Genomic DNA, 67,833 nt, shown 5'->3' on the forward strand with positions numbered 1-67,833 from the left:
ATATAAAGAACAGTTCTTTGAATAAACGCTCTCTTTCGCCTGATCAGAGAACCGTGAGTTCTGTCTTTACTCTCTGCGTCTCCCTCTCCTGCCCCCTTTTTCTCTCCCTCCCTCAGGAGAAGGACCCGCGATGATTCTCCGCCCTGCTGGTTGCTTGTGGTGGATGAAACAGGTACCACCGATTGCGGATCACCGGGGAAGAGCGGCCCGGCCATCGGTTATGACAATTGGTGCCTCGGGGCTCAGTAAAGTAACGCAACCCTGAGCGCGGGTTACGACACTGCCCCCTCACAGTCATTGGCTCAGGGATGGATACGTGACCCAATCAGAGCCAACAGCCTGGAGACAGCATAGCTAGGAACCTCCTGTTCCTCCTTAGGAGCTAAAATGGAGACACGGTTTCTCTGAGCTGTGCGTGTAAGGACAGGGGTCCGGCACAGCAGTGGCATCTCACCAGCACAGTGTGAGACCCCACAGGCTGAGAATGACACAGGATGAGGCAGGTCAGAGCCCGAGAGACCTGGATCGTGGGGGGCCCGAGCGCCCCGGAGCTGGGCCTGAAGTTCCTCCTACTACTTGAGTTACATGTGCTGACAAATTAAGTAAGATTCAAGCTGGTTTGAGGTGGAATTTCTGTCACCTGTAACCAAGAGACCCTGACACAGAGTTAGCAAAGCACACAGACTGGGGGGTGGCTGGTTCTTCCTTCTTCGGTGCCGGTGTGAGCTCGGTGCCACATCTGTACTTACGAGACATGCTCTGTCGTCAGAGGACCCTCACAGGAGACGGCTTTGCCATCAGGGGAGGCCCGGAGAGATGCGTGTGCCCGAGCGCTGCTCGGCAGCAGAACCACGATGCCAGCTCGGGTCGGCCTCTGCAAAGCCCTCGCTATCCCACGTGACCCGCGGCGCAGAAGCCAACCACTCTCCACAGTCACACCTACCAGGACATTCGTCACAGCGAGAACCTTCGTGCCCAGCAACGTGCGAGTAACTGTGAGCTCTGCTTCGCCCCTAAGTCTGGGGCACAAAGAATGAAGTGGGGACTGTACCCCAACACCCGATGTCTCTCTCCTCCCGGGTACCCAGAGTTAGTGATGAACCTGAGTATTCTCAGCTCTCCTGTCTACCCTAACAGCCAGAATGGGATCTTATTGGAAACAAGGCCTCTGCCGATGTGATTACAGTGTAAGTTAAGATGAGGTCACACCAGATGGGGTGGGCAGGGGCCTGGATCCACTACCGGCATCCTTGCAAGAAGAGAACCAGACACAGACACACAGGGAGGACAGGCCTCATGGCAGCAGAGCCTGGAATGGTGGGGCCACAGGCCGAGCGACACCAACAATTCCTGGCCACCACCAGAATCTGGACAGGGCAAGAGAGGATTCTTCCCTGCAAGCTGTGGGGGCGGCATGGTCCCGTTGACCCCTAGATCTCAGACTTCCAGCCTCCAAAACTGTCAGAGAATAAATATATTCCCTTTGGGAGTCACTGAGTTTGCAGGGACTTGTTAAGGCAGCCCTGGAAATTAATAGAGTACCAGACAGGGATTTATTAAACTCCGGTGCACTTGGTAAAGGGACTACATTTCCCAGTCCCCCCTGCAGCTAGGTGACTACATTTCCCAGTCCCCCTTGGAGCTAGGTGACTACATTTCCCAGTCCCCCCTGGTGCGGAAGTGCTGGCCAAAGCGGTGGACGTGGAAGCACATGGAACATCCAAAAAGGAAAGTGTTCTTCAGTAAAGACCATGCCCTTCTTCATCGGTCCTCCTACTGCCAACCTGGGATGAAGATGTGATGGCTGGCACTCAACAGGGATAAAGGCCCATGAGGACTGGAACCACATCCCAAAGTCCATTCTGAGAGACAGCTGGGAGGTACCCACGTCCCTCACTGCTCTGTGGAGCCCAGTGACAGCCCCTTTCCGGACTTCATACATGAGAGAGGCAGACAGAGCATGAGCAGGGGATGAGCAGAGAGACAGAGAGACACAGAATGGGAAGCAGACTCCAGGCTCTGGGCTGTCAGCACACAGCCCGATGTGGGGCTCGAACCCATAAACCATAAGCTAATGACCTGAGTTGAAGTTGGATGCTTAACCAACTGAGCCACCCAGGTGCCCCTCTGGTTTTTTTTTTTTAATTGGACCCATTCTAGGGGGTGTATCTAGTTATGATTGTAATTTGTGTTTCCCTGATGATCCGTGAGGTCGGACACCTTTTCAGATGTGTATCTGTCATTTACGTATATTTTCCCTTTTTGAAGTACGCTTTCAAAGCTTTGGCCCCTTTTAACTATTGTTCTTGCTTCGTGGTTGTTTCTATAATCTGAATAAAAGCTGTTTATGACACACGTATTGAGATAATCTTCTCTCGATCTGTTCTGTGACTTGTCTTTGATGGGTGCCTTTGGATGAACAAACTTTAATTCGTAGGTGTTCAGGGTCCAGCTTTCTCTGAATAGCGCATTTATATGAATAGTGTATCTGCGTCTTCTCTGAGAAATATTCACCTACCCCAAGATCATGAAAATATTGCTCTGTGTTACCCTCACCATGTCACTGGCTTACTTTCTAACATCCAGGCCTAGGGTCCACCTTGAATTAATCTTTACAGATGAACAAGTGGCACAAGGCAAAGGTCATTGTTCTTATTTTACAAATGTCCAACTACCTGTTTGACAGTAGTTTCTTGGAAGACCATCCCTTCCTTACTGGACTATGATGTGACCTGTTTCCTAAACCAGGTCTGCCTGGGGACTCTCCTGTCCCAGTGATTTATCCACGTACCCCTCCGCTGGTCTTAACAGTAAGCTTTGTTACCCGGTGGCGTGAGGTTTCCTGGGCTTTTTTCTGTCTTCAAAATTGTGACTCCAGGTCCTTTAAATTTTTATATCAAATTTAGAATCCACTTCCCAATGTCTACCAAAAAAAATATCTGCTTGGGTTGTGATAGGGATTGTCCTGAATCTATAGATTGATTCTGGAAGAACTAATATTGGTACCGTGAACTTGGCCTCTCCCTACATTTTGTTTGGTCTCCTTTGTTTTTCTTCAGAGTGTTTTGAAACTTTCAGTGTGTTGAAGCTTACACAACTTTCATCACACTTTATTGTTAGGTCTTAGGACTCTGTTATAAATGGTCTTTTGTAAAGTTCCATTTTCCCACTACTCATTGCTAATATATAGAAACACAGTTTATTCTTGCATATTTACTGTCGATTTAGAGGCTTTGATAAACTCACTAAAACTATTAGTTTCTAATAGTCTGTTGGATTTTCCACATCACAATCATAGCATCTACAAATACTGGTGAATTCCCCATTTTTCCCCCAATCTTTAAACCTTTTCTTTTTATTGCCTTTCAGATTTGAGGTCCTAGCCAGTGCAATGTTGAACAGAAGTGGTGATAGCGGATATCTTGTTCTGTCCTTGAATTCAGTGGGAAATGTTCAATATTTTATCACTGTATATGTTGTTAGTAGATTTTTTCATAGAATCCTTTACCAGATTTGGAAAATCCTATTCTATTCCTAGTTTGCTGAGGGTTTATACTGTGAAATATAAAAGTATGAAAGCATAAGGGGCGCCTGGGTGGCTCAGTCAGTTAAGCATCCAACTTCAGCTCGGGTCATGATCTCACGGTTCATGGGTTCGAGCCCTGAGTCAGGCTCTGTGCTGACAGCTCAGAGCCTAGAGCCTGCTTCAGATGCTGTGTCTCCCTCTCTCTCTGCCCCTCCCTGCCTATTCTCTCTCTGTCTCTCTCTCTCTCAAAAATAAACATTAAAAAATGTTTAAATACATGAAAGTATAAAAGCATAAAAGAATTAAATGCTTTTACTGTATCTATTAAGATGATCATATGGGCTTTTTTTCTCCTTTATTCTATTACTAGCTGGATTGTATTCACTGATTTTTTAAATATTAAACCAGTCTTTGTATTCCTAGAATACACCCAACTTGATCATAATTTATTAGCCCTTATGTATTATTGCCAGATTTTATTTGTTAATGTTTTATTTAGTACTCTTGTGTCTATGTTTATAAAGGGTTAAAGTTTTTCTTTTATTCTATGTCATTGGTTTTGGGGTCAGTTATGCTGGCTTCATAAAATGAATTAAAATATGTTCAATTTTCTCTTTCCAAAAGAGTCTGTGTGTAATTAGCTCTATTGCTTCATTAAATGCTTAAAGAATTTACCTGTGAGGCCTCTGGGCTTGGGCTTTTCATTGAGGCAAAACTATTAATTACAGATTTAATTTCTTTAACAACTATAGGACTACTCACATTTTCTTTTTCTTATAGTGTCAATTTTGTTAGGTTGTACTTATTCGAGGAATCTGCCCATTTCATCCAAATTTCTAGTTCACTGGCATATGCTGTTCAGAAAGTATGCCTATGTCTCTTTAACTTCTGTAGGGGCTGTGGTAGTGCCCCTTTTACATTCTGTACCCTGGGGACTTCTCTCTCTGTCCCTTCATTGGTATTCCTCAGGGCTTATCAGTTTGCCTACTTTAATTGACTTTTGATGTGTTGATTTTCCTTATCGATTTACTTCAGTGATTCCTGCTCTTTAAGCCTCTCAATTCTGCTTTCTCAGAGATTAATTTGCTGTTCTTTTTCTACATTCTCAAGATAGAAGCTTAGATGTTTGATTTTCAGCATTTCTTCCTTTTTGTCTAAAACCTGTTTTACTTGGGGCGCCTGGGTGCCTCAGTCGGTTAAGCCTCCAACTTCGGCTCAGGTCAGATCCCACGTTTGTGGGTTCGAGCCCCGCGTCGGGCTCTGTGCTGACAGCTAGCCTAGAGCCTGGAGCCTGCTTTGGTTCTGTGACTTCTTATCTCTCTGCCCCCTCCCCCTCTCATGCTCTGTCTCTCTCTGTATCAAAAATAAGTAAAACATTTAAAAAATTTTTTTAAATAAATAAAACCTGTTTTACTTGAAGGAACACAGGTTTTGAAAGAAAGCATGTAGGTGTGGGTCCCCTTGAAGAGAACAGGTGCACACCTGCTGGAATCCTGTGTTCTGCCAGGGTACCTCCAGTTGGTTAACTGTATACTGTTTAAATCCTGCGTGTTGTTGTGTATCTATTGTCTATATGTTCTGTCATTTGCTGAGACAGTCTTATTCTCCAGCTACAACTGTGGATTTGTTCCTCCTTTTAGTTTTGGTGCCTTTCTTTTGCACGTTTGGAAGCTTTATTAAGTGCTATTACAAATGGACCCCTTTATTCTTAAGGAGCATCTCTGGGGCATGTGGGTGGCTCAACTGGTTAAGCCTCCGACTCTTGGTTTCAGCTCAGGTCATGATCTCGGTTTCATGAGCTCGAGCCCCGGGATGGGCCTTGCACAGGCAGCACAGAGCCTGCTTCGGATTCTTTCTCTCCCGCTCTCTCTCCTCTCTCCCACTCACTCTGTCTCTGTCTCTCTCAAAATAAATAAACTTAAAAAGAATTTTTTTAATTGAACAAAAGGCATCCCCTACTTCTCGCCTTAAGGTCTTCAACATGAACACAGACCAGCTTTCTGGTGGTTAGTGTTTGGGCATCGCATCTATTTCCATCCTTACCGCTTTCAGCCTAACGGGGGCCTCATAATCAAGACGTGCCTCTTGTAAGTATCACTGTGGTTCCTGACTCCGGCCGAGAAGCTTAGCGTGCTAGTCTTTTCCGCCTCCCGCAGCACACAGGTTCCTGAGGGGCTGACTGGTGGTGTTCCTACCCAGCCCCTCCTCCATCTGGCAAGCTTTGTGTCCTAAGTATGACACGGCTCTGGGGGCTTCCACCCTGACTCGCTGACCTCCCACATCCCCCCAGAACTCAGTGAGTACTTTGGGGTACGAACCGGCCCTGTGTGTGGGCTCCTTAGTTTCCCATATTTCATGCAACCATGAGAGATGGCAGAAAGCCCTGCTCACCTGTCTCAGCCCTGGCGGAGTCCCTTTGCTGGAGGGAAGCCCCATCCCCAGCCTGCTCCCAGGATGCACAAATGTCCCACAGGGGAGAAACTGTCGGCTGTAAACTGTTGGCGCTTCTGGGCTAGGCTCTCTGTCTCCCCTCTGAAATTTTAGCTCTTCTAGACCTCAGACCTTGCGTAGCCCTCCAGCCTATAAAAATAGGGGCGCTTGGGTGGCTCAGTCAGGTTTCAGCTCAGGTCGTGATCTCACAGTTTCGTGACTTCAAGCCCCACATCCGGCTCTGCACTGACAGCACGGAGCCTGCTTGGGATCCCCTCTCTTCTTCTCTCTCTGCCCCTCCCCCACTCGCACCCTATCTGTCTCTCTCAAAATAAATAAACTTAAAAATAAATAAACAATTAATTCAAAGAATAAGATTGTTTGCAATTTGCAGCTTTCCCCGGTTGTTGCGACAGAAGGGCTGGCCTGTCCCCACGTCCCACATCTCACCTGCAGGTATAAGCGTGCTCCAGTTTAGGAATTAAATGAATAAATAAATACCCAGAGCTTTGATAAGCTTCGACGGTCATTTTTCTACGACAACGCTGCCCCTTACCTATGAACCCCATTTTACAGAAACTTGTGCTTCTGGGCTGTTCCATGAAGGTCCAAGGATCTGACGCGTAGCGAGCAGAGTTCTAACCGCCCAGAGCCCCTTTACCACCACGAGGAAGGCAGGGGTTTTGCTAGAAGGCCCGTGCCTGGAACCGTGCCTGATGCACCGTGCGCCCTCAGCCCTCGGCGTCGACGGCACACAAGCAGGAAGGAAAGAATGCATGCAAGCCGCGGAGGGAAGGGTGCATGAAGGGCAGGATGCACACGGGCGGGAAGAAGAGGGTGCATGCACGCACGCCAGCCGGGGGCGGCGCAGGCAGCACGTACCAGCCTGCGGATGTCCCGCTCGCTCTCGCGCTTGATGCGGTGCACCTCGTCCTGGTGCGCCTGGTAGGCGGCGCGCAGGTCGGCCGCCTTGGTCTTGTCGGCCTGCATGCAGTTGCTGAGCGCCTCCTCCGCCTGCTTGCGCGAAGCCTTGAGCTCCAGGATTTCCTGCTGCAGCCGCAGGCGCTCGCCGTCGAAGGCCCTGCGCGCCTCCTCGCGCGCCTCCGCCAGGAGCGCCGTCTTGACCTTGTCGGCCGCGCCGTCGCGGAGCACGTTCAGCGTGGCCTGCAGCCGCTGCAGCTCGCCCTCCTTGATCTTGGCGGTGCGCGCCGCCTCCTGCTCGTGCTGCCGGATGAGCACCTCGCGCAGCGCCTGCAGCTCCTTGGTCTTCTCTTCGTGCAGCTTGGCCCGGAGCTCCGAGATGTACGCCGTGTGCCGCCGCTGCTCCTGCTCGCGCTCCAGCTTGGCCTCCTGCAGCCGCTCGCGCAGTTTGCCCACCTGCAGCCCGAGCGACGGGGACACGGGTCAGGGTCAGCGCTGGGGCGGAGCCCGCCGGACCCAGCCACCACCTCCCCGTGCCCGGCTGTGCCGGAGGGCCCCTGAGACACCCCCCTCCCCCCACCCAGTCCCCGTTGCTGCCCCCGTGGTCCTGAGGCTCAGCAGCGCCACCTACTGTTTCCTACCGCTTCCTACTCTTATTTCCTACTATTTTCTTGAGAATTTCCCTTAGGTTGGAAAACATCTGCAGATGCTGGTGGGGACAGTCAGGCCACTGGCATCCCTTCCTATTTGGAAACTTATCAGTCACAAAACACGAGACACATAGGCAGACATCATCAGTCACCAAAGATGGACACATTTACACCAGAAGTACCTTTCGGTGCCCGTGCACTGGACTGTGGACACAGGGAACACAGAGCAGAGGGGAGGCAGAGAGGGGCAGAGGGGAGCAACCGTCCTCACTGACCTGCCCGCTCCGTGGGCTGCGGGCTCCGCAGTATCCCCCACATTAATCCCTAGGGGCCTCGGGAGGCAGTGGCGGCTCAGAGATGCCTCCGAGACCTGCCTGCGGGGTGGGACCACCAGGGGGCAGAGCCAGGCTCACCCCGGGGCTCCTGGCCCTCAGATGCCAGGCTGCCAACCCCACCCGAGGGCATCATTCTCATCAGCAAACTTTAAAACATTCCTTGTAAAATGTGCCCAGGGAGTACTGTCTTAAAACACTCCAAAATGCCATGTTCGACCCTTTTCAAGTATTACACAAAAACACACACTCGGCAGGAACGCTTCACAATCCATTTGCTTTCTGGATCACACCAGTCTCCAAAGAACAGAAACTGACCGCATCTCACCGACACCCACTGCTTCCGTGGCAGGTGGGGCATTTTCCCACTGTTTATGGCATGCCCACAGGGTGCATGTCCCTTGGTATTGATAAATCCATGTAACAGCAGAGGAAGAAGCAAAAGCAAGCCAGACAAAGAGAGAAAATCAGCATCTCCTTACATCAAATCCTCACAACCACAGAAATAAGATGAGGAGCCTGTCAGTCCGGAGCCTCCCTCCTCCACGGCTGGGTTTGGGAGTCTTTTCCTAATGGACTGAATGCCAAGAAGTCAGGACTTTACATACTTAACATGCTTGCCCCCAGCAAGGGACTAAAACTTGCTTCTGACATTGTTCTTTCTGGGAGACAATGCTGTCTCTTCCCTGGTTATCCCTGACCGGGGTCTGGAGTCAGAGGACATGATCGGCCGCATCCCCGAGTCCGGATTACTGAGCCTCACAATGGCTAATGTCACATGTCAACTTGGCAGGACTACCGCACCAGGTCATCTGGTGAAACCCCAATCTAGATGTTGCGAAAGCACTTCTTTTTTAAATAAATGATTCATATTTAAATCAGCAGACCTTGAGTAGAGGAGCTGACCCTTCATAATGTGGGTGGGCCTCACCCAATCAGTTGATGGCCTCAAGTAAAAAGGCTGAGCTCCTGGATAAGAGAGGAAGCAAGCCTCCAGACTGCTTCAGACTCAAGACTGCAACACCCGCTCTTGCTGAACTCTCCAGCTGCCTGCTCTGCAAAGGTCAGATCCGTCAGCCTCCATAATCACGTGAGCCAGCTTCTTAAAAAGTCTGTCTCCCTCCCACTCCCTACCCATACACACGCACACACGCATTTCCTGTGGGTTCCATGTTTCCTTGGGGACCCCTGACTGTACACGGTGAAGCAGGGACGTCAGCAGCTCTCCAAGAGGACTTGGGAAGAGGAGCCCCAAAGCCCTGAGTGGATAAAGGGAAGTCTGCTCACAGGTGAAGGAGGAAGGGGTGGGGGAGGGGAGCAGAGGCGTATGCAGGGCAGCCTGGGAGAGGTCTAGGGCAGGGATGCTGAGGGAGGACGGGGTCGAGGGAGAAGGCCCCGCAGAGGAGCTGAGGGTCCAGCCCAGGGGCCATGACCCGAGCGGCCCGGGCCGTGTACAAAGCGCCTGCTCCTACTCCACAGAGCTGAGCAGTCTAAAGCGCGGCCAGCACTCTGCCCGCCAGCTGCCTCCAACCTGCGCCCCGAACCCCGTGGTCTTGGCGCCCCTGACTGGCGACCGGGGTGCTCGTGGGACTGAGGAAGCACCAGCCAGAGCCTTGTGAGCCGGCCCCAGACGGCCTCCGGGGGCCCCCTGCTCCAGGCGTGTCCTAACACTTCCACACGACAGGGAGCGCCGGAACAGGGGCTGGCTCAGCAAACGGATGAAGCCACGGACACATTCACCACGTTCCCTCATCCTCCGGCCTCAACGGTGATCCTCTGGGGAAACGGCAGGACTTCAACTGCGGCATCGACAACAGTTTCATGAGATCACATGAAAGTATCATTTAGATGCGACTGTAAAGCTTATATCTGGGTTTCTCCTGGCAGCCAAGAAGCACCTTGCTGAATTCTCCGAGGACAGATGTTCCCCCAGCAGCGACACACAGGGAAAGCCCTCCCCAGGGGCCACGTGGGTGGCCAGGCTGAGAAAACAGGGGGGCGTGCCCAGCGAGGAGGCGGCCAGGTGACAGGGAAGCAGGGTTCCCGCAGGCTCCCAGCCCAGCGTCACCACCTGCACCTGTGTGCACCTGCTGTGTTATGGGCTGAGATGTGTCCCCAAAATTCCCATGGGAAGGTCCCAACCCCCAGGACCCCAGAATGTGACTATGTTTGGACATAAAATCTTCAAAGATGTAATGAAATTAAATGAGGTCATCTAGGTGGGCCATGGTCCTTTATGAGCGGTGTCCGGAAGAGATCAGGACACAGACACACAGGGGACGGCCATGTGAGGACATGCGGAGATGACCAGCCATCTACAAGCCAAGGGGTGAGGCCTCCGGAGAAACTGACCCGCCCACACCTCAATCCGGGACTTCCAACGTCCGGAATAAGCTTGTTGGTGTCTTTAAGCCGCTTTGTTACGGTGGCCCCAGTGACCCACCACATCTGGGCAAGTCACCTCTCCTCTCTCACCTAGAAGCTGGAGTAAGCCACCCTGACCTTGCAGGTCACTGCCACGGTCAGGAGGCCCTCTGAGGCACCTGGTGTGACCCGCGCAGTAGACATAATAAATGTCAGCCAACTGCCGTGTGACCACGTGTGACAGGCAGTGCGTGCGTGACTATCTTATTCAGTCTTCCAACAACCCAGGGAGGCAGGCACATCCGAGGACCCCATTTAACAAATAGGAAAACTGAGGCATGGGCGGTCACGTGGCTTGCCCCCAGGACTCAAGGCAAGTTGGGCGGTGGATGTGGGATGGAGCCCCGGCAGAATGACCCTGGCCGTGTGGCTTCCCGGCAACCACAGCGGCTGTTGCCACTCGTGGGTGGGACATGCCAGCCCCAGGGGTCCCCAGGGGGAACCCTCCCGAGCTGCACAAAGCGTGGACAGGCTGGCATCTCGGCCGCCGTGCTGGTAGAAGGTGACGGCCGCAGGTCTGGAGTCCTGAGTATCTGCGGACAGGAGGGGGCACATCTGTGCCCAGGCTCCAGGAGCCCAGCCTCCATGCCCCAGGCCCTGGACTCTGCCTTTGCGCTCCATGTCGCTGTCCTGAGCCCAGCAGCCGATCAGGGCCCAGGCCACAGCCCCACTGCCCCTCCCCCCACCGCAGCTGCTGAGTCCCAGCTCTCAGTGCAACAGGACACCAGCAGCAGTGTCCCAGGCGTCCCTTCCCAGGGCTCCGGGTGCTATGGGCAGGCGGGAGGACATGTCATCTTCGGTCTTGGGCATAACCTCCCCCACCCCGCCCAGAACAGCCCAGACCCTGGCCACTCAGGCCCCCCGCCCCAGCAGGCTCCCATCCCCCCTTCCCATCCCCCATGGCCACCACAGAGCCCCAGCCCGCTCTGCCCTCGAACCACCCAAGTGAGGGCACCGACGGGCTTTTTGTCGTATCCGGGACATCAGACTTTTGTGACACTGAACTGGCCAGTTATTATGCCGCCATGTTACACATGAAAAAAAAAAGTTCTTCCTGGAGACTTTGTCACCTGTCCAGGTCGGGAAGCCAGTCAGGGGCCAAGCTGAAGTTTAAAGCCAGGCGTGTGTGGCGAGAAAGCCCGGAGTCCTCCGCTGTGACAGCGTGCCTGTCACCACCACACTTTAGTGCCTACAGGCGGCCTGGCACCCCACCGTGCTGATTCCCACCCCACACAGATCCACTCTCCCGTCACAGACCCAGACTCTGCTGCAAGCTCTTTAGTGTCCCTGCCCCCTAACCCAACCACAGGCCCCGCGGTGGAACCGCCATGACCCGGTCCTGCAGGTGAGGGAAACTGCCACACGGAGAGTTACAGAGCTGGTCCCAGGTCACAGCGAGACGTGATGCGACCAGGAGCGGACTCCAGGTAGTACCGCTGCTGATGTTATACCCATTTTAGCAAGGGGCAAGCTCAGGCTCGGAGGGCGGGGGGCCTGAGTGGCCAGGGTCTGGGCTGTTCTGGGCGGGGTGGGGGAGGTTATGCCCAAGACCGAAGATGAAATGTCCACCCCTGGCCCCACCCTGGGAACACACCCTCCACTAGGGGAGGAGGGGCATATGGTCCACCGGGGAACTCGAGCGCCCCCTCGCGGAGCCGGGAGGCCTGTACCCCTCCCACCTTGCTCTTCTCCTGCTGGAACTCGATCTGAATGCTAGTCAACTTGGCCCGCAGCTCCTCGTTAGCCATTTGCACGGCATCAGTCTCCATCTCGGGCTTCTCGCCCTTGCTCCGGCCCTTCTTAGACATGCTTCCTCTTGGGTCGAGACGCTGAGATCCCGCGGTTCACACCCACCAGCCAGCAGGCGCCACTCCCGGCTCCGCTGTGCTAACCAGTTGTGCAGGGCTCAGCTCGTCCTCTGTGTAAACCACCATCACTTGGGACCCTGGGGAAGAGGGAGACAGGGTTAGTGGGGAGAGAGAGGGGCTGGCGTCCTTGCCTGGGCTCCAATGGCAACCAGCGTTTGCTGAGGCCTCCCGGCCTGGGCCAGGCATCCGCTCGCCCGCAGGCGGCGCTGCCGTTCACCGCACTGACCCAGCGCTTCTCAGACTGGCGCCCCAGAGCTTGCTAATGCGGGGAGTCCTGGGCCTTCTCCCAGAGGATCCGATCTGCATTCGATCACAAGCTCCCAGGCGATGCTCCCGGAGACCAAAGCTCGAATAGTGTGGGTGTACCACTGTCCTTAGCAAGAGACCCCCTCACCGGAGCCACTCATAGACCGCCGGCTGCAAACGTCAGTGAGCCTCAGTTTCCCCAGTGGTTGTTTCAAAAGGCAGGTCCCTGGGGAGCTCAGAGCTCAAGGCACGAGGTGCGCCATGGGACCAAGAATGTTCCATCCACACTCCAGGGTGACGCTGGAGGAGGATCTGAGGACTGCACCCTGAAAATTGGGCTGTTATAAAGCTCAGTGGCTCCCCCACACCGTCCCCAGATGAGCATAGCACTGGTCACCTGCGCTGCTGGCTCAGTGCCCTGTGGAGATGCCGCCTGGCCAGGCCCGAGCTGGCTGCCTGGTTCGCGGGGGCGCCATGATGAGCGAACAGCCCCTCCAGCACCCATGTTCCTCCAAGGAAGGCCCAGGCCTTCAGTTTGGTAGGGCTGCCCTCCCAGCCCACAGGGTGGCAAAGCCGAAGCCCTTAGGATAAGGTCCGGACTGGGGGCTACACCTGTCAGCCGTCACTCATCAGCTCAGCTGCCCTACGAGGTAGGCTACATTGCCCAGTGTCACAGATGAGGAGACTGTGGCACAAAGAGGCTGAGCGCTAGCAACCGTCACATGGCCAAGGTGAGGAAACATGAACCTGGTCAAGGTCCTCAGCTGGGCTGGACGCGGTGAGTCCGAACCCAGCCCCCCAGCCCCGAGCACCGTGCTGGCCTCAGCCCACGCAGCGCGGCCTCTGACGGTGCATGTCTGCCCCCGCCCACCCTTGGCTCCGCCTTATTGTTGCTTTCCACGTGGCAAACCACGCGGTTCCTCGTTTCCTGTCTGTTTCTCCTACGGCAGGATTCGAGCTCCAAGCAAGCAGGGTCTGGGTGTGCTTTGTTCCTCGCTGTATCCCGTGTCCGGAATCAGAGCACAGCGTGCGGGAGGCGCTCCAGAAGCATGTGCTGAATGAGTGAATGAGTGAATGAATGAGTGAGTGAATGAATGAATGAGTGAAGCCCTATTATGTGCCAAACCCTGTGACAGTAGCTGGGGAGCGCATGGTGCTTGTGGTGCCTGGAGGGGTGGGCACAGATATTAGGCCCACCTGAGAGACGAGAGAAGATGAAGGCACAGAGAGGTGTAGCAAGCTACTTCTAAGCCACAGAGCTAGTCAGTGGCGGCCATGGGATCAGACCGCCCTGGGGGAGGACGCACAGCAGGAAGAGAACGGTCCACCACGCAGGAATGCTGGCCTTCGGAGGGGGAGCCGGAGAGATGACAGCAGCAAGGGAAAGACCTTAAACGAAGCCTGGAGCTGGAAGGAGCCCAAGGGGACCAGCGCGGCTAAGAGAAGACAGCGTTCCAGAAGGAAGGCGTGGAGGGAGGGCAGCTGCTAACCGGGCAAGAGGAAGATGAGGGTTGGGAAACCCGCCTCCGGATCCAGGAATACGGGGTTGGCGGCCTCGGCAGGAGCTGCTGTGTTGGGGGCGGTGTAGTCGGGAGGCAGGCGGGCCGCCCGGGAGCTGGGGCGGGGCCTCACGGACGCCAGCACTTCAGACAAACCGGAGGTGCTCAGCGTTTGTGAGCTGAAGTGGAGTGTGACCTGACGGGCCTGGGGGCGCTGGGGTGTCGGGCAAACCCAGCCTTTTGGGAAGGCAGAGCTGGAGGCCGGTCACAGCCCTCTGGAGCAGGAGGGTGCGGTGTTCTCCACACGCCACGAAGGATTATTCAGGGAGGATGGGCATCCCCACTGAAGGGTTCCGGAAAGGCCCATCTGTCTTCAGAGAACTATGGACTCCGTTTGCTCTCACTGACTTATTAGAGCACAACCCAGAATTCATTCCTCGCTGCCCTGACCGGCCTGCCTTCACCAGCGCAGCTCTCAGAAGCCGCCCCTGAAGGGTACGCAGGGAGCACTCATCACCCAGAGGGAGGACTCTCCTCCCGTGAATCCCGTCCGGTGGCCCAACGACACCACTTCTAGGAACACGCTGTGAGGACCAACCAGAGACACGGCCTCTGTTCTTCCCAACAACCCAAGGCCCGGGCAAAGGGATGAGTAAGTAAATGACACCAAAGTTGTGACGCCACGCGATGGGGAGAAAGGAGAGTGCGTGAAAAGACAGCGTCAAAGAACACATACAGCTTTGTGATCTCAGTTTTCAGAAATATATGGACTGATTTGGTTTTTCCATTTGGTCACAGGTATTTTTTGAGCACCTGCTGGGCTCCAGGCCCCGGCGCCCTGGGAACAAAGTGGCGAGGACTAGGCAGCCAGGTGACCCGAACGTTAGCAGTGACAGCCCGGGTGATGGCTGATATTTACCTTCTTCTTTATACTCTTCCAGATAAATCGAGTTTTCTCTTGCTATTACTGCTTTACAGGGGAAAAAATGATGCCATTTTTTTTTAAAGGAAAGCAAGTAAGTTTCAGAAAACCATCTGGTGGATCTAGCTCGGAAAGAGACAAGACAGAAGCCAAAGGAAAAGCGAATGGGCCCTGTCCCCAGAACAGTGAGGCGACACCTGCTTTATGGATGCATCTCCAGCTCCACCCACGTCCCCAGGGCTGCCTGGAAGGGAAACACCCCCCCACTCCCCGAGAAGAGAGGACCCGAGCCACATCCTCCAGGACACAGCTGACCCTTTGGTAGGACGACCTTGTCACCTACAGCACGTGTGTCCCCTTGGCTCACACTCTCCTGACTGGAGGGGCCTGCGGAAGTCACTGAACTTTTCTAGGACTCAGTTTTCTCATCTGTTGAATGGGGCCCATGGCAACAAGCCTCACAGGGATGTGTGGGATTTGCTCAGGTCCGCCTCCGTGCTCAGCTGGGCACTCAGCCCAAGGAAGACACTCACCAAACAAAACAAATAAGAACTTATTAGGAGGAGCAATGCCAGCCTCCCAGTAACCCCCATGAAGGTCAAGATAGCAGGTGCTAAGATTAGGCATGGCCAGAAGCCACCACGTCAAGCTGGTGTCACCGTGTCACAGCTCAGCGGCCCTAGTACAGCCCGAAGGCCCACTGAGCTCCCCAGCAGCCCCTCCCAGGGTCACTTCCAGGGAGGACAGGGTAGCAGATGAGGCCTCTGGGCCGCAGGGAGGTCACACACCTGCCCAAGGTGGCCCAGCACGCTGGATGCTGGCAGTGAAACAGGTCCAGTCCTCAGCGAGGCCCGGGGACAGCACCCCAGCTGGGCCGCAAGGGGAGGGCAGGAGGGGCAGCCCCAGCCTGGGGGTGGAGAGCACCCAGGAGCGCCTGGGGGACCGTGAGATCGGAGCCCCTCGGTGTCTCAGGGTCAGTCCCAGACTCCATCTTGTGTCCGCCCCTCCCCCGGCCAGCTGGACCCCAGGGCCTCCTAGTATCCCAGCCAGGCTTTCGGGGCCCTGAGAGCAGAAGGGCCAGAAGGCAGATACAGACCAGTTACCCAGCAGGGAGGCCGGGCCTGGGGACGGCCCCATTTTGCCCCAGCCACCGCTCCCCATGGAAAGGTGCATTCACGCCATCGCCCGTTCCCCACTTCACAGATGGGAAAACGGAGACCAGCATCTGCTGTCACAGGGCTGGGACTCTCGCTTCACGGCCGTCAAAGGTGCAGGCTGCCCTTGAAGAAAGTCCTGTCCATGAAGGGGTGCAGGGGGCCCACAGGGTCTTACTCACACCATTGTCCGGGCCATGCTGCCCGCCCCCCACCCCACACTCCCCAGCAGGCTGTGGTGCATTCAGTTCCCTGATGGAGAAAACCACCCTCCTGCCCCTTTCATGACCACCTCCCATTCTGCCTCCTCCAGGAAGCCTCCCCTGATGCCCCCATGGTCAGGCACCTCCTCTGAGCTCCCAGGTTGGCTGAGGGCTGCCCTGTGTGTTTGCTTGTCCATCAGGCCCTCAAGGGCAGGATCTTGACTCAACATTTGCCAGGCTGGGGCCTCAGTAACGTGATGAGGGGCTATAGGAGGAGACGGCACCCAAGGTTATGGGCGAATTAAACTTGGGGCTGTCAGTGGGCCCCGGGCTGCCGGCCTCCTTTGCCGGGAACACACCCATGGCTGGTCCGGCCCGAGGCTTACGGTTCACTGGCATCCTCACCGCCAGCCCTGCAGCTGCTGCCTCTATGAGGAGGGCCTCACCCGTGGAGGCAAGAGCAGGTCATTCTTCTACTTAAGGGGAGCTGGGTACCCACTCTATGCCAGGGGCTTTCCCATGCCAAGTTCACGATGACCTGCTGGGCAGATGGTATGGCCCAGGGTGAGAAGAATGTCACAGAGGCTCAGCAAACATCCACCCAAGGCCAGCGAGCACCACACAGTAGGCAAATCTCCGGTCCCTCGCTCAGAGCCCATTATCTCATGCTTTACACACAATGCTAGCAAGCTCAGCTTACTGTACTCCCGGCCCAGAGCAGAAAAGCAAAGTGAGGAACTGGAAGACAGTGTTTTGCAAAAGGTAAACACAGACAGGGAGTGAAAAGAGAGCAAAGATTTTTCCCCCACACCCCCACCAGAAAAAAGGGGGGGAAATAATAATTCCTTTAATACTTAAAAGGCACCTTTTTTTTTAATGTTTTATTTATTTTTGATACAGACAGAGACAGAGTATGAGAGGGGGAGGGTCAGAGAGAGAAGGAGACACAGAACCGGAAGCAGGCGCCAGGCTCTGAGCTGTCAGCACAGAGCCTGACGCGGGGCTCGAACCCACGAACGTGAGATCTGACCTGAGCCGAAGCCGGAGGCTTAACCGACTGAGCCACCCAGGTGCCCCTATCACCTTTTAAAAGTAAAGGAGAAGTGGGGCACCTGGTGGCTCAGTCGGTGAAGCGTCTGACTTCGGCTCAGGTTGTGATCTCACAGTCCATGAGTTCAAGACTTGCGTCAGGCTCTGTGCTAACAGCTCAGAGTCTGGAGCCTGCTTCAGAGTCTATGTCTCCCTCTCTCTCTCTCTGCCCCTCCCCCACTCACACTAGGTCTCTCTCTTCCTCAAAAATGAATAAATATTTTAAAAAATTTAAAGTGAGGGAGAAGTAAAGACTTTGTCTGACAGAGGTGCCTGGGTGGCTCAGTCAGTCGAGCGTCCGGCTTCGGCTCAGGTCATGATGTCACAGTTGTGGGTTCAAGCCCCACATCAGGCTCTGTGCTGACAGCTCAGAGCCTGGAGCCTGTTTCAGATTCTGTGTCTCCCTTTCTCTCTGACCTTCCCCTGTTCATGCTGTCTCTCTCTCTCTTTCTCAAAAATAAGTTTAAAATTAAAAAAAATAACTTTCTCTGACAAACGAAACTTGAAGATTTGTCATCAGGAGATCTTCCTTACCAAAAAAGTTATAAGAAGTTCTTCTGGGAGAAGAAAGATGATGTAGGTCAGAAATACAGACCAGGAAGGGAAGGAGGGGGGTGGGTGGGTGGGAGAGAGGAAGGAGGGAAAGGAAGAGAGATCTTAAAAAAATTAAAATTAGGGGCACCTGGTGGCTCAGTCAGTTGAGTTTCCAACTTCAGCTCAGGTCAAGATCTCCCGGTTCGTGAGTTCGAGCCCCGCGTTGGGCTCTGCTGACAGCTCAGAGCCGGGAGCCTCTCCTCTGTTGCTCTCTCTCTGCCCCTCCCCTGCTCATGCTCTGTCTCTGTCTCTCTCTATCTCTCAAAAATAAATAAACATTTTTAAAAAATCTTTAAACATCAGAGGTCTAACTGCACCAATAAAAAGACAGGGACTGTCAGAGTCAATGGGAAAACAACAGGCAGCCACGTGTGGTCTACCAGACAGCACTGAACTTCAGGACCCCAGCCTGCCCACGAGGCCAGCTGTCTTCTGCACACTCCTTCCTGGTCAACTAAAGGAACCGAACCTCAAAGGAACACCGGCCACCGCTGGTCTCCGGATGCTGACCATCTCTAACCAACACAGTGCAAACCCCACCCCTTGTGAATTAGAGAAAGATGTTCATAATAAATTCAGTAAGATAAAAATTGTGTTATACAAACAATACTCAAGAAGCACATTAGGGGGTCGCCTGGGTGGCTCAGTCGGTTAAGCCTCCGACTTCGGCTCAGGTCAGATCTCACGTTCGTGGGTTCGAGTCCTGCATCAGGCTCTGTGCTGACAGCTAGCTCAGAGCCTGGAGCCTGCTTCCAGTTCTGTGTCTCCTTCTCTCTCTGCCCCTCCCCCTCACATGCTCTGTCTCTCTCTCTCTATAAAAATAAATAAGACATTTAAAAAAATTAAAAGAAAAAAAGAAGCACATTAGGAAATGATTGGGCCCAAAAGAACACAAAAAGCCATACTGATGAGCCTAAATTAAAATCACAAGAAAGACCAAGCCCTTGCCAATAAGGTGGAGAAGTGAGCCGAGCAGGAATCCTCTCCCTGTGCTCCTGGGAGTTTCACGAGCAGGACTCAGCCCTGCTTCCCATCCCCCGCCCCCCACCCCCCCCACCCCCACCCCCACCAGCATCTCCTGGAGCAACGGAAGGTAAGTCTGTGCACAGCTTCTTTGAAAGGCTTAGAAGACTCATCCACATCAAGGGCTCCTTTCCACGTGAAAAAGCCGACAATACTTACTTAGTATTTCTACTTGGACACTCTGACATGGAGGGGGGAGGGGGCAGGGCACGAAGGGGAAGGGCCAATGGTAAACCCAATTCCTTAAAAACGTAACAATCACCAAAGAACTTAATCCTTCTCCACATGTGTAACCAGACTCCCTTTGCCCCCCAGCTCTGTTCCTTACATGCGTCTCTTTTCCAGCCATGATATTACCGCCCAGGGGGTGTGCGGAGGGGAGGCAGTCGGGGTTTTACTGGTTTCTGGCGGCGATGGAAGTCCGGGGACTGTAATCCGCATCGATGGCGCGTCCTCCTGGGCCCGGGCACCTCCGGACGCGGCTCCCCGTGTGCTCAGCCAACCCCCACCCGTTTCCCTCCACTTCCCAGATCCCCTCACGGGGGTGGGGGTCGTGCACCCAGCCCTGGCCAGTGGTGTGCCGGCGGCAGGGACTTGGGTCCCCACAGGGCTGGGGCACGGGAGAGCCCGAGTGACTCCTGGGGGCGGAGACCTTCGAAGCCACGGGTTGAGATGACGGTGTGACCAAAGGGGAGCGTGGGAGCCTGAAATCCACCCCTGGAGGGGAGCCCAGGGGACCTGCCCCAGAGCGCCTGTGACCCAGAACTGCCCCGTCGGGGCTCCAGCAGCACCTCGCCAAACCTAGCTGATCCTGGAACCCTTCCCCCTTTCCCACCGGTCCATCTCCTTTTGCTTTTTTTATGTTTATTTGTTTGTTCTGGGAGAGACAGAGACAGCGCCCGTGGGGGAGGGACAGAGAGAGATGGGGAGAGAGAGAACCCCAAGCAGGCTCTGCGCTGTCAGCACAGAACCTGATTCAGGGCCCGAACTCACAACCGTGAAATCATGACCTGAGCCGAAACAGAGTCGGAGGCTTAACCGACTGAGCCCCCGGGGCCCCCACCTGTCCGTCTTCAACATTCAGCCTGGGCGTTCCCTCCTGGGACAGCCGGTGCTGATCACTCCCCACCCTCGGGCGGTGGGGGCGTCCCCTGCATGCCCCCGGCCCCCCAGCTTCCCCTCCTCAGAGCCCCGATCACGCTGTTGATGTGTCCGCCCTCCAGACCAGGCTCCGTGTTCGCCGGCCTCTGTGACCGCCACCTCCTGAGCCTGGCTGGCCCTGTCCCTGAGCGAGGGCAGTGGGGCGCGTGCCTACGACATGGGACGTTCACATGCACGCGCAGGAAGCACCGCAGTGCCCTCCTTCATGCACACGGACACCAGCAGACGCTGCAGTGGCCCGGGGACAGAGAGATCATGACCCAGATCGTGACCCTCCCCTCCAAGTGCCGCGGGGACTGAGAAACGGTGAGAAACAGTGCATGTGCGGAAAATGTCACCGTGAATGAACAGCTCCATCAACATTCACGGAAGGGCTTGGACTCCCAGCAGGCATCTCTAACCCCGTAGCCTGGTCTGTTTAACCCCAGGTAACCACGAGAACCTTTAACCGCCCTGGGAAATCCTACTTCTGCCTCCCAGGGGTCCGATCCTCCTCCAGGGGCACGATCCGGGGAGCACCGGAGGGACCTGTTAGAAGTGCTCAGTGCCCGCAGAGGGCCAGCCCCTTAACCCTCTCAAGCTCCCCACAGGGAGGGCTCGGTTTCCATACCTTGTACTGGAAAGGACGGAGGCACAGAGAGCCCAAGCCACCGCCCGCGCTCACAGCCAGAGACAGCCCTGTCACCACCTGCTGCGCAGTTACCCCGAAGTTTTCCTTTTCGTTCCTGCTTTTCTCATTTTGATGGTGATTCGTACTAGTCAAGAGCCAAGCGAAGGCAAAGAATTTAGATTTCCAAGGAATAGCCGACCTGGGAAAAGGCCGACCACTAAGGTCCCCTCCCCCTCCACTCTGGCCAGCCGACAGTAAGCCCCGTGCCAGCGGGTCTGACTGCCCAGAAAGCTCTCGCGGGGGCGGGGGGGGGGGGGAGGGCAGGCAGAGATCCGACCACAGCGCCTGGCATCAGCTAATCTTCCACCAGTTACACGGAGTTTTATACTGAACCTCAGCAAGTTCATGGAATTCAATCAACTACCCCATTTTACAGGTGAGGAAACTGAGGCTCCAGGCAATGATGTGAGGAACCAAGATCCCACTGGCCTCCAAAGGCTGCCTGGTCCAGTCCTCCTCTGCTCCAGGATTCAGGTTCCCCCTGGGGGCCCCCCTGTCCGGGTTTCCCTGGGACTGGACATGTTTCTCCGTGTTTTCAGGCCAGGGAGCTGCCTGGTCACCTGGCTTTCCTTACTTCCTGCCCTAGCAGACAGCCGTGTGCAGCCTCCACGTCACTGGACCCATGCCCGCCAGGCCCTGGGGTGTCCGTGCCTCCTGGCCAGGGCTCACCCAGGTCAGCTGAAAGGAGGAGGCTGAGAGAAGGCGTGTAGCCCTCACAGGGGCCAGGTCAGATGTAGGCTGCCCTTCCTGCTTGGAGACAGCACAGGCCACCAGTCCCGAGGGACCCTGGGGATCCGGGAACTAGGTGAGGCTTGAAGACTCAAGGGACTCCTGGGCAGCTCAGTCGGTTAAGCGTGAGACTTCGGCTCAGGTCATGAGCTCCCGGTTTGTGAGTTCGAGCCCCGCATCAGCCTGGCGGCTGTCAGCACAGAGCTGGCTTCGGATCCTCTGTGCCCCGTCTGCACCTCCCCTGCTGGTTCTCTCCCCTTCTCTCTCTTCCTGTCTCTGAGGAAATGAACCCAGAGGGGGCCCAAATGTGCCATCCTGCACTACAGAGGCCACGGAGCCAGAAACGACATTTCCTAGACGCAGAGCTGGGTCCTACAGGTAACCCTGGATACGCCATCCATTCATTCATTCATCCGGTTCATTCACTCATTCATTCATCCGGTTCATTCACTCATTCATTCAGTTCATTCACTCATTCATTCGCACAAGATTTGACCCCAGGATCGACAGGGACCCAGGCGGTGCTGCAGGGTGCCCGTTTGTTGGTGTGAGCCTGGCAGACGAGGGGGTGCCCTGGTGCTTCTGGGGTGCGGCCATCCACCCTGCTCTGGCACAAAGGCTTCTGACCTCCCATCTCCCCGCAGTGCAGCTCTGGGGTCAAGCCTGAGGCCCCCCGGCCCCCCGCCTCCCTGTATTACACCCTTCTGTGTGCAGTAGGCCCACGGATGAACGCAGGTGGAGACCAGGGGACCCCAGAAACCTGTGTCAAAATTAAAGAGGGACACAAAGAACAAGTTTAAGTTGTTTAAAGTGTAAACCAAACTTTACGCTCTAAACAGAAGAAAGCCTAACACTGTTCACACTCACTACAAACAGAGCCCAGTCACACCTGTGTTCCCCGGGCGGACTGTCACGTTCTAGAACCTCGGAGCAGCAGGGAAGCGGGGTTCTCGCAGGCCAGCACGATGTCAGGCTGAGTCAGAAGCAAGTCCTTCCCCTGTGAGCTGTGTGTCCCTGGGCAGGTGACTTGTCCTCTCTGAGCTTGTCTCTGTGCCCAGGAAAGTGCGGAAAACACTAACACCTACACCTCGGGAGGCTGGGCTGTTGTCAATACAGTGTGCATTAACTCATTAATAATTTGATTATTAATTGATATTATTAATATGAATGACTATAATGATTAATTCGTAAGTATGATGCATTCGCTGTTAAGAATGTGGAGATGACAGATAAAGATGAGATTAAAAATCACTTATTTCTCCATCCCTCTGGTAATATCAGGGATAAGTGATTATTAACCATTAATCATTTCATTAATGTTAATAATTAACAATTAATACTGAGGAACACACACGTGCGCGCTCACGCACATACACACACACCAACAGCTCTACTCGCCTCTGGACGTATCTGAGGCCGGGGCCCCACAGACCCCAACTTTAGCTTGTTTTCGGGGTTCCACAAGTTCCACATGGGCTTCAAGATGAGATTTCATTCATTAAAAGGGTTTCACCCCAGGGGCGCCTGGGTGGCTCAGTCAGTTAAGCATCTGACTCTTGGTTTCTACTCAGGTCATGGTCTCCTGGTTCATGGGTTCAAGCCCCCCAATGGGTTCTGTGCTGCCAGTGTGGAGCCTGCTTGGGATTCTCCCTTTCTCCCTCTCTCTCTGCCCCTCCCCTGCTCATGTGCGTGCTCTCTCAAAATAAATAAACTTTAAAAAAATGGGTTCTACCCCAGCTAAAAATAAAAATTTGAAAATCAATGTCAGAAGAACATTTCAATGAGACTGAAAAGTGTTCCTGATCCGTACTATGGGTTAAATTCTGTCCCCTCCTGAAAAAAATTCATATATTAAAGTCTTACCCCAGTATCTCAGAACGTGACCTCATTTGGAGATAAGGACTTTACCAACACAGGTTAACATAAGGTCATTAGGGTGGCCCAAATCTAAAATGGCTGGTGTGCTGATGAAAAGGAAGAATCTGGAGACAGGGAGGAAGGAGAATGGCATGGGAAGATGCACGCAGAGGGGGGCTCAGTCCGTTGAGCACCCGACTTCGGCTCAGGTCATGATCTTGCAGTTTGTGATTTCAGGCCCCATGTCAGGCTCTGTGCCGACTGCTAGCTCAGAGCCTGGAGCCTGCTTCCGATTCTGTGTCTCCCTCTCTCTCTGTTCCTCCCCTACGCACGCTCTGTCTCTCTCTCTCTCAAAAATAAATAGAGATTTTTTTTTAAATTAAAAAAAACAGGATAAAGGACAAAAACCTCATCGTGATCTTATCAATAGATGGGGGGGGGAAGGCATATGATGAAATCTAATGATAAAATCTATCACCCTGTCAGGATGGAAACAGTCAACAAACAGGATCAGAAGGAAACTCCCTCAGGGCACCTGGGGGGCTCAGTGGGTTGAGCGTCCGGCTTCCGCTCAGGTCATGGTCTCGTGGTTCATGGGCTCAAGCCCCACGTCAGGCTCTGTGCTGACAGCTCAGAGCCTGGAGCCTGCTTTGGATTCTGTGTCTCCCTCTCTCTCTGCCCCTCCCTTGCTCACTCTCTCTCTCTCTTTCTCTCTCTCAAAAATGAATAAAAATTTTAAAAAATTAAAAAAAAAAAGGAAGCCTCCTCAGCCCAGTAAAGGACACTACGGAACACCCACGGCCAACATCATACTCAACGCTGAAGCCTGAAGGCTTCCCCTCTAAGAGCAGGAACGAGGCAACTTGCACTGCAGATTTATCCAGAAAACTTAGGCAAGAAAAAAATAATAATAAAAGGTATCCAGAATAGAAAGGAAAAAGTAAGAAAACAATCTATTTGCGGCTCACGGGGTCTTATGTATAGAAAACCCTAAGGAATCAACCAAAAAACCCCAAACTATTAGAACTGATAGGTAAATTCAGCAAGGTGGCAGGATACAAGATTAGTATACAAAAATTAGTTGTATTTCTACATCAACAATGGAAAAACTAGACTAGGAAAATACCCAGAGGGAGTCCAGACGGCACTGATGGGGGGTGCACAGACATTGGTATTTTTCCAAAACAGACACAGTGATTCAAAGTGACTCCAACACGCAAGGGCCAGGGTTCAGGGTCAAGAAAATCTGGTGTTAACGGTCAGCAGCGTGACGTTTCTCCAGTGTCTCCTCCCACTCCACCCCTGCCTGAAAGACACAGCCTATCCCAGGCTCTGCCTCCTTCCAGACACAACCCCACCGTTCACGTAGGGAGGCCAGCCACGTCATCCTCAAATCTGACATACCTTAACGTGGAAAAACTTACTAAACAAATGTGTGCACTACTGCTCTTCATTATTTGTTTTTAAGCATCGCCCTAAATAGTGGCCTCAAGAACACAAATTCAGATCAGTTTGGTTGAGGATGCAAAACCAGGAATCAGAAAGCTCCAGTTCAAGTCTTAGCTTTGGAGTTCTCATATCTTTCCCAATATCCGATGAAATGGAAATCACTATGGACCCCAGTTCACTAGCTAAGGAACTGAGGCTCAGAGAGGTTGAGTGACTTGAGCAAGGTCACACAGCTCACTCCACGGACCCAGGAGGCCGCCCTGCACATGAAATCCCAATAACCATGAAGTGAATGAGCTTCGATTACTAGGTACCCTTTTCCCTGGAGCCAACTTCAATTAGAAAGTTTAATCAATGGAGACAACACTGGGCACTGTCACGCTCAGGTCAGACAGCACCGCGGCTAACGGGTGGGGGAGGAATTAAATCCCACCGGGCTGGGCGGGCTGCGTGCATTGTCTCCTTTGCCTTCCATCTCCCCCATTCCCCCACCCAGGACACCACCCCCAGGGCACAGCCAGTAGGTAAGGGAGCAGGACTGGAACGCGGGTCCGGGTTCCTGCCAACCCGGGGATGACAGAGGACACGACACCAGAAACTTCTCTGCCTCCTTCAAGTAAATGGCAAAATCGGAAAAGCCCAACTCTTAACACCCAATACTTGCAGGGCCCTTAAGTCATTTAAGAGGGCTAACCCAAAGTTTGTATTTAAAAGTGCACGTCAGTAAATAACAAAGAAACACCAACTGGCCGTCCCACAGAGCACGTGCTTGGGCCGACCACAGAAGCACCAGCGCCAGGGCAACACCCTGGTGCATTAGCAGCGAAGGCAGGCTGGGCTTCCAGGTCCTGCTGGCCCCACCGTCTTCCACGTGGTCTTCTAGGGCACCCCGTCACGTCGCTCCTCTGCCTCAATGGCTTCAGGTGGCCCCCCAGCTCGGGGTCCAGCCCAAGCCCACCAGCCAGGTCAACAGCACTCTGCCCATCTGCCTGCTCCTCCTCCAAGGCTCCCCCACACCACCCCCCGTTCAGCTCTCCGCATGCTCACCCCCCCACCCAGTGCCTCCCTCCGCCAGAGGGTCTGGGTGCCGTGTGGATACTCTCCTCAGCTCACCAGCCTCCCCAGGGGCTTCTGTAATCAGCATCAGGGCACCCAGGGCTCCCGTGCTCCCCTCTGACCTGGCCACCCCGGTCACCTGGGCAGGCATCACCTTCTGACTTGTTCCCGTCCGATCACTCATTCATTCAGCAAGGATCCACTGAGCCTTCGCTCTGCTGGACACGGAGACGGGCGTCCCTGCCACCCACCCAGAGCTTACCTCCTCTGACCACTCAGTCCTTAGAAGCAAGAACCCGATCTGGTCAACTCCGTGCTTGGACCTCCCCCAGAGCCTGGTCCCAGGCAGGTGCCCAGAGAATAGTGAGGGACCAATGAAGATTGGGCATGGTCTCCATGGCAGGACAGCTCTCTGGCAAAGCAGTGGGTTGGTGACATGCTGCGTTTTTGCATTTGTTTCTTTCTAAACAAATGAGGATTTCAAGCCCCAGCTTCTGGACTCCAGGAAATGCATGCAAACATCCTTTTCTCCCTGACTCCTCTCAGTAACCCGGACACCAATCGGGCTCCATGGAGGGCGGGTCTGCCTTTTCAAGATGGCGGAGCCAATGTCTCCCCCTCTTGCACCCAGCGCCCTTGGCCAGCACTTCCAGGGGGCCAAGCAAATACACACTTCCATTTCTCATGTGTTTTAGGTTTGCAGGAGCCAGGGGGAGTTCCGAGAGGCTACACAGCTGGCCCGAGAACACACGCCCAGGAAACAGAAACAGAAGGCTGGGGACTTTGCACCCTGGCTGGATTTTATCCACTGTCCTGGGGCTGGAGGGCTGGACAGGACGGACAGCGTGAGGCTCACGTTTATGGAGCAAAAAGCCTTTGTAAAGGAACGAGGGTCCAAGTGTCTCCCTTCCTCCCAGCTGCCCGGGACGTGTCACGGCTTTAAAGCAGCACATGACAAGTGTCCACCAAGGCGGGGACCCACTCATGAGTCCGGAACCTGCCACGGTGGCCACAGGGCCAGTCTGAGGAGAAGAGACCCGGCTGAGCGGGAAATGGCCCTGCAGGTCTGCTCCTCGTAAGTCCTGGTCCTCACGAAAAATAAAATAAAAGAAAATGCTAACCCAAGAAAAATTCGAGGGGTTCAGAAAACAAAAGTAATTTATAGCCACCCCCCCGTCCACACACACAACACACACACACACACACACACACACACACACACACACACACCAATTTCACAGCCCTTCTTCCGAGAAGGAAACGGCCAGCAGTGAGCGGGCACTCCGGCCCGGCCCGGCTCCGTGCAGGACATCACACTTGACCCTGAGGCCACACTTTACAGACGGGAAGGCAGGGTTCCATGAAATCAGGGGTCAGGGCCCAAGGCCGCCCTGGTAAGAAGCACTGAGGCCAGGAGCTGAAACCAGGCCTGATTCAGAATCCCAGCGTGTCCCCAGGTGGAAGGAAGAAGGTTCATGTCTTCTCTCTTCCAAAGATGAGAAAATGGGGCAAGAAAACCCAAATTTAACTGCCTTAAATTCAATATTTATATCTGCTCACACAGTCCCAATTCTATCAAGTGCTCTGGAGTCCTCGTCTCCCATCCGGGCTGTAAGCTCCATGGGGGTGGGGGGTGGCGCCTCCCCACCGGCACCGCGGGCCCTTCCGACCAGGGCTCAAAAGCCGGCCTCAGCGCACAGCCCAGCCCTCCCTCCTGAAGCCCGTCCCCCTCACTCCCTGCCCGCATCCCTGGCCTGCCCGCCTCTCTGCACCTCTGCCTGCCCACGGCACCGCTCTCCTTCCCAAGTCTCCACCCACCCAAACCCCAGATCCCCCAAGGCCAACGTCACATTCATTCTCTCAACAGACATGCTCCAAGCTCTTGGAGCTCCAAGGCCAGCTCTGGGAGGAAAGGCGCCGAGACCGAGACCGGTACAGGCCGGCACCCCTGCTTTCCAGCAGCACAGAACATTCTACCGGGCCAGAGACACAGAGCGATGGGCGCAGCTCCCGGTCTGAGCTCTGTGCCTTTGAACTTGATGCTGTTATTATCCGCGTCCCCCTCACCCCCGTTTCAGAGAAGCGGACAATGGGACCCACCCAAGATCACCAACAGGGAAGTGGCACCGCCCCCTCAGAGATCCATCTGCCTGAACCCTTCTCTCCTGTGCCGTGAACTTCAAGGGCAGTGTCTACAGCTCATCCACCTCTGTCCCCAGGGCCTGACGCAGCACGGACACAGCCCTGCTTGCTCAACACAGTGGCTTCAGCATCCAGGAATAGACCCACGGTTCTGCTCCCGGCTCTGACGTCGCCTTCCCGCCCCCTGCGGCCTCCCGATCTTGACGAATGGCCCTCCGAGTGCCAGGGCCTCCCTCAGCATCTGTCCGGCCTCCTCCCTGAAAGCCGCAGCCTCCAGCTGGGCCCCACAACATTGCCTGATGTCTGCTGTAGGGAGCAAAATCCTTAAAAAATAAAAAAAAAAAAAAAGCGCCTTTGCAAACACGGGTCTCTAAAATCAGTTTCCTAAGACCAGGACAGGAGGAGGCGGCCACAGAGGCCACAGAGGCCACGGAGGCCACGGAGGCCACGGAGGCCACAGAGACCACGCCCACACCTGGGCCTCAGGCTCCTCCTTCCCAGCAAGACTCACACACAGTGGCCCCCAACTAAAGACCCCGTCTCTGCTCTGGAGCTGGTGAGTGAGCTCGGGCACCATCCGTCCTTAACGTGGGACCCCTACCCGACACACCTGTGTCCTGGTGTCGCCCCGAGAAGTGGCCGAAGCCACGGACGTAAGACCGGCTCGCCCAGTGCTGGCACAGGGCACACTGTGACCAAACATTGGCCCTGTCAGTAGGATGACTTGGTAACCACTGCAGGTCCCCACCAGGGCGCCTGGCACTGGACCCACTGAGGCAGAGAAGGAGGGAGGGAGGCCCAGAACCAGCCAGGAATACAACAGCCTCACCAACAGAAAGTCCCTCAATGGGAGCCAAAAAGCCAGGCGTCTGTGAATCCTGGCCAGGGCACCCCGCGGCGGTGCTGGTGAGCTGTCCTGAGCCACCCAGGCCTCCGGGGGGAACCCGGGAGATCGAAGCCCAAAGCCCCCATCCCTGCGCCCTCCATGCGCAACTGCCCACCTGCTGAGAAGCAAGACAAGCCCTGGCCCCGGAGGAGGGGTGTCAGCCCTCATGACACTAGAAGTGTCTAAAAGAGAAAAATGGAACATTTGAAGCTGCTATTTGAGAGCATATAGAGGACTCTTTAACCCCCAAATGTAAACTCGGCTTCTCTGGGCTTGAAACTTAGAGAACTTCCCTCCTGGGGCACCTGGGGGTACCCAGTCAGTTGAGTGTCTGATTTTGGCTCAGGTCATGATTTCATAGCTCATGAGTTCGAGCCCCGCGTGAGGCTCTGTGCTGACAGCCCGAAGCCTGGAGCCTGCTTTTGATTCTGTGTCTCCCTCTCCCTCTGACCCTCCCCCGCTCATGCTCTCTCTCAGTCTCTCAAAAATAAATAAACATTAAAAAAAGAATGAGAAGTTCCCTCCTGCAGAGCTCCTTACAGAAGCAGGCAGCCCGCGGCAACGTGAGCAGACCCACTACACCCGCCTGCCCACCCCAGGGCAGCCTGTCTTCCGCCATAGCCACAGCCACGCCCATCCACCACGGCCACCTCCCTTGACGCTGGGCCCCGCCCCGCCACCCAGCCCCGGGCACAACACTGCGCGGCTCCCGCCTCTCTGGGCCCCGGATTTGCCTTTTGAAAAGTGGGGAGCGTTTGGCCCAGACAGGGTCTCCACCCCTCAGTCACGCAGGTGCAGCCGCTGTGGCTTCTGCCTAAAACACATGCGCTACGTATTTACTTTTTCAGAATCAACTTCACTGCGGAGTCGTTTCTACTTGGAGTTACAAGTCAGAGTCCCAGCCACGGGGATCCAGAACATGAGGGGGAACCGAAGGAACGTTCCTTGACGCCCCTCTGCGACTCACCTTCATCTGCTGAATAGTTTTCTTTACGATGAAAGACATACATACAACACGGGCGGACCTGGAGGGTACTGTGCTGAGCGAACTAACTCGGGCAGAGAAAGATAGATATGGAATTTGAGAAACTCGACAGATGAGCACAGGGGAAGGGAAGGAAAAATAGGATAAAATCAGAGAGGGAGGCAAACCATAAGGGACTCCTAAATCCAAGAGTCAGCTGAGGGCTGCTGGAGGGGAGGGGGGGTGGACTACATGGAGGAGGGCACCTTTCGGGATGTGCGTGGTGTGTTATATGGAAGAGACGAATCACTGGCTCCTTGAACCAAAGCTACACTGTATGTGGGCTAACTTGAATTTAAATAAATACATTTTTTAAAAGTATATACTATTTCAGTGTTATTCAAAGTGAGTGCACATACGCCCACACATACACACACACACACACACACACACAGAGTTAATGTGCTATATTTTCTCTAATACACACTGAAACACTATTAAAATAAAACACATCCATCCACGTGCCGGCTAAAGCCTTGTCCGGAATCACCGAGCCACACCCCTCCCCCCCCAATAGGAAAACGACCACTCCCTGAGGCCCCCACCAGCTCCGGAAGTCTGGATTCCAGCCCTGGTCCCAGTCTAGCCTGATGTCTGCATACAGCAGGGGCTTACTGGTTGCTGAGCCACAGGGATGATTCCAGGCCCATCTTTCCAGCCCCCACCTCCTGAGACCCGCCGCACCTGACAGGAGGCAGCCAGCTTCTGCTCGGCAGGGCTGATGGGTACCGCACGCCCACGCGGAGGCCGAGGAAAGAGCAAGCCAGGTGGGCGCGGAAGAGGACCGGGGCGGGGGGCGGGGCCCGAAAGCACAGAGGCCGCATTCCGGAGAGCCGCATCTTCGCCCGCCAAGTTATTTTAATTCCCGTCAAACCTTTTGCGAGAAAAGCCTTCTGAGATGTCGCATTTGGTCTCCCAGAAGGGATTTACCACAAAGCGTGTACAGAAAGACTGGTCGCCTTCCAAGTCCCGGTTCCAAGGCAGAGCTAAATAATGAAGGGAAGCCTTCTGCGCCCTTACCAATTAGGCAAAGAAATGTGTCAGATGTCTACGGTCCTTTAAAAAGATAGGAAATGAGCGGGGGCGCATTGGAGCCTAGAAAGAGCCACAGCTGAAGACGTAAGACACGAGGAAATTCAGGGCAACTGTCAGGAGCCCGATGATGCTGGGCCCCCCCTGCAGCCCACGGCCACCCTCATTACCAGCCCCACCCCAACACCCCACACCCAGCCGCAACCACTGTCACCACCCGAACCCACCACTGCACCTGCGCTCGCGCCGGCTCATCAGCCGGGACAGCCCTCCCTCCCTCCTCCACCTGGAAAACTTCTATTCATCCCTCAGAACCTGAGGAGCATTGATCACCTCCCACAAGACTCTTAGCACAGAGCAGCACAGAGCACTCGGAGGCTGGGGGTAGTATTAGATAAGGCTGAAACCAAGTTCTACGGGGCTTTCCTTCCTTCCTCCGTGCGTCAAGGGGTTTACGGTCTGCACCCAGCCAGCAGGATGTCAGGGAGGAGATGTGAACAGAGGAGCACGTCCAGACCAACATGGTAGAAAGATGTTTCCAGGGGCAGTGTGGGCAATAGGCTGAGCTTGAATGTGTGACGCGAGGTCCATTGTCCAGCATCAGCTCGTACACGTGTGGCTGTGCACGTCCAGGGCTCCCGTCCACAGAGCCGCTGCTGCACCCACACTCTGAATGCGGGCACCGTGCGGAGCAAAGGGTGCTCCCTGCTCCACCTGCCACGCACCATCAGGAGCCACCGTGGCCACGGCATGCACAGCTTGGTCCACCAGCGTGGTTTGTTTACTCCTTACGGTGGCCCTAAAGAGTCTGTACTATGATGGTCCCATGTTAGGGATAAGAAAATACGGTGTCAAGGCAAAGAGCTTGCTCAAAAGTACCCTGCTGATAAGTGGGAAATCAACCCAGGTGGTCAGGCTCCAGGGCCCGATACGGCAGTGGGGAGAACCACAGCGAACTCCTACCTCATCCTTAAAAACTCAGCCCAAGTATCCATGCCCCGTTGACCCTAAAAAAACCATGGAGGAGGTATGCAAGTAGTATTCAGCGACAGGGACAGTCATGGGCGTGTCCTTTGCAATAGGAAGATTTAAAAAAATAAACTAAGTATTTGCTAAATCCCCAACAACTAAATGTCCTCTAGAACATTCATACGATGGGATGCTATGAAGTCATTAACACTGAAGCTCTGTTTGTCACATTTTGGTTCGAAGTCCTCCAGCCGGGGCCCTCCTGGCGAGCTTGTGAAAATGCAGATCCCGGAGTCTCCTCCTAGACCAAATAAACAGCAAAACCTGGAAACGGCCTGGCCATCAGATCATAAATATTTTGCGCATGAAATTTTCTGCACGGCACTGTTTGAGAATTGCAGCGGAGATGCATTATTTATTGCCCTGGGACGGAGTGAGCTCGGGGAGAAGTTCTGCTCACCGTGGCGCCCTCAGCACCCAGAACAGTGCCTGGCACGTAGCAGGTGCTGGAAAGATTGGTGAACGAACCCGGCCAATCAGCAGACATCCGACCCCGATCTGTTTAGCATATCGACATTCCTGAGCGGTCTGTGTGCTTTGGAGGAGCAGGGGCTGTGAGCACCCTTTCGCCCCTCTGTGCCCACGGGAGACCAGGCCCTTGGCCGTGGTCCGTCAGCAAGCACACGAGGGGCCGCTGCTGTGCTGCATCTGTCCTGCGGTGCGTGTTTATTTCCTGTTTAACGTCTCTGAAATTAGCATGTTTCTTACAGCCCGACTCTCTCTGCTGCTTTCCCCCCTTTCTTTAGTGGTATAAAAATAATGCCACATCTCTCCGCTGGTGGCACTTTAGATTTAATGGAACACGGTAACTAACGGAGTCCACGAGTCTGATTTAAAACACTAAAGTCGGATGCCGACACAGCTAACAGATTGTCATGCGCTCCCTTTCTCATGATTTGCAAAAATTAATCCCACGCCATCTGCTCTAAGCTTTTGGCTTCGGCCGCCAGTGCTCCCGGCCATCCAACACTTAGCTCCTGAGGTACAAATCCAAGGTCTGATGCAAATGGCGAGCGGCCGGTCTTCCCCCGACACTTCTGACGGCCTCGGCTGGAGGGTTTTTCAACATCTTCCTTGGGGGCGCAGGGTGGGCCAGAGGCCGGCGCGGGGCCAGAACCGGGGTACGTCCAACCCCAGGGCCCCTGGGTGCTCCGAGGGGCATGTGGTCTGTCCACAGCAGCGGTTGCTCCGCTGTGACTTCCCACTAGGAAGCGAGCCGACCGCCCCGGGCAAGTCACTCCCATCTGCAAATGGGGGCGAGGGATGGGAGTCTGGCCCCCAACCCAGGGTTGTTCTGAGAACCAAATGAGAGTCATCTGGAAATTCTCCCAAAGCAGCCACGTCCATACAGGGCAATTTGGGACGTCCAGGAAGCTGCAGTGTGTAGACAGAGAGATCCTCAGACTTCCCGACGAAACTCAGCACAGACTTTCCATGAGGACACCTTACCTCTTTGACAACCTATTCTGTCCTGACCTTTGCATGAGCCAGTGGTGTAGGCAGTGAGGAGACGGGTCGTGAACCCGAACCCCAGCCCGGCCACCGTCCCCCCGCGCTCCCTGAGCCTTGGCCTCCTTGTGGGTAAACCGGACGGAGCTGGCCACGCCCACGTGTCCCGGGCAGTAGACGTGCCGTCTGTCCGGCGCAGGGCAGAGCCTGCACGGAGGGGGCGGGAGCTATTCCCAGCGATGTCGGTCTTCGCTGACCCCAGTGGCGCCAGGCTGGCTCGGCGCTCCTGCTAAAGGTCGTGTCATTGCCCCCAGGCAGCAAAGCTAACCCCGCTCGCCCAGCTTGGGAAGGTTCTCCGGGCCGCACTCTGGGGCTCCAGCGATAGAGCAGTCAGCACAGCAAGGCGGGGCCCCAGCTGTGGGCTCCGGGGACCTGGTCCAGGCTACTCGTGCCCTGTCCGTCCTGGCGCCTGGCCGGGACGCAAGGACAATAGAGCGGGCTGGGCTGTGGACAGATGACGCCCAGTGCACAGGGCGAGCCCCAGGTGCCCTGGGCGCTCCCGGCACGCTCCAGCTTCCTATCGCTGACCCCCACTGCAAACACAAAGCACTCGAAGGCCAAGAACCTTCTGGGACAGAATGGAATGGGACGAGGAGATTCCGGAAAGGCTTAGGCAGAGGCAGGATCATCCCCTTGGGCCCCCCTCCCAGGAAGAAGTGGCTATCTTCTGACAGGAAGTCTGTCCTTTCATTTTTTTTAAGTTTATTTATTTATTTTGAGAGAGAGACAGCAGGGGAGGGGCAGAGAGAGAGAGAGAGAGAGAGAATCCCAGGCAGACTCCGCACTGTCAGTGAGGATCCTGACCCGGGGCTCGAACCCACAAACCGTGAGATCATGACCCGAGCCGAAACCAAGAGTCAGATGCTTAACCGACTGAGCTTCCCCGGGCGCCCCAGGAAGTCCATTTTTTTTTTTAGCTTGAGACAAAATCTTGTTTGAAAACTCCAAGCTGGAGGTTTGTGCCTCACTCTCCACAGGGAGAAAAGCTGGGCTACTCAGCGGATCGATGAGACAGAAGAGCAAGTCCAAAAACAGGTTCAAGGGCGGACAAGAATCTGACGCACATCAGCGGGGAGAGAGAACACTGAGCCACTACCGCAGCGCCGGGCGAAGGACTGACTGCTCGGGAACAAAATTCAACCGGGCGTCCCCTGAGATCCTTACAGCAAAACAACTTACCGGTGGGTCACATGCTGAAATAAACACACCAAAAAATGCCCACAAAACAAAGACATCTCCAGAAAACAAATATAAAAGGAGATTTTAAAAAAGCATAAGCAGCCACAGAAGACACCTGTGTTCGGTCTCCATGGGTGAAGAACATCACATCACAGGCAAGAATATCCAACCGCAGGGTCACACAGCACGGAACCCAGGCTGACGGCTGTAGTGGGTCAGGAGGGCTTTACAAACCAGAGTCATTTTGGGGCACCTGGGGGACTCATTCGGCTAAGTATCCAACTTCGGCTCAGGTCATGATCTCACGGTTGGTGGGTTCGAGCCCCATGTTGGGCTCTGTGCTGACAGCTCGGAGCCTGAAGCTGCTTCAGATTCTGTGTCTCCCTCTCTCTCTGTCTGTCTCTGTCTCTCTCTCTCTCAAAAATAAATAAACATTAAAAAACATCAAAAAGAAAAAATCAAAGCTGTTCTGAGCAACACGCCCATAGTAAAATGAGTGTGGACAATGAAGAAGTCCTCGCCCACGGAGACACAGCACGTGCCGGCACACACACGGAGAGATGTAACCAGCAGAGTGAGGACCGGAAGGAGGGCTCTCACCCATCAGCCGAGATCTGCAACGTTCGCTCTCGGCGGGTACAAGTTGGCACAACGTTTTCTGGAGTGCTGTTGGACAATTTCTGCGAAAAATTTAAATACGGGTTGGTTTTGCTCCCTCGCTTCTGTCCCCACGGGATAACTGGGCGAGGGCATCGTCCACACCACCGGGGACGGCAGAGAACCGGTGAGTCAACCAAAGCACAGAGTGCCCAAACTGTAGAGGCTGGGGGACAAATTCTGGCACACCTACCGTGTGGGAAAAGCCAGTCACAGGCAGTAAGGTCCCCTTTCTCAGGGGAAAAACCCCACACGGACTCAGACACCTGCTGACATCACAGCCCTAAGGAGCAGGGTGACCCGTGAAAGCTATTTCCATTTGGGGGCAGGGGGAGGAGGCTGTGCGAACAGAGAATTCTCGGAAAGAGGAGGTGGCCACTGCTACCAAGGGCAGGGGAGGGAGAGGACCCAGGAGACGGGAGAGAGTCGGTCTGGGCCAAGAAAACAGGCGTCCACTCGCCACCCACCCTGACCTCCACTGGCCTCCACTCAGTCCTCACCCTGACTTCCACTCACCCCTGGCCCCGACTGCAAGAACCTGCCCCCTTGGGTCTAATCAAACCCTAAATACCAACCATTGTTTCACTCGCCCACTCACATTCTGGTAAATAAAGGTGGAGCAACTAAGCCCTACCCCGGGACAAATCTGTTTCTCAAGATTTATTAAACGACCCCACCAGGAAAAGGTGAAGTCCACAGGTGAAGCCACCTGGTCACTGCCCCGCGGTATTTGGCGGAATGCTATAAACCTGTAATGGGTCATCCTGGCCTACATAAACCCTGAGCTTGTGTTCAGCAGGGCTCTCTCTCCTGAGGAACTCCAGCTACTCAGAGGGGCCACGTGGCCAAACTCAATAAACCCCATTAACCAAGTCTGTTTGTGCTTGTGGATTCTACTCCCGGTGACTCGCGCTGGGAAAAAGGGTCCGACACTGACCTCCACTCATCCCTCACCCTGACCTCTTCTGGCCTCCACTCACCACCCACCCTGACCTCCACTGGCCTCCACTCTCCCTCCCCTGACCGCCATGTTGCTAGGCTGAGCCCACACTCCGTAATCTAACTTATCTGACCATTAGGTGGATTTGACATCGCTGACACTCTCTTCTCTGATGATTACTGTCATAATGGGTCCATAGGGTGATGCCCCTCGAAGCTCAGGATCACTGAATCCTCACCATGTGTGGTCCTATGTTAGAGCATGATGGTCCCATCTTACTCAACCCATCCTCTGAGGCGACACAGATACCACTGTCACTTGACGAACGGGGAGCCCAAATTGCACGGGACCAAGGAACATAACTCCCGGGGCGTGTCCAACCCCGGCCCGTTCTCTTCCGGGGACACAAGGCCACCGCCTGGGGCTGGAGGCTGGGGACGGCTCTGTGAGCACATCACAGACAGTGAAGCCCCGACAGGAGGCAGACGCAGCCTCCCCACGGTCGGGAGGCATCTGGGTGTCGCGCCCTCTCCAGTGATTGCATGCGGCTCCATCAGCGCAGGAGGCACAAGGCAACGGCTTTCAGCCACACAACACAAGAGTCCAGTTTCTGTTAAAAGGCTCCTTCTGGCTACACAGCGGACTAGTTTTGAGGGGTAAGAGTGGAAGCAGGGAGGCCTAGAAGGGGTCTGACATGCCTTCCAGGCAAAAGCACGTACCCCCAGACTGACGGGGCCCTGGGAAGGAAATGCGTGGGCTCTGCTGAGACAGCATCATTGCCATCAAACACTGGTGAGGTCCTCTGTCTTAGATACCCACCAACACCCCCTAGACCTCACAGCCTCCCTTCCTCGGCCTCTGCTCCAGCCACCTGCTGCCCCTCAACCCACCAAGCATGGTCTGACCACAGGGCCTTTGTACTTGCTACCTCTCTCTCTGGACCAAATGCCTGCACCTACTGGGTGCAAATGACCTGGCACCTCCGAGGTCCAACTTGTTCACATCCCACACGCCCCCTGAACATCTGAGCACCACACATGTGGGTGGGTCCCTCCCTGCCTCTGTGAAGGCATCAGTCCAATGGGGAAGACCACCAGAGAGAGAAAGGGCACGGAGCCCTGACAAGGGATCCCACAGTCCTGTGGGTCCTGAGCCTCAGGGAAAGTCCTGGAGAAAGCGGCCTGAGATTCAGCACGAACAGGAGCTAGCTGGGATGGGGGCCAGGGCATGAGGGGGGGGGATGCACCAATCAGAGCACATCTTTAAAGGCCAAAAGAGTAAGAGAAGGCGGCTCTTTGGAGGAACCATGCATATGTCCCCTAATTTCTCCAGCCATGCAGAACACTCACTGGCCACTTCCTCCAGGCAGCCCCCAAGGGTCCTGGGAATCCAGCGTCCAGAAAAAACATGCACGCACCACCCTCAAGAGGGAGGAGCAGACGCTGGTCCAAGACACATACAACTGAGCAGATGACGAACCCCAGGCAGGTGCTCTGAAACAAAGGAACCGGCCACTGGGTGGGTCAGACTGTCCTAGACACAGAGGCTCCCCAAAGACTCTGAGCAAGAAGTGAGGTCAAGTGGAATTCTGAAGGAGGAGATAGGGCCGATTCAGTGGAAAGGAATGGAACATTCCGGGCAGAGGGAGCTGGTGCACCGGGGGAAAGCAAGGAGCCCAGGTGGTGGGTAGGCGGGCCGGAAGGGCTGGGGGAGGCACGGGACACTGGGGCCTAGGGACAGGCAGGCCATGTGGGGGCACCCTCATGTCTGGTTTGCATAGTGGTGTACACCGCGCCTCCGGATGGGGGTGGAGGAATCAGGAAGGGGCGTGGCTTGCACAGGCAGACTACACGCTCGGGCCGGCCATGTTAGAATGAGGAAGGCCGGACCCAGACGGAAGGCTGGGAGCCCAGCGGAATCAGAGGGAGGGTCACCAGGGGACTGGTGAGACACACTGCCAAACTTGGCCCTTGTCTTACTGGAGGACGGTGGGAACCAGTGCAGCCCGCTGGTCTGACAGGCGATGGCCAGGACTTAGCTGCTCCTGCACAGTCAAGTTGGCGGGGGTCTGGGAAGCCCCCCACCCATGTGAGCCTGACCCTGGTCTTTCCCGGTGAGGTCCCTGGGCGGCCGAGAGGCAGGGCTGCGTGAAACCAGAGGTCTGTCCCCTCCCCACGTCCCAGATGACGTTCCCATTCTGTTCATTCCCACGATGCAGAGGGGGCCACCCTTGAGGTAACTTGCACAAGGCAGTCACGGCAGGGGGAAAGCCCCTGTCTCATCCCATTGGCTCTTCCGCCGTCACGGCCATCAGCTAAGGATGTGGCATTTACCACGTCACCAGTACCCCCATCTTCAAGGGGAGAAACACGGCTCCGAGGGGCTGAGACTTGCCCAAAGCCACCCAGCGAGGAGCTGATGTGGGACCCAAGTGCATCTAATCCCAGAGCTCGGGTCCCTCACGTCCAGACGGACCGGTAGACGCAGTCCAGGCAGGGATTAAGGAGGGGGTCCGGGGCCACAATAGCAAAGGCAAGGCTGTGCCCTTCCGCACATGCAAAGCTGCTCACCGCTGCCCCCTCCCCCCCAGCAAAGCAGGCATGTCCACACCCGCCCCGCTGTGACTGTCTGAGGCCACGGCCTGGGACATGAGACACTCTGGAATATTCCACTCCACTGCCTCGTGATCAAATCCAGCTTCGGGCTCTGCAGGGCTCTAAGTGGAAGGAAACGGCTGTGCCCCCTGGAGCCGGAGGCCTGAGTTCCACAGAGTTCAGACAGTTCTGGAGGCCAAAGCCCAAGTTCAGATCACGGGGTAGAAGTCACAGGCTCTGCAGGACTTCACTCCCCCGAGGGGTTTCGAGAAGAACCCCTCCTTGCCTCTTCCAGCTCGGTGGCCTGGCGTCACCTGGCCTGTGGAGCCCCTACCCTGTTTTCACACTACCTTCTCCCGTGTCACTCTGCCTGCCTCACTCATATAAGGACACTTGTCATTGGATTTAGGACCCACCCACATAATTCAGGATAAGTTCCTCCCCCTCCATTCTTATTTCACGTCTTCGGCTATGTACGGTAATAATTCACTCTTTGGGCACATAGAGTAACGTTCACAGGCTCCAAGAGTAAGAACGTGCACGTTTCAGCCGTGACAAATACCACGTGTGCCAACCGGCCACCGGGCAAGGTCTGCCCAGCAGCTGCGGGGGGCGGGCGCAAGCTTCCATCCGAACAGCAGTGGAGACTGGAGGCTGAGAGCACACGCTCCCGCCTCCCCACGTGAGCTGTGGGGCTTGGACAAATTTCTTAACCTCTCCGTGCCTCAGTTTCCCTGCCTGGAACAACAGTCTCTACCACTCGGGGTCTGACAAGCACTGCCTGCAGCAGTCCACGGCCAGCACTTAGAAGGGTGGCAGGCACCCAGGCCGCACACTGTGAAGGCTGCTGTTCACAGAATTCTTGGAATCCGGCTTCGTCCGAACCTGCCCCTCCTCCCCGGGGCAGGGACCAGGCTCTGCAAAGAGCCACAGGTCCTAGAGACCTGTGAGACCCCCTGCCCTCCCTCTGACACCTGACAGGCCCCAGGTCCTGCCAGAGCTAGCTCCTGAGGCTCCCTGTCCCCAGGGTCCTGCTCTGGCCTGGACTGGCCCAGCCCTGGTCTCCTCACTAACCTCCGCCCCGCCCCACCCCCCACCACGTCCTGTTCTGTCAGATCAGTAGGACTCTGGTGGCGGCTAAGGAATGGTCCCCCACCCCGCGGCGGTTATGGCAGATTAGGAGACAAACACGAACAGCATAAAGAAAATGGAGATACAACTCACAGGCTGGGAGAAATGCACCCAATGAGGGGCCTACGTCCAGAGTAAAGGGCCCGGACAATTCAGCAATAAAAGGACAAACGAGTTTGTTTTAAAATAGGCCAAGAACACATCCAGATGGCTGATGGACACAGGAAAAGATGCTCAACATCGCTCGCCGTCAGGAACCTGGAAATCAAAACCAGAAGAAGGTATCTCCTTACACCCGCCGAAACGGCCAACGTCGGAAACACAAGAAACAACAGGTGTGGGCGAGGATGGGGGGGGAAGGAACCCTCGCGCCCTGTTGGTGGGAACGCAAACTGCTGCAGCCGCTGTGGCAAACGGTATGGTGGTTCCTCAAAAAATTAAAAATAGAGGGGCACCCGGGGGCGCTCGGTGAGTTAAGCGCCAACTTCAGCTCAGGTCATGATCTCAGGGATTGTGGGTTCGAGCTCCGCGTCGGGCTCTGTGCTGACAGCGCGGAGTCTGGACCCTGCTTCCAATTCAGTGTCTCCCTCTCTGTCTGCCCCTCCCCCGCTCGCACTGTCGCTCTGTCTCTCAAAAATAAATAAATGCTAAAAATTTTTTTAATTAAAAATAGAAATACCATATGATCCAGAAATTCCACAAGTGGGCATTCCCCCAAAGAAAACGAAAACACTAATTCATAAACATATGAAATCTGGGTGCCCGTCACAGCCGCTGGCTGCTAACAACCCCCTGTTATCCGGTCAGCCAGCCGTCAGATTATCACACTGACATCAGCAGAGTTCTGCGTCAGGACACTGGGGGGCTGACGAAGCTCACGACACCCAGCTCTTAGAGACGTCCGCCCGCTGTTGCACTGGACAATCCACGCTACCCGGACATACCCGAGGACTGACCATGAGAAGGACACCTGGGTGTCAGGCCCTGTGCAACATTATTTCTCGGGGAGCTCCTTGGACCAGATCATGTATTTGTCCCATTTCACAGGGAAGAGCGAGCTCACAAGAGAGGGGCCAAGTCGCTGAAGGTCACACAGCCCAGCAGGGGGCGCCAGAAGCAGAGTCCGGGGAGGCCTCTGACTGCGAGGCGCCTCACCCGCCACCGGCCGGAAGGGGGGCTCAGAATGAGGGGCTGTTCCCCAGGGCCCGGAGGCGGGCGGCCCAGGCACCGGAGAGGATCCTGCACTCGGTTCGGGCACTGCTATCAGCCCCGCTGCCTATCGGAAACACCTAGACAATCTCTTCTTCGAGCCACTGCCTGCCTCCACCTGGCCACCGGCCAGAACGTTCTGTCGGTGAGCCTGACTTAGCACTATACGATCACCAGCATAAGAAGAACAGCTCTGGAGCAGGGGGCCTCGACCTGGGGTGGACAGGAGAATCATCTAGAAACAGAATTGCCAATGCCTAGGCTCTGCTCGGTCCCACTGACTCGGGACCTCAACGTGGGGTCCGGGTCTCAGCGGTGTTGAAGTTGATTCCAATGTGCAGTCAAAGCAAAGGCCTCTGGTCTAGGGCCCTGTGTGGTCTCCACGCATCACCACCGCGATTCCTAGGGTTGCAAGATTTCAGGTCCGCCCCAGGCCTACTAAATCCCAAACTCTGGGGTGGGTCCCCACGGTCTACGCCAGCCGGCCCACCGCGTGACACCATGCCACCTCGAGTGTGAGAACCTCTCGCCGAGAGCCCGGCCCCCCGAAGTGGCAGCCTATTTGCATCACCAGGGGACTCGGGCCCATTAAAGACGAGAAGCACCCATCCTACCTCCACCCTTAGTCTCTCACCTCACCCAGGGTGAGGCCCGGGTCCCCTTTAACGGTGACGCCACACTGAGGGCAGGCCACTGTGAGTGACAAGACCAGCATCACACAAGCCGGGGTCCAAGCCGACCTGGCCACTGAGCACAGGACCGAGAACCACCCTACCAGTGCCCTGAATTTCCCTGAGCTGTCCCCCCCCAGCAACGCTGATCCAATGGGTTGGGGGCCCCTGGAAGTGCATTTCCACCCAAGTGTCCGGGTGACAAAACATGGCTGGCGTCAGGATCACACTTGGGTTTCCTGGTTTAATGTTAAAAAAACAACTAGTCTATCAGGCTTTGAATCCTCCTCTAGCAGACACTGACTGTGTGGCCCTTTGACTCAGGGGTCTCACCTAGAAAATGGGTCATGACCGTTATGAGTCATTCATTGGTCGTTGGGAGGGGGCAAGAGACTTGGAGAGCTCACGGGATTCTGACGATTCTTACTGTGAGTCCCTCCTCGGGTCAGGCTGACCCTGATGGAAAAATACCAAGCATTGTTTCCCTCTCCAACCCTCTTCCTGGTGGACAATTAAGGGTTGGGCAATTGGGCTCTGGACGTCCTAAAACGTAACCCATAAATTATAACTTAAAGGGCAACTGGTTTTTCAAGATACTGTTGCAAGATCCCACCCTTGAACCTCAAAGTTCTCGCTTCTGTGCACCTGCTCCACCGCCCCTTCAGACCTGTGATCCGTCACCTCAAATCTCTCCTGAGACAAAGAGCTCTAAAATTGATAGGTCTCTGCCAAATCTTACGGTGTGTGTCAGAATGTGACTGACCCCCATGTAATGCTGTAAACCATGATCGGTTACCTCAGTGATGACCTTTTCTGCTTTGCTGTGACCTACAAAGTCCCTGAGCTCCTGCTCGGCGGCGCTCTCTCCTGAGGACTGGCCGACACTCGGGAGAGGCCGAACTAAATAAACCCATAACCATCTCCGCCACCACCACCTCCATCACCTCTACCATCATCACCGTCACCACTACCTCCAAAACCACCATCACCACCACCATCTCTACCATCACTACCATCACCACCATCATCACAACAACCACCGTCTCCACTACCATCACCATATCATCACCACCATCTTCTCCTCCACCACCACCTCCACCACCACCACTACTGTCACTACCACCATCATCACCGTCACCACCATCTCTACAACCACCACCACCATCACCACCATCACCATCATCACCATCACTGCCATCACTACAATCATCACCATCACCACCACCACCATCAATGACCACCACCACCATCACGAGATATCCACAGTACGGTCCCAGCAGCACAGCAGTTTAGCAGGAAAGGCAGACAAGACACTGAGAGAGAGGAGGACAGAGGGCCTGCTGTCGCATAAACCATCTCAATTTGCTTCACATTTGTTCAGGACCTGATGCCAAGGGCATATGTGCAAACCAGAGACGGGTGTGGGGAGATGGAAGAGGAATCCTGGCCTGTGGTGGATGCTGGTGTTTCAACCTCAAACGTCTCCAGGGCCAGGTGTGCCCGGAGGGCGGGTCCTTGCGTCTCTCGGCTCCAAACCGCACCCCCCTCCACAGCGCCTGGCACTGAATCAGGGGGCAGCAAGCCCTGATGTTCCAAAGTCATTCCACACCCAGCCCACGCCTCCGCTCGGCAGGGAAGGCCCTGGATTCGAAACTGGCAAAGTGGATATTTTGCAAAGCTACATAGACACGTAATAGGCAAGCATTACTGACATTTACATGAATAATCAACAACTAACAGAAAAGCAGAATTCCTCACTTCTCCACAATTTCCCCCAGACACTGACTCCTCTCCGCGAGCACATCCCACACCGCGCCGCGACGCGCCGGGAGGGAATTCCCAGGCCCGCTTGCTTCCTGGAACCGAAGTCCTTTGAGGTGATGGTCCGATGCTCTCGTACAAGCCCACCATCCGAGCAGGGGCCCTCTGGCCTGAAATGGGGGGTGAGCTTGGGAGCGCTGCTCAGAACAAGGGACGCCTTTGTCTACACTGTCTGAGACTCTCGCCATCCCGTTCTCCCCCCGTTACTCCATTCTCAGCCTCCTCAAGCTGGCAGTGGCAGGGTCCCTGGGTCCTTGGCATCCATCGGATGAGCTGCAGATAACATTAAGAAGGCCCAGCTGTGGGACACGGTGCCTCTGATGAGGGAGGAGTCAGGATCATGGAGAGATAAAGAGACCCAGGCCAGGCCCCCATCTAGACCCTGGGCTGCCCAGCCCTGGCCTCTGCTTCTTCTCGTCGTCCCCAGGAACCCCGCACCCCATGTAAGCCAGGCCCTACTCAGCTCTGGGGAGAAGAGAGGACCCAGCCATGGCCCAGCCCTTCCTAGCTCCTAGCCTCCTCATCAGCCCAACCCACATAAGGCATCAGTATCAGCAAAGAATCACCCGGGGCCCGGGTAGCCCCAGGGAGGCAGTGTCCACATTCCCTAAAGTGACCTTCTGTCCCCAGACACGCAGAGCCCTGCCACTCTCCGCACCCGCCCCCCCAACCCAGGAGTTGGGAGGAGCATTTTGAATGAGAAAGCTTCCCTCACCTGCAAGGCTCCGCTCAGGCAGCTTCCCCGCTCAGGATGCCTCCCCGCCCGTGTGTTCACTCAGCAAACACTGACTGTGCGTCTCCTGGGCTCCCGTCTCAAGTGCAGACAGTGAAAGGGGAACAGCCGCTGCCCTGCCCTCATGTTACCCAAGCCCTGGCGGGGGTGGGGGGGGAGGGAGCTCAGATTCGGATGACTGCAAAGGATGAGGTCAGCGCAGAGAGCCTGGGGGGCTTCCTGGAGGAGACGGCATCTTCAAGGAGAAGCCATCTTCAAGGAGAAGCAGGGAGCTGACTAGCCAGGTTAACAAAGGATACAAAGGTCAAGCCCCATTGGATGTCTGTGGGTGTTTGTGTGCGTTCCCAAGAGCATTGGAGAAAGTTCAGGAGCTTCTAACTACCACTGACTACCCCACAGACCATGGAGAAAACAGGGCCGGATTAATTCTCTTCATGCTCTCCCCGGTATGAATGATCACAACCACAAATGCTACTTCAGCCATTTTAGAAGGCCATAGAAATTTAAGAAAAAATGGAAGAGGGGAGAAATGAAAACCTGAAGGAAAGCTGGTCCCAAATGAAAGATTCTAAAAATGTAATGATTTCCATGCAGAAGAAGTACATTTTCTCAAAAGTCTCTACTGCTGTTTCAAAGCTGGACCCCAAGGGGCTGCTTAGAATGGAGCCACGGGCCAAGCAGTTCCCTCCGTCTCAAATCGTCTGAGCCCAGGACAGAGCAGGGAGCAGAGGGCCGACAGGTGGACCCCGAGATTCTCAGGACATCTCCCCCTCACCTAGCAGCGCTTTTAAAATGTTCCCTTTTTCAAAGTTGCAAAACTACAGACAAGTTCCAGGAAGGGGTACAATCAACCCCTTAATACCTTCATGGAGACTCACTGAGCGTTCACATTTTTCCACATCGGCTCTCTCTACAGATCAAGATCTATGTCTCTTGTATGTTTATTTTTAAGACTTGAACTTGAAAGCCAACTGCAGACCTCACAGCATCTCGCCCTACAGTGCTGTAGCTTTCACCCCTTTAGACCAAGGACGTTATGAAATCACAGCACCGTGAACACACCCAGGAAATGTTATCACTGATAACGTTTCACATTCAAACGTCACCGGCTGTCACAATAATGTCTATGTAGCAAAATGATGATTTTCTAGACCCAAGTCTCAGAGCACTTATTAAGAGAGGCTGGATGCAAGACGCAGTCATGTCCTTGTCAAATGGACCCCGGATCACAGACAAACTTCCCCGAATGAATCAAGTGGGAAAGCAAAACATAATGACAATCCAGATTAATAAACGTCCGCAGGTAAAGAATAACCTTTGACAACAGGGCACAAAGTTGGAAGGGATTCTGAGCACAGAGAGAGGATTACTCATCTTCAGCTAACGCCAGCCCCTGGTCTCAGGCTCCCTGTCAAGAAAACACAAGCCACACGCCCTGGAGCCTGACTGTCCCTGGGAGCTGGTAGACTAGACAGGCCACCGTGCAGAAAGGCAGGGGCCCCGGGCTCAGAGCTCACAACATGCTGAGTCACTTGGAGAAGTCGCACAGCTGCACGGGCCTCAGTTTCCCATCTATGGCCCCGCAGCTCCTCCCCGAGGGCCCTAGGAGCAATCACGGTGTGTGCCCAGCCTACCCCCAGGCTCTCTTGGAAGGGCTCCGGGGAATGCAGAGCCCCAACCCCTCCCGGCCCCAACCCATTCTGGCCCCTTTGCCCTCCCAACTAGACCACGCCCCCCATCTCCCTGCTGGGGCTGATTTTCTTGCCTCCCTCTACAGTGTGTCCCCAGTGGCCACTTCCTCACCCTCTGCCCCACCCATGCAGCCCCCCCTCCCATCATCCATGGTCACCCTAATCCATGCAGGGTCCTGATTCAGGGTCCCTTGATCCTGGCCATTACTACTTCTCTAAGAGTCATGGAACAGTAAAATACAGTCACACCTCGGGCTCCCTAAGGCCCCCAGAGTGAACGCTGCACTCCCGGGCCTTGACGAGGCCCTTCCTCCTCCGTCCCCGCCTCCCCTCTCCCTTCACTGCAGATCGGCTCAAACCTGCCAAACCAACCTCCGAAAACAGCAACCCCGGCAGGTGGGGTGATTCTCTAGGGGACCGCTAAGGCCCCAGAGGTCCAGAGAGGTTGAGGAACTTGCCCAGGGTCACTCAGCTCAGACGTGATCAAACCAGGGCACCAATAAGTGAGCGCCCTTCATTCCACATGGAAATCAAAATGTTTCATCGACACCCACCCTCCTCCATCCATGCCGCCTCGGATGAGGCTGGAAGGAACACCAACAGGAGTTCAAAGGGTGGCGGGACTCCAAATAAATGCCATTCTCTTGTTCTTTTCGCCAGACCTTCATCACTTTTAAATAGTTCTAGGTTCACGGTGGGAAGATGGTAAGGACTAGAAATCAGCGGATATAAGTGATGAAGAGACCCACACGCACCTCACTGACACCGCATCGGGGACATGCTACACACGGGTGATAAAGCTGGTGGCCTGATTTCAGCTGAGGACTCACCCAGAGCAGCTGGCACGGGCCAGGAGCCCCCATCCGGCTCTGTCCAGGCAGACAGATGCTGCCCTGGACCACCCCCTGCCGAGTACCTGTCAATCCTTGGCCATCTCTGAACCTAGAAAAGACTTTGGATTCAGGGCTCAGACTCTTTCCTTCTGATTAAAGGAACAGATGCCTCACAACTCCCTTTGATATTGAAAGGGCAGGTATATATTTACTTAATGATCATTTTGAGTCCCACCAAGACCCCTACCTTCTCTGAACCTGTTTCCTTATCCACACAGGAGACAGTGACACTGACATGCACAGAGCTGCCACTGACATTCCTACCAGTGGACATGGTCCCCACTCCCCAGACAGCAATGGGCATCGTTACCATGTATTACCACTGAGAACCTACAAAGCCCCAAACACTTTCCCAGGCACTAAAGATACAGAGACAAACAAGGAAGTTCTGCCCTGGCGTGAATGGAGGTCTAGTGGGAGCGAGGGAGGGCTATAAATCCCTAAAGAGCTTGAACTGGACCTTGAGCACAGCAGAGAGCCATGCGGAGGTTTATGCCAGGGAGGAAAAGGTTGGACACCTATGCATTTCAGACCGGTCACTCAGGGTCCACACGAAGGACTGCCTGGAGGGGGCTCCCCATGGTGCTGAAGCTGTGTCCTCTTCTAGTGACGGGAGAAGAGGCCAGAAGTTAGCAATGTATAGAAACGTTTTCGGAGGCAAAGCCAGACAGGACCCACAGCCCAAGTGCAGGAGACAGGGACACGGGAGGCCCTGTTGCACATGTTGGTCTATTTTTGAATCGCTCCAAACATTGACTCCAGCCCCGTATCACTCCTACCCACTGGCCTGGCTTTCAGCAGAAATGAGACGGGCACTGTACCCACTCAGAAGCGGGCTGCGGGGCCGAGGAAACTAAGGGCAGGGAGATAGTACCCCCATGTTTACAAATGGGGAAACAGAGGCTCTAGGTTTCCAGTGAACGTGCAGGAAGCCCAGGGGCTCGAACGCAGGTCCGTGAGGTGCCAGGGCTTGCTTCGTGGCACCGCCCTGCCGGGGACCCTCCCAGCAGCAGCCGCAGCCTGGGCGGCCAGAAAGAGGTAAGAGTCTTTCAAAGTCATGGGCAGGGCACAGCCCATGTGGTCACGGACAGTGATCCCTGCTGGGACACCCACTGGCACCCTGAAACCACAGGGAGCTTGGGGAGAGGGGGTGTGGGTAGTCCGATGACAGGCTTCCCAAAGGGAAAAGTCTTTAGCAAATGTTGATATAAAGACGTGAGCTCCAGACTTGGAAAGAATATTTCCAAAGGCTACTGGTCCCATTTCCCCATTGTACGGATGGGACACAGAGCCGAGGGCGGGGGTATCTAATCCTAACGGGACCCTGACTCTGTCCTCCGCATTCCACACTCTTCCTGTCCCCGTGTCACACTGAGCTTGGTGAAGGGTTATAAGCCACAGCACCACCTGCTCCAGGAAGCCCTCCATGATCACCACGATTCCACCCCCGAAGTCCGGGGCCTCCCCAGAAGGCCTGGGCTTGACGGATGGCCCCATCCCTTACTGCCTGTAGTCATGCCACCTGAGCGGGACACGGTCCCGCCTCCTGAGGCTGTGGCACCGACTAAGCGAGTTAAGGCAACCACTGCAGGCTCTGATACGAAGCAGCCCCTTCCGCAGCCTGACCCCGGGAACAATGATGGCCTCACGTCCTGGAACATCAATGCCACCACCCACGTCGGGGCCACCATCCTGTCGGCAGCCTGGGAAACCCCTAGCTCCCTCATGCCTCCATGCCCCTGGTGCTGCCAGCCTGCCCTCTCCTGCCCATCCCTGCCAGGCCTCCTCAGGCCAAGGCCAGCCTGGCCTCGGGGTGTTGAGGCTAACCTTCACTGCCCAGCCTCGACTCCGCCCCCACTTCCTGTCTGCCTCACTTCCTGCCACCGAAGGGGCAAGCCCAACTGACCCCTCCCCTTCCGCTTCTGGAATCCTCCCCTCCGGCTTCCTGTCCCCCCAAGACCCCGCCCCCTATCCCTGGGGATGCCCAACGACTATAACCAGCGCAGGGAGTAGGAGTAAAGCCTTCGGCTGTGGTGTTTACAAAGAAGGCGGAGGGCACCTGGGTGACTCAGTCCGTTGAGCATCTGACTCTTAACTTGGCTCAGGTCATGACCTCACGGTTCCTGAGTTAGGGCCCCAGCTCAGGTCTGTGCTGACAGCGTGGAGCCTGCCTGGGATTCTCTCCTTCTCTCTCTCTCCCCCAATAAACAAACAAACAAACAAATAAATAAACTTTTAAAAATAAAGTAAAATAAAAAGAAGGCCGGGCTGCCAAGTAGGCACAGCACAACCCCAGTAAAATATAAAGATGGTGCTTCTGGAACATGTGTTTCTTTTTTCTTTTTATTTAAGTTTTTATTTATTTATTTGGAGAGAGAGACAGCGCTAGTGGGGGAGGAGCAGAGCCAGAAGACTCCCAAGCAGGCTCCGGGCTGGCAGTGCTGAGCCCCAGGCAGAGCTCGAACTCACCAAAAGATGAGATCACGACCTGAGCAGAAACCAAGCGTCAGGGGCTTAACCAACTGAGCCACCCAGGTGCCCCTGTTTTGTTTTGTTTTCCGGCAGTGAAATCTTGCTGGGGTGGGGGTGGGGGTGGGAGGGCCCACATGAGGCTGCGGCTTTGTGGAAGACCCACTGCCCAAACTTCAGCCCCCCAGGCTGCCCTGAGCCTGCCCAGAAAGTTCCATATGAGGGCAAGTTCTCGTCCTGAGGCCCCTCGGCTCACCCCCTGTGACCACTGAACAGCTCTGTCACCTCCCACCCTCCTGCTCGGTGCTTCAGGGGCCCAGAGAGGCACCTGCTGGGGGCACTGGGCACACCCAACGGCTGAGAGACAGACCGAATATACCAGAACAGGAAGCCCGGCCCAAGGTGGACCCTCCCCCGTCCTCCACCACCCGCTCCTCCTCAGCATCTCCGGACCCGTGGCAGGTGCCATCAGTGAGAGTATGGTGCAAAGCCACAGCCCACAGGAAGTAGGCCTCTCTCGCCTCCAGACACAGGCGTCTCCTCTGCAAACAGTGGCTCTGCCCATTCTTCCGGCCGGAGAACAAAGGAAAGGAAGTGGCCCAGGGGCAGCACCAGGTCAGGGGGCCTGGGTCTCTCAGAGCATCACTGCGGCCCCGGCCCCAAGCGGCAGCTAGCCAAGAGCTGTCACTTCTAAGAGCCCGCGTTCTGCCAGGCAATGCGCTGGGCATATCCGTCTCAACCCAGTCTCAAAACCCGTAAAACACATAACAGAGTCATCCCCGTTTGACAGATGAGGAAACTGAGGCTCCACGAGGTGAACTCACTTGCCCAATCTGCACAGCTTAGGAGTGGCACAGTCAGGACTCGAACCCCGGTCTGTCTGCCTCGAAGGCCACTTCCCAGCCGCCCGAAGAAGTGTGTCAGTTTGCTTTCTGTTCCCAGGACTCAGTACCGTGCCGGGCACAGTCTCAGGCACCCAAGCTCATTTTTAGGAAGGGACAGCCGGGCTCATAGTGCCATCACCCTCCCAGAACCAAGCATATCAACAGCAAATTAAATACCGCTGCCTTGGCCTCAATGTTTCCATAAAGCTACAGTTTCAAAACATTCCCATTCATGAAAAAGCCTCCAGTACCAACAGACAACCACCTACTTCATTTTCCCACCAAACACACCCACAAAGACAAACAACTTCTGATAAAATTGCTACTCGCGTTCAAAACCCACGTCACAAAAACTCCCATCAAATAGAAGGTTGAGAGTTCTTAATCAGCATTCACAAGAACAGGAGGAGACCTCCCTTAGAACATTCTGTGCGTGTGGACTTTTCTGTGTTCTTTAACTCTTCACTGTAGAACTGAACAGGAGAGGAAATCTGAGGTGGTGAGGAGCAACGGGAACTAACCCCGGGGCTACAAGACACATAAAGCATCATGGCAGCACCCACGTCCTCTCCCATCAGACAGAATACAATATAATTCAACAAACATGCACCAAGAGATAAGAACTGCAGTCCCCGCTCACACAGCCGTCATGGTGTGCCAGAATCTTTTCCAAACTCTCCAAATTATCTACTGTTCCACACCCCGAAGACGTGGGCATTAGTAGTGTCCCCATTTTAGCGTTCCAGCCAGAAGGGGTGAGGTAACTTGGCCAAGGTGAGCCAGCTAACAAATAGGGTGGGAAGATGAGCAGGTGGTCTGGCGCCAGTGTCTGTGTCCTTGCCTGCTATGCTAGGTAGGTCCCAGGTGCCAGGTATTACACTAGGACCCGAGGCTAGAGCCACAAGGGTGGCCCAGACACCCCCTCCTTCAAGGGAAGGCCAAAGTAACCACACTGATTGAGCAGCCAGCTAAGCCCAGCTGCTCTGCACCCCTGCGGGGGGGGAGAAGGCTGCCGCCCCCTGGCATCACGTGCTTTACGCAATAGTCTCGGGGCTCACGGGGTCCTGGAGAGACACCTGTCATCTTCCTCATTTCACAGAGACAGAAGTCCAGCTTCAAGCGAGTAGAGGGTCTGCTCAAGTCCCTACCTTTACTCTTCAACTGTCACTTGCTGGCTTCCGGCAAACTCCCCGCTCCATTTTGGAATCTCCCCTTACTGGTGTGCAAAGGGCCCTCAGGAAGTCCTGGAAAAGGCCCCAGCTGTCAGTCATTTCGGTCCCAGCTCTGCTGAAAGGAGTCACGAGGCTGACACGCAATCACACCGCCAAGAAGAGGCAGGGGCAGCCAGTGACTTTCAAGTCGATTTCGTTTGTGGTTTCCACATCCTTTCTACGCAGCCACTCAACGCGGCGCACTCTGCCTGGGGCGCTCTTCAACACACACCTACCAAGTGCCTGCTGAGCGCACAAAGCTGGAGGGAGGGGACACAGAGCCTGTGTCCTGGCTTCTCTCAAGAAGGTGAGTCTAGAAATGAAGGGGACAGTGAAGGGGGGCGCAGTTGAGATAGGTAGAGAGAGACCAGGGGTTAAAAGGGGGACACTAATTACAGAGTTGGGGTGCTTGGGCCAAAATGTGCTTACTGCCGGGCTTCTCCCTGCCCAGTTACCACCAGCAGGGACGGGGAGACAGCAGTCAAAGATGACTTCATCAGGTGTAGACATGCACTGGCCCCGGGCTGGGCACTGAAGCCTCAAACACGGATCCCACCTGGGGCCTGGGCTGCAGCCCGTGAGCAAGGAAGACGACGAAAGATGACAGCCCCACAGTGTGGTCAGCGCTGTGACAGAAGGTGTGCAGGGGCCCAGGAGTCAGGAAAGCGCCTGAGATGAGACCGAGCCACCGCTAGAGGCCGCAGGGGGGCAGCACTAGGAAGAAGGCACAGAGGAACAGAGTGGGGAGGAAGAAAGGGGGCCCGGCAAGTGCAAGGAAGGCACAGGGACCCTACGGTACGGGTCAGTGTTACAGACTGTGTCCCACCCAAATTCATATGTTGGAACCCTAATCCCCAGTGTGATGGCATTTGGAGATGCGGCCTTTGGGGAATTTAAGGGGTGAGGACCTTGAGAAAAAGACACAAGAGAACTTGCTTTCTCCCTCTCCTGTCATGAGCACACAGTAAGAAGGCAGGAAGAGAGCTCACACCAGAATCTACTGGCAGCCTGGGGGCCCTGGGTGGCTCAGCTGGTTAAGCATCGGACTTTGGCTCAGGTCATGATCTCAGCTCGTGGGTTCGAGCACCATGTTGGGCTCTGTGCTGACAGCTCAGAGCCTGGAGCCTGTTTTAGATTCTGTGTCTCCCTCTCTCTCTGCCCCTTCCCTGCTTGCACTCTGTCTCTCTCTCTCTCTCTCTCAAAAATAAATAAACATTTTTTAAAAATTGACTGGCAGCCTGATCTTCGACTTCCCAGCCTCCAGAACCAGGAGTAAATACATTTCCATCATTTCGCCCCCCGCCCCCAGCCTATGGTAATTTTGTCATGGCTGCCTGAGCTAAGACAGTTGGTAAAAGCAAGAGCATCGGGAGAGGTCACCGACGTGATGACAAGGAGCGTGTGCTTCATCCTGGGCCACGGGGAGCCCGCTAAGCAGAGGAGTGACACAGCCAGGGGTCATTTCAGGGAGATAGCACCCTTTCTTGTGATTCCTGTTCCTCCCAAACACCCAATAACTCGGGGGCCACCCCGCAGAAGGGGTGGACGGACAGGACCTACGGCCTCCAGGGAGGGCACTGGACCCCTGGGTCTGCTCCCAGAGCCGGCAAGGCAAGGGCTGGCCCTAATGCAGCTCATCTTGCTGCTCGACTCGGTGATGATCCTAGAGACTCCGCCTCCCCAGGTCCCAGACTGAGCAACGTGGGACACTTGGACACCGAGACGGAGCAAAGAACCAAATGTGATCCGCACGGGCGAGTGACAATACACGGGCACAGCGATGGTGGCCAGTGTCTAAAACGGACACTGCTGACACCGTCAACCACCATCATTTCAGGGGGCAGGAGGCGACGACGAGGGCCTGGATCGCACCCCCCACGCCATGGAGCTCTGGAGCTCTGTGAAGATGCTTGGGACTCAGGGACCGGGGGTCGGGAGCCACAAATGCTTGATTCTGTCTTTTCAGGGTGATCCTTTGAAGCTACACAGACAGCATACAAACTCAGATGAGTTGCACACTGGGTGTTCACCCTCTGCAGCCCCCACCACATGGGCCTGAGCTAACAGGTGACCACTCAGCTTATGCGGGTCTCTGCAGCCTCTCCTCTCCCCTCCCCTGCGCCCAGTCAAATGCATCCTGAGGCTGCAAGGCAGCTTACTGACAAAACGCTTACCAGTTGCAAATGCGGTGTGTAAAGATTCTCCAAACACAGAACATTTTCACAACCACAACAAAAGCCTGGCAACACGGAGGATGCCACAGCTGTTAAGACCACAACTATCACCCCCACGTTTTTCATCTTGAAAGTTACATTCATCAGAGCAACCTCACTGTTCTCACGGACTGACCTTAGAGCTAGTAAGAGTTATAAGTTCAAGGTCATAAAATGCATGCAATAATAAACCGTCATAACCCTGCTTTGTATATTAGAGTATATTATAGTGTAGCTGGTTTTAAAATTTAATTTTTTTATGCATTTTGAGAGCGCGTGTATGCAAACATGGAGGAGGGGCAGAAAGAGAGAGAAGGAGAGAGAGAGAATCCCATGCAGACTCCGTGCTGTCAGCCCAACACGGAGGGCAATCTCACGACCCTGAGATCATGACCTGAGCTGAAATCAAGACTCCAATGCTTGACCCACTGAGCCACCCAGATGCTCCTAAAAATTTTTTTTGGAAAACATTTCATTTTACAAATGGGGAAACAGATTCAGAGAGAGGTAAGGGAGCTGCATGTTCTGTGATTATCTAGGATTATCATGCTTACTCAGTGCGCTTTGAGAGAGCAGAACCCAACCGCCCAGCACACGGCTGGCACGCGGTACATATACTCAGGAAAGGACCACCACGAGGCGTTACAGGCAGGAGGTGGGCAGGACCCAAACCTGGGCCCCGGGACTCCTGGCTCACGGCTGGTTTTCACACTCTGCCCTTTCCCTCTTTCCTAGAAATCCATCCCAGAAGGCTCACATCCATCACCAGGAGGGAGAGAGCACAGTAGAGCAAGGCCAAGACATCTTTCTCCCACCAGAAACTGCTGGAAGCCAAGCACCCTTCACTCTGAGCACCAGTGGGTGCATATGCTCATTAGACAGAGAAGTGCCCTTTAGGAACGACAAGACAGCAGGAGGGCTTCCCGCCCTACTGGACGGAACTGACCAATCATCGACTATCTTAGTGCCAACCAGGCAGATTGGGTCCCTTCCCGCCCTGGTTCTCAGACTGGAGGGAGTATCAGAATTTCCCAGAGTTTGTGAAAAGCCAGGCTGCCAGACCCCAATCCAGGGTTTCTGATCCAGTAGCTCAGGGTGGGGCCTGAGAATGTGCATTTCTAAAATGCTCTCCACCCCCACCCCCCCAGGGAGAATACTGACGCTACTGGCCCAGGACATCACTTAGAGGACCACTGCTCTGATCAGCTCCTTCCACGCACTCTTTGTTGTGGCTCACTAAGGCCGATGTTCAAGGAAGGCAGGAAGAGCAGGATGCAAACTTGGGAGACGGGATGGGGTGGGGGTGGGGAAGGCTGAGGAACAGGCGGTCCAGGAAGTAAAGGCGTCGAGTGGAAGTGATGAAGGACGAGATGGGAAAAACAAATGGAGGTCTCGGATGTGGGGCTGGCAAGGCGAGTGGGGCATCAGCTCCAGGCCAGGCACTGTTTGCTGGTATTGCCTCCTAATGTCGTCGCCTTGTGATCCGAAAGCATATGTTGCATTACTTCTTCTATCCTTTAAATGCACTGAGGCTGTTTTATGGCTGAGCAAATGGTCTGTCCTGGAGAACGAGCCACGTGCACTTGAGAATACATATCCGATGGTGTTGGGAGGCCTAGCTGGTTTGCGGTGTTGCTCAAGTTTTCTATTTCCTCACTGATCTCCTATCCAGGTGTTCTATCCACTACTGAAATTGGAGTATTTATGTATCTAACTACGTACTGAGGAATTATCTATTTCTCCTTTCATTTTGGTCAGGTTTTGCTCCGTGGATTTTGATGCTCTGTTAGGTGCATATATGTTTGTGATTGTTTATATCTTCCTGATGGATTGACCCATTTACCATTATAAAATGTCCTTTATTTTTAAGTCTATCTTATATAATATCTCCAGCTCTCTTATGGTTCTACTCTTCACATGACAGATCTTTTTTCATCCTTGTACTTTTAATCTATTTTATCTTTGCATCCAAAGATGTGTGTCTCCTGTAGACAGTGTATAGGTAGATTATTTTTTATATGTTCTGACAATCTTTGCCTTTTGATTGGATTATTTAACCCATTTATATTTATTATTACTATTTGTATAGTTGAGTTCATGTCCGCCATTTCACTCATTGTTTTCTGTAGATCTCATGTCTTTTTGGTTCCTCTGTTCCTCCTTTACTGCATTCTCTCATATTAAGTGAATCAGACACTGGGTTTGGCATAAAACATAGAGCAAGAACTTCAAAGGGCTAATTATTTTTAATCCGAATAACAAAATGACCTCTCTGACAAGTGTCAGTTTCTTAAATGGCTCGTTTTCAAATCAATCACAGTTTTTTTTCTCTCTGGGTTCCAGCAGACAGGAGCACATCAATTATTTATCCAAAAGTCATGAGACACCATCTAAAGAAATGTCTACTATCAACTTCCTGGATCAGAGGAATTGAAGCTACAAGCTGACCTACCCACACGGAGGAGGGATGGGGCCATTCACAACTTTTTGGGAATCATCTTCATGACATACAGCACCTACAAGTATGCTGATGGCTCAGGGCTTCAAACCAAAGTCGGAAGGGATGGTTGGAATCCACAACAAAGTCCATAGCATGAAGATTTTCAAATGCCAGGGCATTGCTCTTGCAGATGCCTGGCACAGATGCCAATGAGGGTCTAGTGAGCAGAGGTCCCTGTGTACCTGCCACAGTGAACAGTTAACACCCCATCCCAAACTGATCAGTCCACATCCCTGCCCTAAGTGACTTACAGCCCCAATCTCCTGGTCATTTGACCTCTTAGTTTACCTACTAAGCCCTCTCCTCATCCACAAATGCAAAGGGATGCTACAACCCAGGAGCCTGTGAACCGTGAGATCCCAAATTCCTAATCTACGTTGTCAACACCTGAGGTTTGGGGCACCCAGCACCCCTCCCCCCATCTTCTGGCTGGAGCACCCCCAAGTTCCAATATCCTACCCAGCCCTAAGACTTTTTTGTGTCTTGCATTTGTTTTTAGTTATGCTTGTAGGAGCCTCGGGAGATCTAGAATGCCCAGGCTTGTCATGAACTGGGCTCATCCTGGGTGACTGTCATACTCCAGGGAGAGACAAATGTCACTAAAGAACCCATTTGCCACGAGGCTGAAACAGATTAGGCACCATTTGTAGGCATCCAGGCTCTGGTTCAAAATAAAGTATCTGGCTGACGAAAAGAACATCTAGCTCCAAGCCAGGAAGGACCCCAGGCTTGCTGTGGAAACCCAATCACTGCCCGGCTTACGGAGCTCCCTCGCCCAGCTGCCCTGACCCTAGAAGCAGTTCCGCCACCATCCCAAAGAAGCATCCTGTCCTCCAAAGTGCATCCTGAGGTGCAGCTTTGGGAGGAGGGGAGAGACCGGGACAACTTAACAAGAAATACAGCCTTCAGTAAACATGAGAGGAAGCTTTGGATTCCGAAGAACAGCTTTCTAATATATTTGTTGTCCTAAACCGAAGGCAGGCTGCACCGCAGGACGGCGACGTCCCTGTGTGCAGGGGAAGGAGACTCTGGAGGAGCTAGAGAGGGGCTCCACTGTGTCATCCACTGGGGTATTTCAGGCCCAAGTTCTGCAGTATCTAAGGCTCGCAGGGAAGCCACTGTCACCAGAGGTGGCTGTTGCAGTGAGCGAAGTGAGGCTAGTTAAGGGCACAATGAAACACAAGCAAGAGAGAGAAGAGCCTACCACCTCCCAGCTGCGGCCGCTCCCAGCACTGACATCACTGGGATCTGTGAGGCTAACGGCCAAAACCCTATTGACAGCCTACTGTGTGCCCCACCCTGTGCCGGGTGTCAAGCCTCCCAGAGCCTTCTGGAGCCTTCTGTCTACTGGAAGAGTAGACAGCTCTAATACCATGACCAGGGCAGTAGCATAGGGATGCTTTGGGCTGTGGAGCCCTGGGGACACGCCTGACCCGGCCTGGGGAAGGGGAGAGGGTACATCAGGAAAGGTTTTCTGGAGGAAATAAAGCTGATGATGAATCCCAACCACAAGGGGAAGATGTTACCCCAGGGGATGAGGGCAGGAAAAGCTAATAGGCAAATCCATCAGAGGGAACAGCCTGTGCAAAAGCCTGGCTCAGTCAGGAACGGTGGGCAGATGGTGTAGCTGGACACATGCCTACTTGAAGGCATGGGAAGAGAGAGCTGCCGGAGCGGGCACCGCCGTGCTGACAAAATTGGGATGCACAGAAGCCCCTTTGGTCCATTCTTTCTGCCTCCAAGCTGTTCCTGTCTTAATCCAGCCCCTGTGACTTCATTCACTCAGTCTGAACTTGGAGAGGGAGCAAACAGGTGTCTCCTGGGGGCCCAGGAAGAATGGAGGAAGTAACCCCCACACTGGGCTGTGAAGCAAGCAAGAGGTCACGGGTGGGCCGTGGGGGAGCCATTCCAGGCGGAGGGAGCTGGCACACAAGGACCTGGAGGAGAGAGCCGTGCTTGGGAAGCAGGTACAGTCCACTGGGGTAAATACCGGCAGTGGAGCTGGGAGCAGTCCACGGGGGCTCGGAACGTCTAGCTAAGGTCTCTGCACACTCTTCATATATTATCAGCAACTGTCAGAGCAGCCGGAGCGGGCCGACCACTCCCATCTCTACCTGGGCAACCTCAGGTAATTCACTCATTCCGCGGCACTGAGGCGGTGTGGGCCCAGAGGGGGCTGGGAAGGAAGACTCTCGCGCCTTGCATTACCCACCCTGGGTCTCCCCCTCAACCCCCCAACCAGCAGGCAGTACGGTGCCAGGCACGTGCAAGCGGGCGTGCCTGTGGAAAACAAGGAGGGCAACGTCAGGCAACCTCTGCAGACCTGAAACGAAGCTCTCCCCGGGCATCTGTCCATGTGGGGCACACGCCCACCTCGTGATGGGGACAGGGGGGCTACCACCCGTGGGGCACCAGAGCTCCTGGGGGCGATGGGACTCCTCTCCCCAGCGGTTCCTGGCGGGATTGGGGACAAAATCCATTCTCCCTCTCAGGCCTGGCAGGAAGCAGGGGAGACGCGGTACCGACAGAAGAGATGTCCACAGTGAGAAGGCGGCCGTGCCACGTCCCGAGACGCAGCCATCTTCAACCAATCAGAGCTGGCCGCTCATCTGCCCTTGTCCAATCAGAGCTGGCCTTTCAGCTTCTCTCATCCAATCAGAGCTGGCGGGTCAGCTGCCCTCATCCAATCAGAGCTGGCCAATCAGCTGCCTTCGTCCAATCAGAGCTGGCCCTGAGGAAGCTGCTGGGATGAGAGTCTTGCATTCAGGAGCCATGGAAAATAAACGTGAGGTTGCAAAATCTTCAGAGAACAGCAACCAAACCCCGATGTGGTGACTGCCCTGGGACTTAAAAGGCCAGCGCCATCAAGTGGAGGTTTGTCTCAGCAGAGTGGCCCGACGCTCTTGACCCACCCCAGAGTCGTCTCTCGGCTGCCAGGGTCCCGCTCTCGTGGCTGGTATCGAGTCCACGGCGCCTTCTCACTTGGATATTTCAGGGAACAATCGGAGTCTCCGGGGCTGGGTTCGTGCTCTGTTTCGATCATGGGGGTCTCTCCTCCCCCAGAGGGAAAGCTAGTGTGGGCAGGGACCTTGCCACACCTCCTCCTCATGGGGCCCCCCCGCTCCTTCCCGGGACGCACAGGAAGCCCTCAAATGTGCACCATCACCGCCTGTCATCAGACTGGACTGCTTGTTTACGAGGGGGAAACCAAAAGCACAACCAAACGTAATTAACACGCCTGGGGAAGTGTAGTTCTCAAAAGGCGGAGCCAGCTTACTCCGAGCCTGGCCCCTGCCCTCAAGGAGATGAGAGCCTAGACCATCCTTGCCCCCAAAGAAACTCAATGTGAGGCCCCAACTGCAACTTTTAATTTTCTAGCTGCCTCTCAAAAAGAAACAAACAAATGGAACTAATCTTAATAATACATTTCATTTGGCCCAGCAGATCCAAAATAGTATCATCTCAATGCATGATCATTGTTACAATTTTGTACTGAGATCATTTACACCCTCCCGCTGATACAAAGTCTTAGAAATCCAGTGTGTAATTTTCACTCACCCCCAGGGTCAGTCCATAGGAGCCCCATTTTCAGGGGCCCACAGCTCCCAGTGGAGAGTGGCGGGGAGCCGGGTTCCAGGAGTCCCCTGTCCCCACTCTGGGCAAGCAAGCACACAAGCCACACAGCCTATGGAGACTCACTCGAAATCCCTATGACCACGTCTCCAGCTTCCACCAGCAGCGGCATGGGCTGCCAAATACCTACTGCACCCCAGCATCGCTCCGGGGAGTGTGCACACGTTATTTCTGACCTTTGCACCAACCCCAAGAGGTAGAGGGACCCTGGATGGTCTTATATTGACTAAGAAAGGAAGTGAAGTTCTGAAGAAACGTGTTCTAGGTCAGAGAACCTGATCCCTGGAATCAGGAAATTAAGTTACATCTGACTCTAAGCAACAGGCAATTATTTACTGAGCACCTACTGAGTGCCGATACCCCATGTTGAAGGATGAGCATAAAGAAGGCAAGGTTCTTGTCCTTCGGTGCTCCTGCCCTAGCTTATGGGGGTGGGGGCAGGGGGAATGATCATAAACGAGGAAAAAACACTTCCGATGGCAATGATTCCCGAAGAAAACAGTGCAGTAGGGGGGAATAACAGCAGAGGGGAGACAGTCATCGCCTGGGGTGGACAGGGAAGACTTCCTGGAGGAGGAGAGGTTTAAGCTGAGATGCGGAGGATGAGACACCGTTCTGGTGAGGGCAGGGAAGAGAGTGCCAGACCGCAGGCAGCAGGCACAAACCTCTGGGCGGGGGAGTCCAGCATGTTCCAGAAGCCAACAGAAAGGTGCCCGGGCTCCCAGCACCGCACCAGCAGCCCCTCTGGGGTGACTCAGCCGGCCCCATGCCTGCCCTCCCGCCACAGGGCACACCCATGCCCCCGCCTGGAAACCAAGAAGCCAGCTAAGCATTCTCGTGTCAAGAACAAGTCAAGGCCGGCCGCTCCCAGCACAGCGCTGGCATGGGGCGCCCGTCCAGGAGCATCTGCTGAGTGGCTCGCTGATGACACTGGCAGGAAGAGGAGACAGTGGAGCAGTACGCAACCTGGGCAGCAAAGGCCCCAAGAAGAGCATTTTAACCCTTGAAGCCTTGCTTCAAACACTGGGTACACAGGGCACAAATGAAAACCGCCCAAACATCCATCCACAAATGAATGGAGAATAAAACGCGGTCTGTCCCCATGATGAAGTATTACTCACCCATAAAAGAAGCTGAAGCACAGACACCCCCATTACGACCTGGATGGACCTTGGGGACATTATGCAGAGTGAAGAAGCTAGTGGCAAAAGGCAACACATCACAGGATTCCATTCATTCGAAATGTCCAGAACGGGCAAATCCTTAGAGACGCAGTGGAGACTGGAGGTTGCCAGGGGCTGAGGGAGGGGGCAGCGGGGAGAAACTGCGTAGTGGGCACAGGGTTTTCGCTGCAAAACACGAAAATGTTTTGGAACTAGATAGAGGTGGTGGTTATACAACTTTGTGAATACATTACATGCCACTGAATGGGACACTTTTTTAAATTTTTTTAATGTTTATTTATTTTGAGAGAGAGATAGAGTGTGAGTGGGGAAGGGGCAAGGAGAGCGGGAGACACAGAATCGGAAGCAGGCTCCAGGCTCTGAGCGGTCAGCACAGAGCCCAACGCAGGGCTTGAACCCATAAGCCATGTGATCGTGACCTGAGCCGAAGCCGGACGCTCAACCAACTGAGCCACCCGGGTGCCCCAAGATTAACCATTTTAGTATCCCATTCAGGGGCGCCTGGGTGGCTCAGTCGGTTGAGCGTCCGACTTTGACTCAGGTCACGATCTCACGGCTTGTGGTTCAAGCCCTGCGTTGGGCTCTTTGATGACAGCTAGCTCAGAGCCTGGAGCCTGTCTTCAGATTCTGTGTCTCCCCGTCTCTCTGACCCTCCCCTGCTCAAGCTGTCTCTCTCTCTCTCTCTCTCTCAAAAATAAATAAAGCATTAAAAAATTAAAAAAATAAAATGGCTATTCTTACGCTGTGTGAATGCCACCCCCACTTTCTAAAAGGTGGGGCGCGGGGGAGTGCGGTAGGGGAGAACTGAAGAAGAACAGTCAGGCTGGGACCCCGTGTCCCAGCCAGCAGTGGGCGGTGGCCGGCCCTCCAGAAACAGCAGCACAGAGTAGGAAGAGAGGGGACGGACGCTCCACGGTTAAGGGAACGAAACGCTACTTCACCAGATCGCTCCTGCCTCCACTCCTGACGCCCCGTCATCCTCACCGGCGGCCTTTCCCCCAAAGGAAGCAGGAGACGCCCTCGGTGATATGTCCCACTCCGCCCCTGCCTCCAGCTCTAATGAAGGGACAAGTCCAAGACTCCCAAATCAGAATGCAGCCAAGGGAGAGGCACTGGGGCCTGCAGGCCGAGCCAGCGCGTCCCTGACCTGGCACACACAAGGGCATTACTGCCACATGGGCAGTCAGGACGGTCGCACACAGAACCTTCTTTCATTCCCTAACGTGGCCCTCCAGCCAAGTCTGGGCCACGGGGTAGAAAGGACAACGGGAGGCCACATCCACATGGCATCTGGGTCCTCTGAGGGCCAGGCGGGAGAAGGGGGTGGGGCTTCAAGTCATGTGATGGGACCTGAGGCTGCTTCCAGGACCTGGAAAGGATAAAGGGGGCACCACAGGCCACAGAGACCAACCTAGCACCCCGTCAAGGTGTGGCTGCTTGAGGTTGCTAAGGTCCACCCCACGAGGCTGGGCCTTCACCTCTACTCTTTCTTTCACCCCATTCCCACGAGATCTGCAGGGACAGAGACTGGGGGTGTCCCCGTTTTTGCAAATGAGGACACTGAGTTGTAGGGGGTGCAGAGGAGCAGGCACCCTTCACCCACCATCAGCCGGTAAATGGCCGAGTCAGACGCAAAGCCTCCTGTGCGAGGTTAGGATGCCACCAATGTGGGCTTTTTTCTCCGAAACTCCCACAAGGCCGTTTGGAGTCACGGTTAAGAACACGGACGGCCACTTTGGGACGATGCGACAGCTCTGGGCCTGGGTGGTGATGGTGAGCCAATAATGTGAACATACTCAGTGCCACTGCCCAGTGCGCTTAAGTAGGGCTAACGTGGTAACCGTTATTAAACATTACGCACATATTTAACACAAAGATACTTTAAAAACGACCAGGTACCAGGCCGCTCCCGAAACAATACTACACTGTATGTTAACTAACTTGAATTTAAATAAATTTTTTGTAAAAGGGAGGGGCCACCTGGGTGGCTCAGTCAGTTAAGCGTCCAACTTCCGGTCATATCATGATCTCAAGGCTTGGGAGTTCGAGCCCCGTGTCAGGCTCTGTGCTGACAGCTCAGAGTCTGGAGCCTGCTTTGGATTCTGTGTCTCCCTCTCTCTGCCCCTCCCCTGCTGGCACCCTGTCTCTCTCTCTCTAAGATGAATAAACATTAGAAATGAAAAAAAAAAAAGAGGGGTGCCTGGGTGGCTCAGTTGGTTAACTGTCTGACTCAGTTTTGGCTCAGGTCATGATCTCAGTTTTGTGAGTTTGAGCCCCACGTCGGACTGCAGTGACAGCGTGACGCCTACTTGGGGTTCTCTCTCTTTCCCTCTCTCTCTGTCCCTCCTCTGCTGACGTGTTGTCTCTCTCTCAAACTAAACTTTAAAAACTTTTAATTGTCAATAAATATTTAAAAGCCCATCGTGTACAGACCATATTCTCTAAACATGCTAAAATTCAAATTAGAAGCTGATAAAAAATGTAAATCTCCCCCCTCAAAACAGTAATCATGTAGGCTGCTTGGGAGTAGATGCCTGCTCCCCCACTTACCAGATCTGTGACCCGGGCAGGCTACAGTGTGTACCCATCTGCAAAGTGAGAGGCATGAGGCACCTCCCTCCAGGCTTGTGTCCAGAAGTGAATGAACTCAAACCGGGGACAGCACAGCCCAGGGGGGTGGCAAACCCCAGCCACAAAGACCAAGTAGTAAGGGTTTCTGGTTTTACAGGTAACTGCCCCAGCTAGGTAACTGTCAGCACAGCAGGAAAGCGGCCACACACAACAGGTGCACCAATGGGCGTGGCTGGGTACCAATAAAACTTTATTTACAGAAGCAGGCACGGCGGGCTGATGGGCCACAGCTTGCCCACCCCTGGCATTTCCCCTCCAGCGCTTGGTAGGTGCTTAACAAACGTGAACTGTTACAATTCAGGAAAACGACATTTATCTCCATTCATTTCTATAGAGGAATGAGACGTAAAATATTTCCTGTAGCCGTTCCAAAAATAAATGCTAATACCAAAGGCAAGAGCAGAGCCTCAGTATCCTCCCTATGGGAGAAGGGGGCCCTCCCCTCACTCTAAGCCCCAGTCCCTGCCCCCACTCCTCTGCTTTCAAGTCATTCTGAACCAGCCCTGGCCGCTCGCCGAAAGCTCCTCCCCCTGCCACCTCCGACAGGAAGGGCTCCTAACCCCTGCCCTAGAGCCCGAGGTCCCCAGGACCGCCTCCTTGTTCCTGCCCCTCCCCGCTGGCCCATGGTCCCTGGGCTGTCCACCCGGCCTTAGAAAGGTAAGAGCAAAGAAAACACTTTCTGACGGTGTTCAGGGCTAGAATGACAATGACCAGCAAGGTCCCACTGCCGGCCAGCCCTGGGGTCCCTTCCTGAGCCTCAGATCCCAGCAACACTCGGCTTCAAGGTAACCTATTCCTAGTAAAGGCACTGAGAAGCCTCCTCTGATTGATTCCTCACATGGGCCTTGTAGGAAGGTTGACTTTCCATTACAGGGATCACTATGTTCCTCGAGCAACACTGGCATTCTGGAGCACGGGGACCCCCGCCAGTGAATTCCGCCTCCGCCCCCACCTCCAGCCTCAGCCCTGTCTGTCAGGTGCTCACAAAACCCTCACCCTGGTGGTTCTGCGCAGCTTCGGGGAGAGAATTCGCAGCAGGAGCGGGAGCTGAAGCAACCAGAGCTACACGCCTCACGTGACCGTCACCGAAAAGGAACCGGCCCAGAGCACTGGAGAGACCGGCCCAAGGCGGCACAGCCAGGAGGGTCCGCGCCGTCCTCAGTGCAGCCCCTCCGACCCAGCCCTGTGCCTTCAGGGCTTAACCACTGAGCAGGAAAGGAGCCCAGATGGCCAGGGCATCAAAGGAGCCGCGTGGGGTCAGCGGGGTGGCCTCCTCGACGGACACCACGTGAGCTCAGGACCCCTGCCAGCAGCCCTCAGCACCGTTTCACACAGGGATGCGCAGCTCGCACCCCCCAACACGCACACCCCCTCCGCCTCTCTTTCCCAGGCATTGACTCTCTAGCCCGCTGGCCTGATGCTGTTAGCTAGGGAAGGACACTAAGGGCCTCTAACTGGGGCGGCCGCTTGGGGACGAAACCAAAGGACTCACTTGGTAACCAACCACTCCCTCATCATCACGGCCACCTAGGGGCTCCTGAGCCCGCACTCTGACCCCCACAGCAACCCAGCCACACAGACCGCTGCCCCCATGGGCACAGGAAATAGAGACCCGGAGAGGCTAATCCTGTTGCCCGAGACGGAGCGAGCGGCCAGAGGGAACAGGAGGAAGGTGAATCCAACTCCAGAGGCCCTGCAGGGGCGGGCGGGGCTCAGACACCTCCAGGAGATCAAGGGAGGAGAGCCAGAACACAGTGCAGTCATCCCCAATCTTTCTGAGGGAGGCACCCCGTTTTAGTTTCAAAGCCCAGGGCCAGGCACCCGCCGGATGGCAGCGGAGTGAGGGGCGGGGCCCCCGTGGAACCCGGGCAGTCTAGCTCCGGACCCTGCCGAGAGGCAGGGTGGCGATGGCTGCGGCTTATGCTGTGCCTCTCTCTCTTGCTCCTCTCCTGGCCCCAATCCACCCTGCTCACTAACAGGGCGGGGCCTCCCCCCTGCCTCCTCCCCGTGAAACCTGGTCAGGCCAAGGAGAGGCCATCAAGCCCTGTCCCTCATATAGCGCTGGCAGTGTCCATGCCAGTGTGACGGCCTCCCCTGGAAGACGGAGCCCCACCCCCCTCAAAGCAGGGCTGCCCTTCAGACCTCACTGTGTCCCGTCTCTGTTGGGCGAGGTCCGCTTCAGGAGAAGCCACACAAATATTAAACTATATATGGATATGTTCTAAAAGAACACAGATAAGAGAGCCCACAATCTGTTTGGCAAAGTCCAGAAATATCCCAAAGAAGGAACCGGAAGACTTGGGCCTTAACATATGAAGAGGAGTTCTCCAGGCAGACAGGGAAGGGGAACATTTCCTGGAGAAACAATGACGGCAATGCACTTGGGGAGAAGCCTAAGTGTCAAGACGTGTCTGGGAAACGCAGAGGGGGCATGCTTAGCCGGGACCGTGGGGCCGGGGGTGAGAGAGAGGTGGGCCAGGGAAACCAAGATGTGAGGGGCAGTGGGAGCCACAGATGGTTTGTGAAGGAGGGCAGTGGCGATGATCGCATGTGTTGGGCCCGCACGCTGACCCATTGAGGGGCTTCTCACTGTGAAAAGTCTAAAGATGAAAGTCACCCCCAAGCTCTGGGGCGACGCTCAGAATTACGGACCACGCAAGAGAGCCTCAACAACAAAGACTTTGGGGCACCCACTGTCTGGAAGACTTTTCTCAGAGCAGCAGCAATCCTGGAAGTTGCCCCGTGGGCAAGCATCTGAGAAGGGTCCCGCCCCCCACCCCTGCCATCACAAACCTGCCCCTCCTCCTTGTCCACCTGGGTTCATGGAAGTACCACCCCACCTGCCCAAGGTCCTGGAGAAGCCAGCCCCTGCAGAGACTCACTCACCCTACTCCAGCGGGTCACCACCCAGAGTTAGTAGGGAGAGCCCCCCTCGGGTGCAATAGGTACTGGGCAGGGAGCCCCGGAGGGAGCCCCATGTGAGGCGCTGAGGCTGCCCTTGCCCTTCCCCAGATCTCCTCCCCTGGTCTGGGAGGCTGAGGCCACCTGACAGGACAAGAGCGTGTCCCACTCTGCCCTACAAGGAACCTCAGGCAGGGCAAGGGGTTTGCCCTGACCTTGGAAGAGAAGGAGCTGGCCAATTGAAGGAATGGCGTTCCTAGAGAGGGAACAGCACTACCAAAGGCCAAGGACAGTGTTCCCGTGAGTGCGCGTGGAAGGGGTGGGGGTGGCGGAGCACCAGCGGTTAGATACAGTGTCTCCGGAGTCTAAAGAACCTGGCAGAGGCTGGCGGAGAGCCCAGGCCGGCCAAGCCATCAGGAGAAAGGCAGACTCCGGTGTGTGAGGAGGGGACGGGGCGGGGTGCTATGGCGAAAGACTCCAGCCTGGCAATCGGCCTCCGTCAGGGATGACGAGGCCGGCTCCTCAAGAACCCAAAGTAGGGAGGGTGGAGTGATGGAGTGAGGGGGCAGAGGGCTGGGGGCGCGAAGCCACGGAGCACTAACGCAGGCCCACGGGCCGGTTCTAGAACGAAGGGCGCCCAGGCAAGGTGCCCGGCCCCGCAGAGCCAATCCCTCGGCGCCATCTCCCGAGGCTGCGTGCGCCCAGGGCGCGCCGGCGGGGCAGCGGGGTGGGTACCGGCCTTTCTTCCCAGCGCTTCAGCCTCCTCCCCGAACCCACGTGGGCGGAGCAGCGCGGGGGTGTGCGTGGCAGGGGCCTAGGCGGCGGGTGCTGCGCGTGGGGCGGAGGTGCAGGCAGAGCGGCCTCGCCCGCACCCCCCCCTCCCGCCGCCTCCGGGCTCCAAGCTCTGTGCCACCTCGGCCGGGACCTGGGGTACCAGTACCTCCTCAGTGGGTAGGACACCGGGAGAATCGGCCGGCCACGCCCCCCGCGCCACTCCCTGGAGGCGGCTGGTGGGTCCCCCTCCCCCTCCCTGGCTCGGGGGCGGAATGGGGAGAGGAGTGGAAATGGGGGTGGCGTGAGGAGATAGAGGGACTGGGGGCGGGACGGGAGGGGGCCTACGGAGGGAGACGACGCAGAGTTCTCCTGCTGGGAGACGCCGCGGGCGGATTTGGGGAAAATGGGGGATGGGTAGGGTGGAGGTCCACGGAGGTGAGACGCGAGAGTGGCAGGGGATCTGGAGGGGTGCGAGGGCTGGAGGAGAGG

The 67,833-nt window shown here is 55.1% G+C and overlaps 1 protein-coding gene across 4 annotated transcripts; it reads right to left on the reverse strand.

Annotated features, from left to right (window-relative positions):
• Positions 1–6,479: 6,479 nt before the first annotated feature.
• On the reverse strand, positions 6,480–51,561 carry LOC115299439 (janus kinase and microtubule-interacting protein 1-like). Of its 4 annotated transcripts, none has more exons than XM_029948823.1 (3): positions 51,446–51,561; positions 11,963–12,228; positions 6,480–7,333 (listed from the first exon to the last, which is right to left on the reverse strand). In XM_029948823.1, the coding sequence occupies exons 2-3, from the start codon at positions 12,089–12,091 to the stop codon at positions 6,614–6,616; spliced, it is 849 nt and encodes a 282-aa protein (XP_029804683.1). In that variant the 5' UTR covers positions 12,092–12,228; positions 51,446–51,561; the 3' UTR covers positions 6,480–6,613. The 4 variants fall into 4 exon arrangements, with proteins under 4 accessions (XP_029804683.1, XP_029804669.1, XP_029804675.1 ...); XM_029948809.1 differs by lacking the exon at positions 51,446–51,561 and adding an exon at positions 44,343–44,423; XM_029948815.1 differs by lacking the exon at positions 51,446–51,561 and adding an exon at positions 40,020–40,099.
• Positions 51,562–67,833: the final 16,272 nt, after the last annotated feature.

This window comes from Suricata suricatta, chromosome 1 (genome assembly GCF_006229205.1).
Source record: "Suricata suricatta isolate VVHF042 chromosome 1, meerkat_22Aug2017_6uvM2_HiC, whole genome shotgun sequence".
Lineage (NCBI taxonomy): Eukaryota > Metazoa > Chordata > Mammalia > Carnivora > Herpestidae > Suricata > Suricata suricatta.

Excerpts from the sequence above, each read along its gene's own strand:
- LOC115299439 (XM_029948823.1), bottom strand. The coding sequence starts at position 12,091 with ATGTCTAAGAAGGGCCGGAGCAAGGGCGAGAAGCCCGAGATGGAGACT. Across the intron at positions 7,334-11,962 it reads TCCAGCAGGAGAAGAGCAAG|GTGGGCAAACTGCGCGAGCG; the intron begins GTGGGAGGGGTA and ends CTCGGGCTGCAG.